We start from the raw sequence: 62191 nt of genomic DNA on the forward strand, positions 1-62191 counted from the left end.
TGTCCTTTACTCGAAATTCAAAACCTTTAGCCTCCAACGCCGAAATCGAAATGATGTTTTTGGTAATGTTAGGAACATAATAACAATTTTTAAGTTCCAAAACTAGCCCGGAGGGCAAAGACAAACTGAGAGTTCTTACGGATACGGCCGCAATTCTGGCTCCATTGCCGACCCGGAGTTTAACCTTTCCCTTCGTTAGCCTCCTAGTGTTCCTTAGTCCCTGAGAATTTGAACAAAGGTGTGAGCCACTTCTAGTATCTAATACCCATGATGCTGAGCTAGTGAAGTTTAAGTCTATAACGAATATACCTGATCTAGAAGCAACGGTTCCATTCTTCTTATCTTCCTTGAATTTGAGGCAATCTCTCTTCCAATCTCCCTCCTTCTTGCAATAGAAGCATTTGGAATCAGATTTAGAAGATGCTACCTTCTTGTCCTTGTTATCTTTGATAGCTTTTGGCTTATACGGAAAGGTCTTCTTACCCTTCCCCTTGAAGCTTTTCTTCTTCTTGGCTGAGCATTTGAACGACTTGGCCTTTTTTATCATGAGCATATCATGCTTCCCCTTATCCTTGAGCGTTTTCTCGGCTTAATTCAACATACCATAAAGCTCGGTGAGAGTTTTCTCCATGCTGTGCATGTTATAGTTCATCTTAAACTGATCATAGCCTTTGTGCAGCGAGTGGAGAATGATGTCAATTGCCATCTCGGTTGAATACCCTGCGTCAAGCCTTTCCATGTTCTCAAATAATCCTATCATTTTGAGTACATGTGGGCTAACCAGCTCTCCTTTCTTAAGCTTACTCTCAAGGATCTGCCTGTGGGTTTCAAACCTTTCAGTTCGGGCCTGCTCTTAGAACATGTTCTAAAGCTAAAAAATGATCTCAAAAGTTGTCTCCTTCTCAAAGAAAGTCTTCTGAAGTTAGAGAGACATAGTAGCCAACATGATGCATTTGACATCCCGATTGGCAGTTTGCCATCGGTTTAGGGCAGCATGAGTCACTTCCTCATTGGGAGTCTCGGGCATTTCCTCATCAAGGACATATTCCTTTTGCTCTTACATGAGAAATATACGCAAGTTCCTTTGCCAATCAAGAAAATTTGGCCCACTCAACTCCTCCTTGTCGAGAATTGAGCGCAACGAGAATTGGTTGTTTGAGTTATTTGCAGACATGGTTCTACAATTGAAAGAATTTGAAATGAAAAACCATTCATAATACTTAAATAAGATTGAATTCATGCATATTTATCAAACTTATTTAAACGTCTTATTCACACATTAAATTGTCCCCATTTGGTGAGAATAAGTCAATTCCAAGATCTAGATAATCAATGAGTAGTTAAACATGCTTTGGCTTGTCTTAACACTTAATATTCTAAGGTAAGAAACTCTTTGCTAATGGCTCCAAGCCACTCTTGGTTAGATAAATCGTCGCATCTAATGCTCTCTCAACAACTTATCCACTTTGCCACGACGTGTTAGGACTCCATCACTCATATCGTTGAGTATAACCAAAACCAACATGCACACCCGGTATGCCTTACGTTTCCTAGGAGTAATAGTGATGCCTCGCTTTGGCGTAGCCCATCACTACTCTCAATAGGTTGGTAAGTGTTGTTTTGGAATGGCAAATTTTACTCAATATTTTAGGGACCTAGGGTTTCTATGTTGGTTGATTTAAGTGAACTTAATTAATCATCGCAACATTCAAAATCCTAAACATGCATCTAACATATAATTCATATATATAATCATAAATATATATCGAAAACATAAATAAATGATGCATTTGGCAACTAGCATGACCCCTTGAGTCTTCAAGGGTCTTCATTTGGCAACTTCATGGATTAACGCGCGTAATTAAAATTAGTTGAAGTTGTTTAACCAATTATGTCATTAAGCGTAATCAAAATTGAAGCTCCCACTATTTTTCGCATCCATCTTAATTAATCCAATTAATTAAGCCGGTAAACCCAAAATTTTGCAAGTGCCACTCAAAACTAAGGCCTAGCCTCCAAAATTTAATTAAAATAATTTAAATATAATTAAAATTGGCAAAACGCAAAATTAGCATAGCACTAAAACCCCTAAGTCCCTAACATCAAGCCTTTCGGCTTGGTGTGCTAGACACTGGGGCATGGGTTCCTAGTGAGGGGTCGCGCGCACAGCCGTGGCCCGAGCCAAGCGTCACACCCATAGCCTAAAGCATCGCATATGCGTTATGCTCCCTACAGGGCGTGCTTGCGACTCGTGGCCACGAAGGCCACATGAGCTTGCTGCTGCAAGCAAGCAGCACACCCGCACACACAGCCACCCCTACGAACCAAGCAGCGAACCACACGCACAGCCGCAACTAGCAACGCACGCACGGCCGCAGTACGCATGCTGCTGCTGCCGCCTTGCTGCGCATCAGCCACGCACTTGAGTGTCGTATGCACCAAGCACAGCCAACCCTTGGCAGCCACATGCGAGATGCTGTGCAGCCCGGGTGGCCGAGGGTGGTTTTGCCTTGGTTTGCGTGCTATACTCTCGGGATTAATTCCGAATTTTTGCGTGTCTTATGAAATGTATTCTAAATTAATTTAACGAGCAAAATGAAAAAATATAACAAGTCCAACTTAATAAATTCATTCAAGTGCACAAAACCAAAATTATTTCCAAGAACTATTCTTTAATAAAATTGGTTCAACTTGATGCAACAAAATGAATAGGGCTATCTCAACATTAATTTAACCAACATAAATTAATTATGAGATGTGACAAAATTAAAGAGAGAGTTGGAATTATGAACACAAATATTCAAATAAAGATTCCAACTTTAACTTGTGAATCCTTGAAAATTATATCTTCCAATATGAAGATTAATTAAAATTCTATCACAAGATTGAAACTTTATGATTCCAATCAACTTAATAAATGATTAAATCAAAAAGTTCATACATGGACTTTAGTAACACAAAGTTCCAATCACTTAACATAATTAAAGATTGAATCTTTTGTACTTATGAGCCTCAAGAAACAAACTTTTCACACTTAAAGCAATTTATTTGCAATTATGTGCAAATTTGAGCCAACTATTAAGCACCAATTACTACCAAGTAATTATGCTCAAAAGTGGTCTAAAATTGCAGAAGCATAAAGGAAAAAACCAAATGCATAATCACAATTAATATGCCATTAAGATTCAAGTTTAAAAGATTTAAAAATTTTCGTTAAAACGAAAAACCCTTCGAAACAGGCATTTATGGCCAGAATTTGGCTTTTTCGCATTCCTAAAAGGTTCAGAATGTTTCTAGATTATCGATTTCACCCAAAATTCAGTAGTCTTGGGAAAAAATCTAGGTTTCTGGAGCCAAAGTTCTTAATAAAACGAGATTAAAATTAATAAAATCGAGCTACTTATCTGATTAGCAACATAACCAGAAATTAAATCATCTTAAACCCTTGAAAATTTTTTAGTTACAAAAAAAAGTGAGCAAGGCTCCGATACCGCTGTTGGTTTCGATGAGTCCAACTCACCGCGGAACAAAACCCGGCCCCAAAACCCGCTCATAATTAATATAACTAAAACGACATAAATAACAAGAAAGAGAGAAAATACGATCTTACCCTTGCCGCGTGCTTCGCTCTCAATCGAAGCTCTTACTTCAAAGCCAAGTCTTGCAAGCGCAGAGACCTCCTACAGTATCCACCTGCAACTCGACCCCGACTGGTCTCTTACTTGGAATTTAGCCAAGTCGGACCAAAACACTACTCGAGTATTATATGAACTTAAAGGTTTTCTCTCAAGTGGAGATGCCTTATTGAGTTCCTACTCAAGTGACTTTCTCCAAATCCCAAGGTGGGTATTTATAGAGAATGTCATGAGAGAATTCCACTTTCCCGTCAATGTGGGAGAGTTGGTAAAATCAATTTTCCCTTTTTATTTTTAAATCAAAAATAAAAGAAAATAGCAAACAACTAATTAATCAACAAGTGGCATTATAAGAGGAGAGGTTAGGTGAGGACCACAAGGGGAGGGGGAGACCAATCCCTGATCCCCAAGACTCCCAAAACCACCCTCTCTCATTTCTCTCGGCTCCAATGTGTGGCTGCACATGGCAAGCCATGCCTTGGCCGCTAAGCAGCCTTGCTGGCGCTTGGTGCGCGCGGCTAGGCCTGCTGCTGAGCGCACGCATGTGTGGCAGTGCTGCTGCCTCGGCCCAGCACGCCTCGCATGCTTGCGGGCTGCTGGCCGAAGGCATTGCGCGCCACACTGCTAGCAGTGCTATCACGCTAGCGCGCTACTAGCTAGCTAGCACTGCTAGCTTGTTGCTGCTGCTGCTCGCGCATGCTAGCACGGCTTTTCTAGCCATGTGCTAGCAACAATGCTAGCAGTGCTAGCTAGCATGCCATAGCACCAACCAGCTAGCTTAGGCTCGGTTTGGTGCGCATGCTTGCCACCATGCTATCCCAAGTGCCCCTAGTACTCAGTTTACTCGGGGCGTTCCGATGCTATGGGTATTTTTGTGAATTGTTGATTAATTATTAATTTTACCGTCTCGTCTTTTATTAATTCGACTCGATTTGCGACGCTCGGTTTTGACGCTCCTAGCTCGATTTCCGACGTCTAAATATTTAATACTCGAGAGACTCATTAATTCCTTTCGAATTAATTTGTCGTGTCGGATCGTTAGTTGCTTGGGTGTGACCCGAAGGGTTCAGTCAAGATTAAGCTGTAATATTAATTATGGATTAATATTACTGATCTGAAGCGGCCTCCAACTAGGCATTCCGATCACTTGACCTCACTAAATAATTAGCTTTCTAATAATTCCGAACCCTCTATCGGAATAATACACTTGTTCGAAGGATACCATTCCTATCATAGGGCAGGTTCAATCTCTTTTAGGTTAGATTTGTACCTTCATCCCCGAATATCCAGTCATGGTTCAGGACCACTATGGAGTTAGCGATCTCTATGATCGTGAAGGGGTGTAACCTTTACCTCGTGAACGGTTTACAAGTTCCTAAAACTTGTTGGTGACTCTTTTGCTCTAGCTTTCTTCCCTTTGGATGCCACCATGTTTAAGTGCATTATCACAGTGGGGTTCAAAGTTGGGTAACTTGAAATATTTCCTACACCGTCACTCCCCTTTTTCCTACCCCCTTTGTACGATTGCCTTTAGGGAGCTTCGGTGTGGTCGGATTTCAAGGTTTCAAAAGGTTTTATGGTTGGGGGTCTAAGGTGTTGGGTGTAGCCGTGTAGGGGGTTTCTTTGGTGGCTAGAATGTCGGGTTTAGGGGGTTTCGGGGTGGTTGGGTAGTTTGTTTTTGGGGTGGTCGGTTTTTGGGGGTTTGGGGGTGCCTAAGATATCGACTTTTGAGGTTTTAGGGGTGATCGATTTTAGGGGGCTAAGTGGGGGTGCAATGTTTACATGACAGGGGTAGGGTTGGAAGTTCGAAGGTAAGGACTGGTGGGGGTGGGGTTAGGCCATGGGGGTCTGATAGTTGTTATGGAGGTATGGTGGTTGTGATTATAGAGGTCTGCGGTTGGAGATAGGAGGTAGGCGGAGTGCTTTAAGCAATAAAAAAATAGAATTAAAAAACTTAACATGTTTAACAAGTTATAGATAAAAAGGATCGTTTTGAGCAAATGAGGATTAAATGTGAGATTGTTTTCATATTATCTAGATGTAGGATTGTTTTGAGAAGAAGTGACAAATGTGGGATTATTAATATTGATTTATGCAAAATTAATTGGATGAATACAAAATTAATTAAGCATAAAAGAACCTAAGAGACTGGTTGTTATATATAAAAAGTCTTTTTTTGGTTTAAAAGAGTAAGCAACGGGAATTTGGCATTAATATGGCAGCATCTAACTGGTTATCTATAACAATCGGTCTCATGATCAACAATTTTTTTAGGGGTAGCACTTGCTCCCCCTTGTTCCTTTTGTTGGGTTTCGATGAGTCCAACTCACCGCGAAAGAAAACTCGAGCCAAGACCACACTCACAATTAATATAACCACAAGACATAATTAACTTAATTAACAAGAATTAAGGAAAGATTGATTACCTTTGATGCGTGCTTCTCTCGTAATCCGAGCTCTTACTTAGGAAAGCTTTTAGTCTCGCTCGCGCGAAGACCTCCCATGGAAATCCACCCGCAACTTGACCCCGACAAGGTCCAATGCTTAGAGGTTAGCTAAGCCCGACCTAATACTCGAGTAATTATATGTGTTTAAAGGTTTTCTCAATGGAGATGCCTTTCTAACACCTTACTCAAGTGAACAATCCCAAGGTATGCCTTGGCTATTTATAAGGAGTGCTTCCTTGTGAATTCCACTCATCTTTCAATGTGGGACTTTTTCACAAAAAGATCCCACATAGAAAGAATGTTGAATTCAATCCTTAGTTAAATAAACCAAGGAATAACAAAGTAACAAGTGTCACATGGTTAGGTGAGGACCACTTCCTCACTTGCTCCCCAAGGCAACTCACATACATTGTGAGCTAACCATGTGCCACCCAACCTTGAGCCCCAAGTTTGGTTCGGTTGGGCCACCACCTTTAGGCCCGCGTCCATGACCTGCCACCCGGGTCCGCGGCCCATTGCCACATGGCATTGCCAACGTGGCATGCTGCGACGTGGCGCGTTTTCACTTGGTGGCTGCCACGTGGTGCACTTCTATTTGGCGCTCTTCCCTAGCCTTTCGCGCGGCTAGGGTTTTTACTTGTTACTTGAAGCATTTTCCCATCTTGCCAATTCCTAAATTTTGGCTCGACTTTTAAGATTCGATTCTGACGCTCTAAGGTCGGAATCCGACATCTTTGTTCACAATACTCAAGTGACTTATCAATTCCTTTTGGATTAATTCGTCAAGTTGGATCGTTAGTTGCTTGGGTGTGACCCAAAAGGTTCAGTCGCTGTAATATTAATTACTTATTAATATTATTGATTGGAAGCGGCCTCCACCTAGGCATTCCGATCACTTGACCTCACTGAATAATTAGCTTTCTAATAATTTCGAACCCCTCTATCGGAATAATACACTTGTTCGAAGGACACCATTCCTATCAATCTCCTACTTGTCCTTCCGGACAAGTGTGCTTTTAGTGTATAGCCTTTTTCCTATGTCACTTAATGTCTCTTCATGAACTATAAGGTAAGATTTATTCTTCATCCTTATTATGTCCAGAAGTGTTTCTTGATATCCGAGTCCGACTGTCAATAAACAGATGATTTCTAAAATCCATCCGAGCACGGCCATGCATTTTCATAGTCTCGCTCTTCGAGGGGCCTTGTAAACAACAAAGACATCTTCTCTATTTTTAGTAGGGGGGCATTCCCTGTCTTGTAATGTAGCTTCTCTTACTAAGAGGACCTAGCTGCCCGAGTGTTGCCGTTATAATCCCCTTTTACGGCAGACGTTTGACTAACATCAAAGCGGACTAGTACTCAAACAAGAGAGCTCACAATACTCATGGTCGAGGAAATAGGTTCTAATAGCCATAATGAGAAGTATTCTTATGACGATGTTTAAATCTCTTAAAGTATTCTCATAGGTCGATCTAGTATGGTTCTAAACCAATACCTGTGCAAATGATTTATGACGATCATGTCCTTGTAGCACAAGAAACAGTGCTATAAATCAAACTACACACTAATCTCAAGTGGTCATTAATCGTCCATCGTTTAAATGACCTTGATTAGGGATAATTTTCGATTATAATATTCAATGTTCACTTAATAGGTGTTTCCTTATCAAGACTGGTCTTGATACCCTATTTTGAATATTCTCATAATCGAATGGACTCATTATTTAATCCTAAACCATAATTAAATAGCAAACGGAGTGATAAAATTGCATGAAATTTTAAATTACCCCAAAACATGAATGGTTCATCTTATAATAAATGGTTTTTTTGAATGTTTTAAGAGTAACACTCTTTATAAAACATTTATAGAAATCACACCCATATCTAATATGCTTGATTTCTTTCGCGCAATTGTGAATGTTGTCGTTCACTTATTGCATAGGTTTAGTTATAATTACTTTGCTAATCTTAGCATCTTCATTACTGATCACTTTCATAATAAGATGATAAAATTTGAGAGTGTCATGGATTATATGTGATTTAGGATTTATTGTCTAAGTGATGGATCCCACTCATTTTCATGATTGAGATCTTCAGCTTGACAACCTATAATCGTTAACATTCAACAACGAACTTTCCATAGAACATCTTCCTTATTATTGCCTTTAAGGCAACCATATTCTCAACATATATTTTAGTAGACTTCCCGATGATGCTTTGCTTGGGTTTCACTTCAAGCGGCTCACAATGATTTTGGGATACCCTAATCACTTGTGATCGTGGAAATTCACCTTAAATTTCCGCACATTACACATGGATGCACATCCATGTTACCATTCTCAAGCCACGACGCTTCTTAGCTCGTGCTTACAAATGGCATCCTTGTTAAGGATTTGATCCTTGTTAAGGTTTGTGCTTGCAACATCAATACTCAAATAATATTTGTTTCCATGCGTCAAGAACTCATCCTCACACTTATCCAAGTACTTTGGATGTTCTTGGCCATAATCTAACGATTTATTACATAGATTCAGGTTGATTGGTACTATATACATACTTCAAATGCTCTAAGCAAGTAAGTCGTGTGACGATTCCATATCGTAGCGTACATGATGGATTTAATTGTAGAATGATTCTTAATCTTTTCCATCCACGTTACATTTTAGCTTATACAGTTTCACTGAGTCTTGCTGAACTGTTTGATATGTGATATGGTTGAAAGTCTCTACTAGAGTCTTTCTTGTTTGACTTAGTATTTAGCCTAGCTCATACTTAGTTCAAACATTTACTTAGTTTTATACATACGGGTCGAAAGTCTTTCAAAGTCCTTCAATTCATGTTCAAACATTTTATTAAGTCTATACAATAGACTTAATACCCAATATGTACTAAGTATCGTCTTTTGCTTTGTCCATTGTCGAAAATACTTTCAAATCTAAGCATTTAGCATTTGATAGTTAATTTACAACAGAGTTCGTAAACTTCTTGTTGGACCCTACAAGATTGACTCTTGCTCCCACTAAACTTCTTATTCATAAGAATTTCTATGTTTTTTCATAAGCCAATCCTTTTATTAACTTTATGAGAAAACACGTTCCAAATCCTTTATGCAATGCTTCCTTCAATCCCATAATGGATTTCTTGAGCTTGCTTTCAAATCTAGCATTAGTTAGATTTTCAAAACCCTTAGACTATTTTCATAGTCACTTCTAAAATCCTATTTTAGGAAGGCGGTTTTGGTATCTATTTTGCCATATTTCATATGTGCAATTTTGCTATAATCACGAAAAGACTTGAGCATTCCGATTTGTGAATAGGTTTTTATTAAAATCAACTCCATGAATTTAAATATATCCTTTTCAACCAATCTAGCTATGTATGCATATACATTTCCACATTTGTTAGTTTTCTCCTTGAAAACTTATTTGTGATCGATGGGTCTTTCACCCTTTATGCAAATTAATCAAGTTTTAAACATGATTTTCAAACATGGAGTCTATTTCGGATTTTATGGCCTCTAACCATTATTCGGAATTTGGATTTGTCATAGCTATCTTACAAGGCATTATTCCCTTACTATCTAATAGTAAATAGTATGTTTGTAAGTCATAAGTTTATTTCTAACTAAATAGAAAATATATAGGATTCAATCCAAAACTTTGGTGAATTCTATACCTATACGGGGTTATTGCTTCAAACACTGAGTTTCAAGGCGCTTCCAAAGCCCTTTCATTATCTTAATCTTACTCCAACTTTCAGAAGTTTTGCGAGTGATGAATTCTCTTTTAAGGCAATTGTAAAGTCCTTCTGAGTATTCTTGATCAAGTATTCTTACGAAGCCCTTTTAAGGTCTTCCGAGATTCTCAGTTCTAGTTTGTTGCTAAGCTCGATAGTCATCGAGTTCATTTTCCTCCCACTTGTCATTTTGGAAATGTGTTACTTTCCAGAAAGACACCACTTAGAGCAACAAACATTATGTTCTCATTTAGGTTGTGGAGAAAATGCCTGTAGTCTCACGTGAATGCTTACAAAGAGACATGTATATTGTCTTTGGGTAAAAGTTCGTTATGAAACAAACAGTTAGCTCCCACTTGAGCTATCTTAGCCTTTAATGAGCCATTAAGCTCCAACTGAATCACTTAGCTCTTACTGAGCTAGTGAGCTTCCACTGTGGCTACGAGTTTTAGACATATACTTGAAAAGACGTTTAGAAGTTATTTCTATCCATAACTGAATGTGGTGTCCTTTCTTAGCTTCGACATTTTGTTTAGTGTAACATTAGTAATTTATGCAAATCTTTAAGAGTTTTATAGGAAGGGATGTGATCCATTATTGTTCGAGTCATTTTTAAATGGCATCAAGGTCTCCGTGAAGACACACTATGTTCTTTGTGGAGATATTTATGAAAATTTCAATTTCATAACTTTCTGATGGTCAAGCTTGGCTCAAGCAAACATCTCTTGATCTAATCTAGATGTTTTGATATCTTTCCAAGTCGATTATGTACTTCATTGAACTCTTGAGCTATTCAAGGTCAAGTTTGTTCACATTTGATGAATATAGCCATATTCTTTCAAATTCTTCGTGAAACGTTGAAGTAATTGAATCCTCTTTAGCTTCCGGAGTCAATTGTCTATACCAAGAACAATAGCTCTTTACTTTGTTGGTTTTTAACTAGTAAGACTTGTTTGTCTTAGAACGATTTCGAATCGATCAACTGTCAAAAGCCTATATAGCCTTGAGTACGTTCTTGTTAATGTGACATTGCTAAACATGTTCGGAACACAAATCATGCCTATGATTTGAACTTTGTGAGTTTTCATGTTAGGGAAATGTTTGTTTATAATCAAGCATTCTTGACTCATGGTTTAGACAAGCATGCCATTCAAATAAATTCGCAACTATTGCTCTTTATTTTGAGTGTGAGTCTTTCAATGTGTTAACGGATTGTTTGCTGATTATGGAACGCAATAACCATTTATTTGTTCTAACCTTAGCTTAAAAGGTCTTTAAACAAATCATATGACCTTACAACTGATGTAGCTATTCTTGCTTCATTCTAAGCTTGTTAGTCAATAACTTAGCTTATCTTCAATAGTTTAAGGTCACTTTCAAAGTGTAACACTCAAGCAGTTCTAATACTTGTGAAGATAATGACTTGCTAAGTTAACATAAACTCTTTAGTAGAAATGGGATCTAATTCCTTTTCTTTGTTGCTTGTTTCCTATATTTCTTATCATACTTTATCTCATAATCTTTCATAATCATTTCTTTAATAGTCTTTGACTTTTATACTTTGTTAGGCATAAATAAGCATCTAATGCGCCGTATAACAAAGTTCCATCTTTTCCTTTAATTTGTACTTGAATTAATACATCAATGAGTTGAAATCACCAGCGTATAAAGCGAAAAGATATGTTGGCTGTCAAGTATTGACAATTTTGAGTTTCCAACTCAATACTTCATGTTTATCAAAACTACCTAGTATTTTGAATACATGATGTCCAACCGTCCTTTCGGACTTGTAAAAGTCATTTATGAGAATTGTATTTTAGAAATGTCTTTCCTTTCTTTGAGAACTATTCTAAAAGATTTCCTTTACCAATCACGGAAAATAATATAGTTTGATTTGGAATTCTACAAATATAAGTGCAAAGTATAACCATTTATCAAGAAAATAACATAATAAGTTTGAAATTTAAAAGCATTCATGCAAATTCTCAATCTTATTAAGCGTCTTATCCACGCATTAAATTTGTCCCCATTTGGCGAGAATAAGGCGATTCCAAGATCCAAAGAAACAATGAGTGGTTAAGCATGCTTTGGCTTGTCTTAACACTCAATCTTCTAAGGTAAGCAACTCTTTGCTAATGGCTCCAAGCCACTCTTGGTTGGATAAATCGTCGAATCTAATGCTATCTCAACAACTTATCCACTTTGCCACGACATGTTAGGACACCATCACTCATATCGTTGAGTGTAACCAAAACCAACTTGCATACCCAGTATGTCTTACGTATACTAGGGAGTAATAGTGATGCCTCGCTTTGGCGTAGCCCATCACTACTCTCAATAGGTCAATAAGTGTTGTTTTGGAATGGCAAGTTTTACTCAATATTTTTTGGATCTAGGCTTTCTATGTTGGTTGATTTAGGTGAACTTAATTAATCATCCCAACATTCGAAATCCTAAACATGCATCTAACATATAAATCATACATATATATAATCATAAATATAAATATCAAAAACATAAATAAAGATGCATTTGGCAACTAGCATGACCCCTTGAGTCTTCAAGGGACGGCTTTTGCAACTTCATGGCTTCGTCTTCCAAGAACCTCCGTCTTCAAGACATGACCATAATTATGCAAATACTAGTATCTACGGTTAGGACTAATCTAAATATTAAGGTACAAAAATACTCAACGGTTCACATACCGTATTTAGATTTACAAATATACATCACGGATCGCAGTCCGTATTTTCTATCCTAATTGGGCCCACTGGTTGCCATTTTATAAAACCTGCGGGAGAATATACATACCATTAATCCATTCACTATTTGTGAATGGCCCATGCATTTTACAACGATAAACAAGTAACAATTCACAAACACACGAAAACTAGTAACTAATTTAGGTCGTTAATCCAATTAACATGCCTAAATAAAACTTGTCAAAGTTGTTTAACCGATTATGTATTTAGCGCAATTAAAATTGAAGCTCCTACTAAATTCCGCATCCATCTTAATTAATCCAATTAATTAAGCCAGTAAACCCAAAATTTTGCCAAAATAAAATTTTGCCAATGCCAATCAAAACCGAGGCCTAGCCTCAAAATTTAATTAAAATAACTAAAACCAAATATAATTAAATTAATTAGAATAATTAAAACGGCAAAATCCGCAAAATAGCATTGCCTTAAAACCCGGGGCTAAAGTGCCAAGTGTGGGGTTGTGCACATCGTGCCGCAAGCACGCATCACACCCCACACGCACTCTACCACGCATTAATGCACTACACTTGCTCGCATTACACACACTCACACATGCGCACCATGTTGGGTTTCGGTGAGTCCGACCCACCCCAGAATGAAACCCAAGCCAAGATAACACTCACAATAATTATAACCATAAAGCATAATTAACTTAAACAACAAGATTAAGAAAGAGATTAATACCTTTGGCGCGTGCTTCGCTCACTAATTGAGCTCTTACTTCGAAAGCTCTTAGCCCCACTCACACGAGGACCTCCAACGAAGTCCACTCGCAACCCGAGCACCGAAAATGGTCTATTGCTTAGGAGTTAGCTAAGCCCGACCTTAAAACCTGAGTAATTAATTGTGTTCAAAGGTTTTCACAATGGTGATGCCTTTTTCAACACTTACTCAAGCAATTTTCCCAATACCCCAAGTTGGGTATTTATAGGGAAATGCAAGAGTGAGAAAAGCTCACCCATCAATGTGGGAGATCTGATTTTTTCATTTTATTTTAAATCAAAAATAAAATTAATAATCAAGCTGCTAATAAATCAACAAGTGGCATGCTCACAAGAGAGGTTAGGTGAGGACCATTTAGAGAAAGGGGGGCAAAACTTGCTCCCCACTCCTTCTCAAATAGCCGGCCAACACAACACCAAACACCCAATTAGTTCGCGCCACGTGGTAGCCCCACACTTGGGAACCAATGCACCCAAGGTGGGCTGTCATTGCTGCTACTCCCCTTTCGGCCCAGCAGGCCTAGCACCATGTGTGTGGGCTGCTCTTGGCCGAAGGCTGTTGCTAGCAAGCTACGCACCATGTGCGGGCTGCTAGCTGCAACATGCTAGCACGCCACGCACTAGGTGCGGGCTGCTAGCCGCAGCTTGCTAGCAAGGCGCAGCACAGCACGCCATGCTGCTGCTAGCTGCTGCGGGCTAGCGCGCCATGCGTGCTGGCCCTGCTGCTAGCTGTTGCAGCATGGCTGCTAGCAAGCACGAACATGCGCGCTTGGTGCTAGTGTACTGCTGCCAGCCTAGCTAGCCATGGTGCGCTAGCACGCACCAGCCAGCCTAGGCTCGGCTTGGTGCGCTTGCTAGCCACCTTGCTAGGCCATATGCCCCTGGCACTCGGTTTGCCCGGGGCATTTCGATGCTAGGGGTATTTTAGTAATTTTGTTGATTTATTAGTAATTTTCTCGTCTCGTCTTTCCTTATTTTCGACTCGACTTCCAACGCTCGGTTTCGACGCTCCAAGCTCGAATTTCCGACGTCTAAATATTAATTACTCGGTCAACTCATTAATTCCTTCCGAATTAATTCGTCGCTTTGGTTCGTTAGTTGTTTGGGTGTGACCCGAAGGGTTCAGTCAAGATTAAGCTGTAATATTAATTATACATTAATATTACTGATCGGAAGCAGCCTCCACCCAGGCATTCCAATCACTTGACCTCACTGAATAACTAGCTTTCTAATAATTCCGAACCCTCTATCAGAATAATACACTTGTTCGAAGGACACCATTCCTTTCACACCAATCCTCGCACGCACCAAGCGCATAGCCCTTATTCCTCGGCAGCCACATGCGGGCTGCGTGAGCAACCCAGCTGGCCAAGGGAAATTCGTGGCTATTGTGCCTCGGTTTGCGTGCTAGTGCCTCGGGATTATTTCCCTATTTTGTGTGACGTTTCTAATTAATTTTAAACTAATTTTAGAATTAATATTTTGAGCAAAATGAAATTAAAACAAATCCAACATAATAAATTCATCCAAGTGCACAAAACCAAAATTATTTCCAAGAACTATTCTTTAATAAAATTGGTTCAACTTGATCCAATAAAATGAATAAGGCAATACTCACTATTAATTTAATTAATTTAAATTAATCATGAGATTTTGACAAAATAAAGGGGAGTTGGAATTATGAACACAAATATTCAAATAAAGATTCCAACTTTAACTTGTGAATCCTTGAAAAATTATATATTCCAATATGAAGATAAATGAAATTTCTATCACAAGATTCAAACTTTATGATTCCAATCAACTTAATACATGATTAAATTAGAAGTTCAACCAAAAATTCATGGAATTTAGTAACTCAAAGTTTCAATCACTTAAAACAATTAAAGATTGAATCTTTAGTACTTAAAAGCCTCAAAGAACAAATTTTTCACACTTAATGCAATGGATTTGCAATTATGTGAAAATATAAACCAATCTTTCAAGCACCAATTACTACAAAGTAACCATGCTTAAAGAGGTTTAAAATTGCAGAAAAACTAAGGAAAGAACCAAATACATAATCACCATAAATATCCATTAAGATTCAAGGTTAGAAAGACTTAAAATTTTTCGTCAAAACAAAAAATCCCTCGCAAAAGGCATTTCTGGTCGGATTTTGGCCAAAAACACAGTCTTAAAAGGGTAAAACCATTTCCAGAATACCTTCTTAACCCAAAATTCACTATTTTTGGGCGAAAACCTGGGTTCGGGGCTGAAGTCAGCTCTAATACGGGCTTAAAAATAATAAAACGAAGCTACTAATCTAATTAGCAACATAAAACCAGAAAAATTAACCATAAAAACACATTGAAAATTATGATTATATAAATAAAAGAGCAAGGTTCTGATACCACTATTGGGCTTCGATGAGTCTAACTCACCGCGGAAGAAAACCCGAGCCAAGACCACACTCACAATTAATATAATCACAAGACATAATTAACTTAATTAACAAGAATTAAGGAAAGATTAATTACCTTTTACGCGTGCTTCGCTCGTAACCCGAGCTCTTACTTGGGAAAGCTTTTAGTCTCGCTCACGCGAAGACCTCTTACGGAAATCCACCTGCAACTCAACCCCGACAAGGTCCAATGCTTGAGGTTAGCTAAGCCCGACCTAATACTCAAGTAATTATATGTGTTTAAAGGTTTTCTCAATGGAGATGCCTTTTCTAACATCTTACTCAAGTGAACAATCCCTTGCCTTGGCTATTTATAAGGAGTGCTTCCTTGTGAATTCCACTCATCTTTCAATGTGGGACTTTTTCACAAAAAGATCCCACATGGAAAGAATGTTGAATTCAATCCTTAGTTAAATAAACCAAGGAATAACAAAGTAACAAGTGTCACATGGTTAGGTGAGGACCACTTCCTCACTTGCTCCCCAAGGCAACTCACATGCATTGTGAGCTAACCATGTGCCACCCAACCTTGAGCCCCAAGTTGGGTTCGGTTGGGCCGCCACCTTTTGGCCCGCGTCCATGACCCGCCACCCGGGTCCGCGGCCCGTTGCCACATGGCATTGCCAACGTGGCACATTGCCACTTGGTGGCTGCCAACGTGGCACGCTGCCACCTTGGCGCGCTGCCACGTGGCACGCCGCCACCATGGTGGCTGCAACGTGTGCTTCCACGTGGCGCGCTTCCCTAGCTTTTTGCGCGGCTAGGGTTTTTACTTGTTACTTGAAGCATTTTGCCGTCTCGCCAATTCCTAAATTTTGGCTCGACTTTTAAGATTCGGTTTCGACGCTCTAAGCTTGGAATCCGACATCTTTGTTCACAATACTCGAGTGACTTATTAATTCCTTTTGGATTAATTCGTCGCGTCAGATCGTTAGTTGCTTGGGTGTGACCCGAAGGGTTCAGTCAAGATTAAGCTGTAATATTAATTACTTATTAATATTACTGATCGGAAGCGGCCTCCACCTAGGCATTCCGATCACTTGACCTCACTGAATAATTAGCTTTCTAATAATTCCGAACCCTCTATCAGAATAATACACTTGTTCGAATGACACTATTCCTATCACCTTTATGGGATCTGCCCCTGTTTAAACTTGTTTGTTTAAGGAAGATCATGGAAATGGATACCATACATTAAAGAATGGTAATAAATAGGCGGAAACATTAAGGCATATTATAAGTAATTACACCTTCTCACAAGACACTCAGTAACAACCTTAACTATTAAAGAAAGGACCAACTCTACCTAAAGCTTAAGCTTATATTTTAAGCCCAAGATCTATTTGTATACTCTATAACGCCTCCTCGAATGAGAGCCCTTTGGGCTTGAAGTATGGATGCAACATGGGATCCCTCATAACTAGTGCAAAATATTCCACTTGAAGCCGTGACCTTTGTGTCACAGTTACTTTTGAACCATCAACCATGTTAATTTTCAGGAAAACTCTTTTTGACTTTGGCTGAGTTGTCTCTAACATTAATAGACTTCTAGAATCTGCTGTCAAATTGTAAAACACTCGTAAAACATAATTCCTCCATTTTTATTTAGTTAACGCATTTCATTTGGCACACATATTAAGGAGAAGTGAGAAAGAAAGGTTGAAGATAAAAATACCCTTATACTTACCCACCCACCCTTACCAGCGAGTTAGCTACTGTACCACTAACGAGCACCTTTCTTTCTCATCATCACCATTCACCATCATTCTCTCTCCTCCTCTACTAACGGTTTGCACCTCCATTATTCTAGATCATCTCACCTCTAAGTTTTATTTCTTTCCTCCTTTTAGCAATTAAAACAAAAAAGCACAAACTATCTGTCTAATTCTATACGATTGAAGGTTTTATCCTCTATAGCATAGAGGGTTTTGGGCGGCAGTGGTTTTGGGAGGTGGCATCGTCGACGGCGTGGTTGGGTGGAGTTAAAGGAAGCAAGGAGAAGCTTTGGGGATTTTAATTTATTAATGGGGTTTTATTTGGGAAATTGGGTATGTTACAACAATACAACTTACAAGGAAGAGAAGAGAGAGAAGTGGTGATGGTGGTGGCGGTGGTGGTGGTTGTTGTTGTTGTGATTGTGATGGTCTCATGGTGATGATTTGATGATGGAAGTGGTGGAGTAGGGAAGGTAATGAAGGAGTGAGAAATCAGATTATTTGCTAAAGGGAGGAGAGAGAAGATGAGTTGGGAAATTGGGAGGATAAAATTGACATTTTAACATATAAAACTTACCTAAAATAAGGTCGTGTTAACTAAAAGGAAAATCTTCCAATTGCAGCCATTTAAAGTTTGGTTATTTATTCAGTATTTTTGGTGAGCTATCCAATTACTGTTTGCAACTTGCTCTTACTGTTTGTTAAGAAAATTACACATGTACCCCTCAACTATTACATGAAAAGACGCACGTACCCCTCCACTGGTACTTGAAAAGACAATTATACCCCTAGATAAACAAATTTTGTTTATTTGGGGAATTAACTGGGTATAGCTCGAAAATTTGTAAATAATAATCCCAACTTTGCGCCATTTTCTTTTAATAATCCCAACTTTGGATTATTCTGGAATAATTCCAACTTTTGGGATTGTTTGCTTTCTTCAATCCTAAACCGGCCAACAAAAGTCAATGACCTGCTATCATAAGTCATGTGACACGTGTCACATTGTGATTGGTCCAAAAAAATAAAAAAAAAATAAAAAAAAACTTTTTAAAAAATTTGAAACCCCCACTCAGCCCCTCCACCACCGCCCACCGGAATCCCAAACCCCAGCCTCAACCTCCTTCAATCCCCTTTACCCCACCGGCAAACCCATCCCAACCCTCCCGGCTCTCGCCGCCCAGCCGCCACCTCCTCCCTTCCCGTAAACCCCCTCTCTGTCCTCGAAACAACCAACGAAAATCCTCCACTGCCACTCCAAAAGCCCACGAAACCCCTCCCCCGCCATCGAAACATCTGGGCCAAGAATTTACAGGTAAAAGAGAATGAAATTGCTACACTTTTGATCGAGAAGTAGGAGGTTGAGAATTCGATTGAGCAGCTTCAGGCTTCGTTGAGGATTTCTGAAGCTAAGGTGAATCAATTAGAGGAGAAATTAGTGGTTCGTTGGTGTTATGGAAGGAGGGCGATGGGTGGTGGGTAACAGCATAGGCGCAGCACTGGGAGGGGTAGGGGCGACCTGCCGGCGTTAAGAGTTGGGTGGGATTTGGTTGCTGTGACAACCGTAAAGGGGTAGTGGGGGCTGGGTGGGATTTTCGACCACTGCTCCCTCATATCCATCCGTTTCCGCCTCCTTCTCCGCCGATTTTTGGCCTCTCTTCCCCGTCCAATTCCAACAACCCCCTCCCTCGATGGTGCGGCTGGGCTGGGTGGACAAGGAGGGGTGGGGGCTGGTTTTTTTTTTAATTAATATTTTTGACTAATTAGGTCTCTATATGTGGCATTTCTGTAAAAAAATAAATAAATTAACATTTTCAACCGGTAATAGGTCAAAGGGATTGAAAAAAGCAAACAACCTCCAAAGTTGGAATTATTCTAGAATAATCCAAAGTTGGGATTATTTAAAGAAAATGAAGCAAAGTTGGGATTATTATTTACAAATTTTCCAAAACCTTAAATGATCATTTTTCAACACGCAAACCGATGAAAAAATTGAATTAGATTGCAATTTACAATTTATAACAACTTTTGAACTGTAATTTGCAATTTTTTTTAAAATGACTGTAATTTGCAAAATACAAACTTTAAATGACTGTGATTTGTAAATTTTCCTAACTAAAAAGAAATTTTCTAAAAAGGAATGTGTATCTAAACATGGGCACGGGCCGTGCCCGTGCCGCCGCGGGCCGTGCCTGGCCGTGCCGGGGTGGGGGCCGTGCCGTGCCGGCTCCGCGGCGTACCGTGCCGTGCCGTGCCTGAAATTGGAACACCCCAGCCCACGGCACGGCACGGCCCACGTGCCTAGCGGGCCGTGCCGTGCCGGGCCGCGGGCCGAACCGTGCCACCCTTCTTTTTTTTTTTAAAAAAAAAAAAATAAATGATAAAAAAAACGAATTAAAAACAACAATGCATATAATAAAAAAAAATACGAGTGCGATAATCCGAAAACACAAAAAATTGAAGAATAACTTATTTTATTATATGACGGTAGCCGGTACGAATGTACGATAATTCAATAATACAAAATTACAAAATAAGTAATGATAATTAAAAATCGTACAATAGTGTATGAATATTGAATAACTTCATTTATTATACGGAATACGAAGTTCGATAATACAAAAAGAATACAATAGTGTATAATGTAAATATGTAATCATGTAATTATTATTGGTCGTCTTCGTCTTCGCCTTCGTCTTCATCTTCGTCTTCGTCTCCTAGAGGTTCAAGTTCATCCGCCAATTGATTGGATTGAGAAGTATGAGAACTAAAAGAAGTCGACGTTCCTTCATCGTCGTCGTTTTGTGCATAAGTACGATCTTGAGAACGAGTTTCTGAAGGAATTGTGTCTTCGATAAGTGCAATTACTAGATATATCAAGGATCACTATTATGGAGATAATAAGTTCATTCTATTGGGGCGTCATCCTCTGTTGCTAGACTATGAGAGATAATCTTTGGGCTAGTCAAATAGCCCAAAACCCTTTAGAATGGATCCTATATTGGTCACACACAAGGGTATTGGGTTAAGCAAGTTAGAGGCCCATTAATGGGCCTCATGAGCAATCAATTAGTCATAAGCATGAGTGGGCTAAGTATAGTTTGAGTGGGATTAGGAAGTGGGCTTGGATTTGGACTTGGGCTATTATTTAGAGATATGATCTATAAATAATAGCCTTGCCTAGGGTTGAATATAGAGGTCACAATTAACAATACAGTGAATTGTGAATCAAGCAACCACCATCCAAAGGCCCTCATCCTCCCTCTCACACACGCACGCCTCTCCTCCCCTCTCACCCACGGCCGGCCACCCCTAGTGGCCCTCGTGGTGTTGCGCGGTGGTTCTTGCCTGGTTGATCGTTCGTCCATCTCCGTAGAAGGTCGATAGAAGTGTTCTTTCGCGACTAACTAGCATTAGTGGAGGTCTTAATCTGTGCCCGTGGACCAAGTAGAGGAATCGCATTTGAGGTTCTTTATCTCCCCATTGTTCTTGCTCGATCGCCGTGGAATCACGCTTCAAAGGTATAATTCTTACTTCTTTATGTGTTATGCATGAGATCATTGGTTTGGTGCTATATGAATATGATTCATGTTAATTCCGCATTTAGTACCTATAATCTCCTACAGTGGTATCAGTTAGCCTCTTGCATCTACATATATTGAGTAATAATTCTTTGATAATCCACAATTTTAATTCAATTAGGAGGGAGAATATTTAATTATGAGTCAATTGTTATATTAAATGTGATTTAACAATATAGAATCATTAAAGGTGTTTAATTTTCTCCATATTAACCATAAATTTGATCCGAATTTGCCCTAATAAAAATCGAAATTCGAACCCCTAAAACCCTAATTTCGAAATTTTCGAAATTTAAACCCTAATTTGTGAAATTTGTGTTTAAATTTTGATTTAATTCGATGGTAATATGTTTAAGGAATTTAATCTATTTGATTACATGTTAAAATTATGAATTTTTCATGGTCAAATTATTTAATTTAAGTGTTAAATTAAATTGGGGATTAATTTCATCAAGAACCCTAATTTCAAAATTGAATATGATTTAATTTTGGAATTAGATGGACCACATTAAGTTTTAATTAATTTTTACAAGAGTTGTTTTGATTAATTAAAATATTTTTAAAAAAAAAAAAAAGGGGAAACAGCAGCAGCACCGCGGCTGGGTGGCGCTGCCACGGTGGTGCCGCTGCTGGTGATCCAGGAGGGAGGGGGCGGGGCTGGGTCAGGCAGCAAGGAGCAGCGCAGCAGTGCCGCAGGCTTGCGTGTGCTGCTGCTGCTGCTGTTCCTGCGTTACTGCAGGGGCAGCAGCCACCGTGGCCGGCTCCGGCTGGCCACACCACGGTGGCTGACGTGGTTCTTCATAAAAAAAAAAAAAAAAATTTATTTTATTTTAGATAAAATCAGATTTCAAAGTTTTAAAAGATAAGTTTAAATTTTGAAAAGATAATTAACAAAATTAAAGTTGTTATTTTTGTTAAGTTTGGATAATTATGGAGCAAAAGATTCTATAAGGATAATAATTGATTAAATAATGTAATTATCTCATAATTATTTATGGATAATAATTGATTTAAAATATGTGATTGGCAAGTAATTAGGATAGAATTCCTAAATTATTTAGGATAATCATGGAAAATAAATATGATTTATATTCCATAATTTCAAATAAGATTTGATTCTATCTCATACCTAAATTAAAATATATATGATATTTTATAATTGGTCATGATTAATATGTGATATTATCTAATTACAGTAATTAATTAAAATATGAGATATTTATAGCCATGTTTCCTTTATTATAGACATTCGATGTTGTAGTTTAGGAAAGCATGATGAGTGATTTATTACATGGCACTTTATAATATATGATATTATTTATTGCTATATATAGACTAGTATGGCCCATAGATTCTAAAATACGATCTGCGCATCGTGATGTATTTTTGTAATCTAAATGCGGTCTTCGTACCGTTGAGTATTTTGTAATTTATTTTATTTTATTTAAATAGTAGATAGAATAGAATAAATTTACAGGTTGCAGTTGATCCAAAAGCCAATGAAGTGAAGGCCCAATGGAGCAAGATGGATGAGATCCATGAAGATCCAAGTGGGAGCATTTTACTTTATTAGTTTTCTTAGGATTAAGGGGCCATACTATGTCATGTTTTATTGCATTAGTAGATTATGCATGTTTAGGTTTATTTATGTTGCTTGATGATGCGCTAGAGTTCACTATATAATCACAACATAATAAATCCAGATCCCAGTAATATTGAGGCAGCTTTTCCAATTAAAAACCCGATGAAACCTTTGACATTTGTGATGGGTCATGCCAAAGCTGGGCATCATAATTTTCATTGGGGAGTGGGGGTAGGACAAATTCTACACTTTTAATTGGTTATACTCAACAGGGTTACCTAAAGACAAAGTTTAGAACCTTGAAGCTAAGGGTAATAATTAAACATGTGATGATTAATTATTCAACCAAGAATTACAAGAGTTGTAATCAGTAAAGAGTTTACTCACCTTGAAAATGTAATAGTTGATGGCAGGGCCAAAGTCCGGTTAATTATTGCACAAATAAAGGATCTTGGAATCATTTTATTCAATAGGGATCATTTAAATATTGAATGAATGCTTTAAAGTTACCAATAAATTCTAAATTACTTATGGTACTTTAAAGTTATTAAACATAATTATTGAATTTTTCCTCGTTTTGTTTTTGTTTGTAGATGAATAACTTATATGACAACACAGATTTACCAATGAAACTCAATTTAAGGCTTAATCTCAGAAATTACAGGCAATGGGAGGGCGAATTGAGAAATGTTCTCACAAGTTTCAAGCTTGATGCTCGCCTATATGTACCCGTTGAGAACAAGTGTGCTCCTGGTCAGGACCCTGAAATGCATGCAAAATTAGTTTTGGATGCAATAAAGGTCAAGAACCTAATACTGGAATCTATTCCAAACTGTTGGTACAATAGGTTCAGACGGTATGAGGTGACCAACTTATATCAATGTCTTCGTGCTATCTGTAGGGGTGGCATGGGGGCATTGGGTAGTGGAGGTGTCAACGATCCAAATGTAAGAGAGATCGTTAACTCGATCCCTCAGATTTACTATTCCTGGGCTGACAGTTTAAGGTATGAGACTTACCGGATTCATGGTAAGATAATGGCAAAGAAACTCTTGCCTGGTCAGTCTGTGAGGAACCATGTTAATGAATTGGTTGATATGATCAACCAAATGGATGTCCTCGGGAAACCGATCGATGATGACTATGCACGTGACATTATCTTGTTCTCGCTCCATGCTGGTTTTGACATTGTGAGACTTTCTCATAATGATGAGGGATCATCAGCAAATTTGATCAACATCTTACTTAACCATGCTGAGGAGTTCCTGATAAGGAGAGATTGCCAGTGCTTCTATTGTGGTGGATGGCAAGTCCATACACCAGGGTGTCCCCATTATGCACCAGTGAAAACAGAAGGTAAGGTGTTACTTGATGTTTTTGTTGTAGAAATTAATCTTACTTCATCTTCCACTTGGGTATTTGATACCGGTTGTGGTGCTCATATCGTCAATGACGTGCAGGGCTTGAAAGGAAGTAGGAAGCTGGATCCAGGAGAAGTGACACTTCGAGTAGGAAATGGAGCAAAAGTTGTTGCACTTGCTATTGGGAGTTATCATTTGAGACTACCTTCTGGATTAATTTTAGTACTTAATAACTGTTATTTCGTTCCCAGCATTACTAAAAACATTATTTCAGTTCCAGTTTTAGATACTGAAGGCTTTTCATTTGAAATAAGAGACAAACGTTGTTTTATTTCAAAAGAAAACATGTTATATGCTAATGCTAAGTTAATTAATGGTTTGTATGTTTTAGAATATACAACTCATGTCTACAACATTGATCATAAAAAGCAGAAAACAGATGGTTCAAACCCAACTTACCTATGGCATTGTAGGCTTGGACATATTAACCAAAAGCGCGTCCAGAAATTACATAAGGATGGACTCCTTTCTTCTTTTGATTATGAATCATTTGAAAACTGTGAGTCATGCTTGCTTGGGAAAATGACTAAGTCACCCTTTACGGGTATAGGTGAAAGAGCTAGTGACCTTTTGGGGCTCATACATACAGATGTGTGTGGACTAATGAGTTCAAAATCTAGGGGTGGATTTAGCTACTTCATTACTTTTACTGATGATTTAAGTAGATATGGTTACATTTACTTAATGAAGCACAAGTCGGAAGCCTTTGAAAAGTTCAAAGAATTCCAGAATGAAGTACAAAACCAGCTTGGGAAGACAATTAAGGCACTACGATCTGATCGTGGTGGCGAATATCTAACCCAAGAATTTGATGAACATCTGATTAATTGTGGAATAATTTCACAATTAACCCCTCCAGGGACACCTCAATTAAATGGAGTGTCAGAAAGGAGAAATAGGACTCTACTTGATATGGTTAGGTCCATGATGAGCTTTACTGATCTTCACATATCATTCTGGGGATATGCATTAGGAGCGGCTGCAAATATACTAAACAGAAGCCCGTCCAAAGCAGTTGAGAAGACACCATATGAATTATGGACTGGAAGAGTTCCAAAATTGTCTTATCTCAAGATTTGGGGATGTGAAGCCTATGTAAAACGTTTACAAGGCGATAAACTACACCCTAAATCAGACAAGTGTTTCTTTGTGGGCTACCCCAAAGAAACAAAAGGGTATTACTTCTACAATCGCGAAGATGACAAAGTGTTTGTTGCTCGCGATGGTGTCTTTCTAGAAAAGGAATTTCTATCTAGAAAGCCAAGTGGGAGTAAAGTGGTTCTCGAAGAAATTCAAGACGAGCAACAAATGGATGTGGATAACACCACATCAGAGGCGAGGGCGCATGAAACGATTAATCATGCGTCGGAGCAAGCTAATTCCACCAGCGAGACTCCTATCGTCCCACTTGAATCTAATTCATGCGAAAATCTTCAAGGAGTTGGAGAGAAAATTTCTACTGTTGCTCCTACCCCACGTAGGTCTGACAGAATCAGAAACAAACAGTTTGTCGATGTTCTGTTAACTGAGGATTCTGAAATCTTCTTATTGGAGAATGAGGAACCCACAACCTACAAGCAAGCTTTGGTGAGCCCCAACTCAGATAAATGGCTTGAGGCCATGAAATCCGAAATGGAGTCAATGTCTGAAAACAAAGTGTGGACCCTAGTTGACTTGCCTAATGGGGTAAAACCCATTGGTTGCAAATGGGTCTACAAGATTAAAACAGACAAGGATGGAAATGCCTACATCCATAAAGCAAGACTAGTTGCAAAAGGGTTTAGACAGATTCATGGTATTGACTATGATGAAACCTTTTCCCCAGTAGCAATGCTTAAGTCCATTCGGATTCTTCTAGCGATTGCCGCATTCTTCGATTACGAGATATGGCAGATGGATGTCAAAACCGCATTCTTGAATGGGTTCTTGAAGGAGGAAGTGTATATGACACAACCTGAGGGTTTTGAAGATCCAGAAAATCCTAGAAAGGTATGCAAGCTTGAGAAATCCATTTATGGATTAAAGCAGGCATCCAGGAGTTGGAATCTTCGTTTTGATGAAGCAATCAAAAGGTTTGATTTTGTCAAAAGTGAAGAGGAACCTTGTGTATACAAGAAGTTTAGTGGGAGCAGCATAGTTTTCTTAGTCTTGTATGTAGATGACATACTTCTCATGGGAAATGACATACCAATGCTTGAATCAGTCAAGGAATGGTTGAAGAGTTGTTTTTCCATGAAAGACTTAGGTGAAGCTGAGTACATTTTGGGAATCAAAATCCATAGAGACAGGTCTCGAAGGATGATTGGACTAAGTCAAGAGACTTATATTGATAAGGTTCTTGACAGGTTCGAGATGACAAACTCCAAGAGAGGTTTTCTCCCCATGTCCCATGGCATTACGCTCAGTAAATCTCAATGCCCGGTTATGCCAGATGAGATGAGACGTATGGCTATCATTCCTTATGCTTCTGCAATAGGATCGATAATGTATGCCATGATTTGTACAAGGCCGGATGTTGCATATGCTCTAAGCATGTGCAGCAGGTTTCAGGCAAATCCAGGTGAAGCACACTGGACAGCTGCCAAGAACATCCTTAAGTACTTGAGAAGGACGAAATGAATGTTTCTAGTGTATGGTGGCGAAGATGAGTTGGTTGTCAAAGGTTATACGGATGCGAGTTTCCAAACAGACAGGGATGACTTCAGATCTCAATCTGGATACATTTTCTGTCTGAATGGAGGAGCAGTGAGCTGGAAGAGTTCGAAGCAAAGCACTGTCGCAGACTCTACAACAGAATCAGAGTATTTGGCTGCTGTTGAAGCAGCTAAGGAAGCTGTTTGGATAAAGAAGTTCCTGACTGAGCTGGATATTGTACCAAGTTCTCAAAAGGGTATCGAGATATATTGTGACAATAATGGAGCTATTGCTCAATCCAAGGAAGCTAGGTCACACTTCAAATCCAAACATGTAGAGAGGAAGTTTCACCTCATTCGAGAGATCGTTGACAGAGGAGATGTCAAGATGAGCAAAATTCACACGGATGAGAACATCGCTGATCCGCTTACTAAACCCCTTCCAATGCCTAAGCATGAGAAGCATACTAGTGCAACTGGATTGAAGCGAATGGTGTAATTAGAAGTTGTTTTTGTTTTGAGAAAACAAATTACATATGTAATACATTTATTTGCAGAATTATGTTTAATCAGAAATTATCTTTTCTCTTATTTAATTGTGGTTTCAATATTAAATAAAATGTCCAAAATAATTATGGATTGATGGGCTCATCAGGTTATCTATTCGATAGAGACCTGGTGTATGAAACCCCACAGGTGAACAAAATCCACATATTATTTAAGTTCCTAGTTCGAAATCATTAAAGTGGACATAAATGATTTCAATGAATGGACTAGCATGTAAGATTGATTGGATAGCTCGGTTTCATGGGCTATAGGAGCATAGTGATGAGGCTCGGTCAATCACATGGATATGCATGAATGATGCAGGATCGAACCATAGACCTACTTTGAATTTCAAGTATAGAACTTCCGGATATATTAGTGGATTCCTTTGACATGAGTGGAACATTGGTTTCATTCAATGGATGAAATAACTGTGGTACATTCAAACGTCTTCCCGTAACTGGAGATTATAAAGGGTGTTTCCTGGTTGTTTCAGAAGTTGAGTGGGAGCTTTGGTTGCCACAAGATTGGATAGAGTCTTCCTATTAAATTAGGAATGTGTCATGTTTTGGCCTCTTGAAGAGGGAGAATTCAGAAAATGCATGGCCGTGCTCAAATGAGTTATATAGTAACCATTTGTTTTGTAATTCTAACTCGGATTTCAAGAAACGATTTGTAGATTAATATAGATCGCATAAGATGCAATCATATTATCAAATCGACACAAAATGACTTAAGGAATTTGAATATTGCGCACTTGTCTCAGACAAGTGGGAGATTGAAGGAATTGTGTCTTCGATAAGTGCAATTACTAGATATATCAAGGATCACTATTATGGAGATAATAAGTTCATTCTATTGGGGCGTCATCCTCTGTTGCTAGACTATGAGAGATAATCTTTGGGCTAGTCAAATAGCCCAAAGCCCTTTAGAATGGATCCTATATTGGTCACACACAAGGGTATTGGGTTAAGCAAGTTAGAGGCCCATTAATGGGCCTCATGAGCAATCAATTAGTCATAAGCATGAGTGGGCTAAGTATAGTTTGAGTGGGATTAGGAAGTGGGCTTGGATTTGGACTTGGGCTATTATTTAGAGATATGATCTATAAATAATAGCCTTGCCTAGGGTTGAATATAGAGGTCACAATTAACAATACAGTGAATTGTGAATCAAGCAACCACCATCCAAAGGCCCTCATCCTCCCTCTCACACACGCACGCCTCTCCTCCCCTCTCACCCACGGCCGGCCACCCCTAGTGGCCCTCGTGGTGTTGCGCGGTGGTTCTTGCCTGGTTGATCGTTCGTCCATCTCCGTAGAAGGTCGATAGAAGTGTTCTTTCGCGACTAACTAGCATTAGTGGAGGTCTTAATCTGTGCCCGTGGACCAAGTAGAGGAATCGCATTTGAGGTTCTTTATCTCCCCATTGTTCTTGCTCGATCGCCGTGGAATCACGCTTCAAAGGTATAATTCTTACTTCTTTATGTGTTATGCATGAGATCCTTGGTTTGGTGCTATATGAATATGATTCATGTTAATTCCGCATTTAGTACCTATAATCTCCTACAGTTTCGGCATCCAACCAATCCTTGAAGCAAACACACATTTCAAGTGTTTCGGGTTTTAGTCTTGTTCTTCTATCATCTAGAACTCTTCCCGACGCACTAAAAGCTCTTTCGGAAGCAACGGAGGAGACTTGGATAGCAAAAATATCACGAGCCATTGCCGACAAAATTGGATGTTTCACGGCTTGTGATTTCCACCAATCGAGGATGTCGAGGCCAAACTTCTCTTCATCGTCCATGCCTTTTATGAAGTCGTAACTTAAGTACATTTGCAACTCCGAAACATCGCTTTGTGTTCTCCTTGATGATGATGATTCTGTACCTGAATACTTAGACATCAAGTTAGCAGCTTGTGCAAATAAACCTTTGGCCCGTTTACTTACATTTTTGGATGTTTGAGAAGGGGAAAATCGAGACACGGTTCCATATTTACTTTCATAAACTCTATATAAATTAAAAAATTCATCCGTCACCTTATTCTTAAAAGTTTCAACATCATCTTCAAAATTCATGTTACTATAATAAATATCAATTAATAAAAAGGTGCCATCATATTTTTGTCTAGGATCTAAAATAGAAGCAAAAATATAAATCTTAGGAATATCGGTGTAATATTTACGCCATTTATCCTCCATGGATGGAAGATATCCACGATAAACATGTTGTGATCGGTGTTCCGCAAAAAGTTGTGCAAGTAAACATGCATTGCTAAGAAAAGAATGAGCACAAGGATTATATACAGAAGAAAAACAATGTGTCATACCATATAGTAATTGTAAAAACTGCATATATTTTTCACAATTAGCCCAATCATCTTCTAGTAAAGCATTTTGTGGAAATTTCATATTATAAAAAAGTGTTAAATGAACCTTGTACTGGATTGCCCGACTCAACATTTCATAGGTGGAGTTCCACCTAGTTGGACAATCCGGTGCTATTTTTATGGTTTTTATCCGTTGTTGCCTGCAAAAACCTTTCCATTCTTGATATCTCATGTTAGAGCTATTAATAGACATAATAGAATTCCTTATTTTGTGATAAAATGGACCAATTGCTTCTGTTCCATCCTTCACACACAAGTTAAGAACATGACAAATGCATCTAACATGAAGTGCATCTCCATCTAATATAACATCGTTCAATTGGGATTTGACCAAATTCGCACTATATGTCATAGAAGTTGCATTATCGAAAGTCATAGACATGATTTTATCCCTAAGACTATATGCATTAATGGCTTCCATTAAATGATGTGAAATGTTAAGACCGGTATGAGGGTATTCAAGCATTTTGAAATGAATGATGCGTTTTTGTAACATCCACTCATTATCTAACCAATGACAAGTAACACATAAATAGTGAAGTCCGTACCCACCATCCCATGCATCGGCGGTTAAAGAAACTCTACTAGGAAGATTAGCTAATTCATTTACTAATTTCAATTTGTACTCTAGATAAGTCTTCATGGCAGCAGATCGAACGGTTTTTCGGGAGATTTTTTTGTGTTTTGGTTGTAGTGCTCGGTTAATATAGTTGTTGAAGGCATCATTTTCGGCGAAAAGAAAAGGTTGTTCTGCATGTACAATCATTCTCCCAAGTTCATCCCTATCTCTCTCGTAATTGTAAATGAAACCTTGTGGATGGAATTGAGAAATTTTAGGTTGGGTTGGATCACTAGATGGTCCACCACATTTTTTTGTATGTTTAGTAAGGTGTCCCGTCCCTCCCTTGGTATCGGCCGAGAAAATTTTACCACAAGTCCGACACTTGCATTTTTTTCCATCTTTACTTAATTGATAATGTGCCCAACATTCACTCTTTCTTTTGGTTTGAGCAAAATCCTCTTCGGTACACCACTCTAATATGTTAGGATTTTGGGTGGATGGTTCACTCGACCCGGAGGCTTGTGTTTGGCTACCTTGGGAAGGAGGAGGAAAAGGAAATTCATATTGTTGAAATTGGGTTTGTTGAAATTGGGTCCAAGGAGCCATATCATCCATTTGTTCTTGCCCTCCCGTGTTTTGGGGATGAAAGAAAGGGGTGGAAGTGTTTGGAAAGGGCATGTTAGGGGGGGGGCATAGACATTGAAGTGTTTGGGTTTGGTGATTCCCTACGTTTTGACTTGGCTTTTCTAGAGGAGGAGGAAACGTTCGGGTTTGATGCCATGATTAATTAATAATAATAACACAACTAACAATAACAAAGTAACAATTAACAACAATAATAATAACAATAACAATAACAATTAATTAGTAAGTACTTTTTATATAAATTAAATTTTTAAAAATAATTATAATAATAGTAGATTACTTGGATCAATGAGATCCCAGGTAGGAGAGGTTAGGAGCGACGTTGTCCAGAGTCCAAATCCCGCCTTAGACAGATTTCAACAATCCAAATAACCCACAATTAAAATAGAAAGTAGTTTTTATATAATTAAGTAGTTCCAAGAATACAATAATAATAATAATAATAATAATAATAATAATAATAATAATAATAATAACAATAACAATAACAATAACAATAACAAATTAAAATAAAGTTGAGTTAGATCTTACAATGACGCTTCAATGCTTTTCCAAATTTATAATTTCTCGAACTTATAATTTCCCGAATTTTTAATTTCCTGAATGTAAATATAACAATTTTTTTTTTTTGGTAGTAGACTAATAAAAGTAATAATAGTAAAAATGTAAAATTTATAAGAGAGTAGGAATTTTTTTTTTTCTTTTCACAAAAGAGAGCAAGATTGTATGATTTGTGGGAATTTGAGAATTGAGAATTTAAGAGTAAGAATATTAGAGAATAAGAGAGAACAGATGATTTGATGAATTGTGATATTTTTGGAGGAAAATATGAGGTATTTATAGGGAATTTGGGTGGGAAAAGGGGGGGGGGAAAACTAGCCGTTTTAGAGCTGTTGGAAAACGGCCATAAACGGCTAGTTTTCCAACGGTAAGGCACGGGCCGTGCCGTGCCGTGCCGGGCCGTGCCACATGCCGTGCCGGCGGGTCGTGCCAGCGTGCCGGCCCACGTGCCGGCCACCGTGCCACCCGCCGTGCCACGTGCCGTGCCCGTGCCAGAATCCGGATTTTTGTTCACGGCACGGCCCACGGCCCACAGGTGGGCCGCCGTGCCGGGCCCGTGCCGCCCGCGTGCCGGCACGGCCCGTGCCCATGTTTATGTGTATCTATACATACTTTTTTCAAAAATATAGCTTATAAACCTTTTATAATGTCGGGTTATATTGTGTTGTGTCATCGTATTGTGTTGTGCCGTGATATGTTCTGGTCCATGTCCATCCCAATTTGGCAATCCCCTCCGTCTTTACCCATATATCCACCATCCCCATTCCCCAACGGCCAACAATGAAAAATCAACAAAATCCCATTTAACTATTCAATAGATATTTAAGTTGAAACATATTTCTCCAAATTGAAGATGAAACTATGCCGTTTAATCAGTAGGACTTCAAGCTTCTCATTGAGAAAGGTATGTTCTGGGTTAAATTAGTACTCAACTCAGGGAAACAAAGGACTCTACAGAAGAATATTTCCAGTAGGTAAACCCAGTGAATCACCTCCACAATTCTTGATCAATGGATTCAAGAGGGTCTTCCTGTTACTCAGAATGAACTTCGTGTCATTATTAAACAGCTTCGCCATTTTCGCCATTACCAATATGCTCTTGAGGTCCATAACTCCATTTCTCTCACTCTTTTTTTCTCTTAGTTTGTTTCATATGTTGGGCTTTGATAAAAAAAAATAATTTTTAATTTTATTTTGTTGTTCTTTGTTTTTAATGTAATGTACATTAATAAAGCTTTAATTGAGGTTTTTTTTATATAGTTTGTTTATCATGGTATGATTTACAATTGGTTATGTAATGAGTTTCTGAAATTTAATAGAAAATAAGTGCCCAAGTGACAGAGTCCATGACTTTGATTAGGGTTGTCCACTGTTTGAGATCTGTATCTATGGTTAAATGAATTTGGGTAATATAAGTATTTGTTTATGTTAATCATGACTCATCATTTTACCTCGAGTACCGGAGATGTGGGTATGTCATTTAGACACTTCATTTTGAACAAAAATTGTGGAATCTTGTATAAAGTTGCCGTGTTTGATACTTGAATGTGTGCCTGTATCAGATACTTCTAGCCGAGTCTAAGTAACATAGGTCATGGCCCCTCATGGGTTTTTGTTGATGAATATGCTCTACAACTATACAAGTGCATTGTCTAGTTGCTTGTAGCTGATTGTGGGTCTTTGGCTAGCAATAAGCCAATAAGTAAGCATCCTCTAAAAAAGAGGTTAGCATATTATGTCTGGTTCTTGTCTTGTGAATCATTTGGGAACAAATGATTCGATGCATTGTCATTTGGGTTCTTTTCAATGACTTGAGTACAACATATACAACAATTGATTTCTCTCTTATACTCAAACTGCGGTTTTCTGCTTGGTCTAGAATCCAATTGATAAATGAATTAAGTGGTTGTATGAAATAGTTTTTAATGGCTGCATATTAGTTATTTTTTTATTTTTTTGTAAAAGACTGCATATTATATGTCCGAAATTCCACCATTTAATGTTCTTAATCCATCTGGGAGATTCTGATATAACAATTAATTCAAGAATGATTCAAATAATTTACTAGTGGATATTGTAAATAGCATCTAACTAACAATAGTTAAAATTTGGATGGCAATCTTTGCTGGCTATTAACCTCTGCCTGCCCAACCTCTTGGAAAGGTTGGTACGCTGGTAGCGAACTTTTCTTATATTTAACATTTTTGTAGACAACTCATTACTTACAATGTCCTAGACTCCTAGCAAAACTGTATAACAAGTCTACTAAACACTAATCGAGGCTATTAAGCCAAATCTTATAGCAGGTCAGCAGCCCTATCTGATCAAGAGCTAAGGCAGAGTTTATGAGCCATTGCCATCTGCAGACTCGATAACGAAGTGGAAAAGGGCAAAAAAAAAAAAAAAAATACATAATAAATACAAATAGAATAAAATTTTAAATAAAAAACCCATCACAGTGTCGCATTGTTTTATTCATAATACACCATTTTCTTTGCACAAAACAGTATTGTGAGAACTTGATGTCTCAGAATTTCGATTGTCAAAAGTCTAAATTTAATCGATTGTACTATTGGATATTTCTTATACAGCATGTAGATATCAAGTCATCTCAAATTCTCGCTGTAATGCCATTAACCTTTTCTTATATTCTCTATTCTCTTTAAGAATCAAAGTAATGCCTAAATCAAAAGGCTTGTTACTTGGTGGGTCATCTAATGCCAAAATAGCATGTAAAAGCCATGCTAGGATGCTCTTAACAAGTTTAAAAAGGCTCTATGCTTGATAGGTGGATAGTGTGCCTAGGGAGGTAAGCAGTAGAGAAAGAGGAAGGAGATACAAATTTAATGAGGTAGTATATCAAGAGGGTAGTGCTAAGTGATTGCTGTGTTTCTCAGCATCACGGATCATCCAATCTCAAACCTCATTCTGAAAGTGTAACTGGGTAGAACTGCTCTCCAGTTTTCTGTACTTACTTAAATAAGATATTGCATTCTTGCAAGTTGCAACTGTTATAAGTAGTAACTTACCTCATTGCTTGTTATTATATTTCTAGATAATTTGTCCATAACTGTACATAGTTTTAAGTAGGGTTGTTTCTTGTCCGATTCCTAATCTGACTGTGTTGGAAATAAGAAAGCAAAACTAGAATAGTAACGTTGAATTAAGCTAATGCTATTCTCATTCAAATAAACTAATAACAAATCATGCCTTATATAGGCTACAAAAACTGACAAAATAAATAAAAGAAACTAATTAGCATGCAAATCCTAACTCCTAAGTACGTGGGATGGTTGTTGATACTTGATAGTGCCCATAATTCTAGCCCACTACTACCACTACTAACTTCCTAGTTTGACTAAGTAAAAGCAATATTAAAACTAAATATCTAATTAACTAACTTTGAAGCACTAACTTTAACAGACTGCCCTTTTTTTTTTTTTTTTGGGGGGGGGGGGGGGGGGGAGCAAGCATTCTGCACTGTATGAATTTAGTGATACATAATTTTGTACTGTCATAAGATTTTAGTTCACCCACATAACTGTAGCAATTAAGCCTGACAAGTGTTTTTTTTTTTTATTTTTTATTTTTTATTTTTTTTTATTATTATTTTTTTATTTTTTAATCTACATTTGAAATGTCACATTTAACATAATATAAAACCATATATGGTCTAGGTGTGTTGGGGAAAGATATAAACAAAGATGGATTGCCTTCTCTTTATATGCGAGCTCATTGATTTTAAGCAGGTCATTAGACTTGATTGATTGAAATTGGACTTCTTATCTGCTGTTGCCAAAATAGGCAGTGTATTTCTGCTAAATAGAGTAAACACCTTAATGAAGATCTGTAGATCATAAAGCACTTTGGATTAGAAGATTAAATGTAATTCAGGTAACATTTGGACCTAGACAGTTTTATGTATTTTGTTTTTATAAGTCTGATACAAGTCAGAGCTCAAATCAGTTGAAATGTATATGTAAAGTGATGGTAGGGTAACATACATGTTATTGTGGACATGCTTCTGTACTTGTACAAATAATTAGTGATAATGATTGCTTTTTCAGTTCTGATGTGCAGACGTGGTTATTGTGTAAGATTTAAATAGCGTGATTCAGGACCTCTTAGAAATTGACTTTCAATAAGGCTAGCTCTTTCGTGTTTCTTATTTTACTAGACAGCGGCCTTGCATATATCGTATTTTCATAATTTATCAGGTTGGTCGCTAATGTTTTTATCTTTTAATTTCATTTCTTCTCTGTAACAGGTATCCAAATGGATGAGCGACAAAAGATACATGCATCTCTTAATTGGCGATGTTGCTATTCGTCTAGATTTGATTGCAAAGGTCCATGGAATTGAAGCAGCAGAGTATTACTTTAATAATACTCCAAAGCAGATGAGGACAGTTGAAGTTTATGGTGCACTTCTCAACTGCTATGCACATGCAAAATGTGTGGATAAAGCAGATGCTATCATGCATAAGATGAGGGAATTTGGATCTGCTGTAAATACTGTGAATTACAATGCTATGTTGAACCTTTACTACCAAACAGGAAATTATGAGAAAGCAGATGCCTTGATTTGTGAAATGGAGTCAAAACATATAACATTTGATAAAGTCACTTATGGCATCCTACTGCATATTTCTGGAGCTGATTCCGATGTTGAAGAAATTGAGAAAGTTCTGACAAGAACAGAATCTCATACAGAGTCCAATATTAGTTGGAAAACATATGCTGATGCTGCAAATCAATTTCTTAGAGTAGGATATGCAGACAAGGCTTTGGAGTCACTTAGAAAATCAGAAAAGTTGATACTTTTAGAAAAGAACAAGAATAAGGCTTTTTCATGTCTCCTTACTCTTTATGCAACAGCAGGAAATAAGGAAGAAGTGCTAAGAACGTGGAATGAATGCAAAAAAATTATGGTGGTTTACAACAGAGACTATATCTGCATCCTGCGCTCAATATTGAAGTTTGATGACATTGAAACGGCTGAAAATATTTTCAAGGAATGGAAAGCCAGTGATCTCAACAAAGATATCCGTACTCCAAATCTCTTGATCAGCTTTTACTGCAGAAATGGTCTAGTTGAGAAGGCTGAAGCCTTAATAGAGAATGTGATTTCGGAAAATTGGGAAAAACCTAATGCATCAACATTGTTTTGGATGTCATTAGGTTATTTCCAGAGGAATCAGATGCAAAAGGCAGTGGAAGCAACGCATTCTGCTCTCCTGAAATTTAAGGCTGGATCAAATTGGAAGCTTAACAAGGAAAACACGGTGGCCTGTCTAAAGTACTTGAAAGATGAAGGAGATGTGGACCGATCAGGTGAATTTGTATCCTTACTCAAGGACAAGGGATTTATATCAGAGGAAGGAAGTCACCAGTTGTTTGGTTATTTTCTGATAAATATGCATTTGATGATGAATCACTCGCCAATGTTTTAGATGGGAATGAAAACTGTATAAAGGTGCTGAACTGATCAAAATATGTGCTTTATCATCAGAAAACGAAATAGGAAATCGTTATCGCCCTCCAATGAAAAACAAGATGTGGTTTTTTTGTATTGCGGGTGCATTGTGTACAACTGTGTTAGTCATGCCAAAAAAAACAATGGAAGCAAAATTTGTGGGGGTTTTCTTTGGTTTTTTTTTATAAATTCATTAGCTAGATGCATAAGATTTACTCGATTATAAAACTCTAAGTATAGTGTATACGTGCCTTAACAAATTGTAATTGATACAATTATCTTGATGTTCTACTTATTGGACATAAAAATGCTAACATTGCATATTCTCATGGACACACATTAGACAAACTATAACTTTGTACTCGTATTTGTTTGATTCGTTAGCTTGGTTATAGTTTTAAGTTTTAACTTAAAATTTTGATTAAGCAGAATTTTCAAATTTGGGATATTTTTGTGATGTTGGATTAATTTGAAAATACGGAGTATAATACAGACAATGCATGCACATAGAACTAGTAAAAAATAAGGCAAATAGCATAAACCTAAATTTTAGGTCTTGTTTCTTCACCTTTATACAATAATATTACTATTTTGTATTAAAAAAAATAATAAAATATTTACTATAAGTAATTTGAGTTCAATAAAAAATAGTTTCATGTTTCCAAAAAAAAAAAAAAAAAAAAAAAAAAAAAAAAAAAAAAAGTTCTTAACTTATAGAGATGAGACCAAAATGTGAATTTTATATAGAGTACATATAGTTGATTATTAAGCCTTTATTCTCTTCATTTTTAATTAATACTGTTCAAAAAAATAATTTAAGTTAAGCTAAAATAAGTTTATTTAAGAAAAAATAAGTTACTTTTAGTAAAAAAAAAAAAAAAAAATGAATATTATCAAAAATATGTATAATATGAAATCATATAACTAATATATAAAGCTAAACTTTTAGCTAGGCTACAAGACAGTGACACTTGGCGTTCTAACTTTTCGCAAAGTGTCGCGCCACGTTGAATAGATTTAGATAGACTTCATAGTATAAAAAAAAATTAAGTTTAGAATTCTATTTTCAATCAAATTTGGATAGAATTTTAGGATAAAATTGTTAATTTAGAGTTTTATTTTCGATAAAATACCAATATTTCATATGTACAAATTGAATTATAATTTAATTTAAAAAATATTTTAGATTATAATTCTAAGAATTATTATATAAATTTTTTTTAATATCATAATATTTTTGTAGCGAAAAAAGTGGTTCAAAACGTAAAACATCCATTTATAATATATATATACTAATCGGTTAAAATAATATACTTCACTATCTAATATAATTTTATTATATCAATTAGGGTCGGGTCATGAGTCATCTTGATTGGATCGGATCACAGGTTACAGACCAAGAAATGTTCAACCCTTCCCCAAAGCTTTGGGTTTGGGTCAACTCAACGGGCTTTAAACATTTTTTTTTTATTTAATTTATTTTTTGCTAATTTTAAATTTTTTTTTTATGTCATTACATGCCTACTAGATAGAAAATCGTCACAAAATTACATCAAATGCTAACTAATTTTGTATCAATGATATATTTTAAAATTTTGACATATAGATTAAAAATTTATCTTAAAAATTAATATACAACACGGGCATCGCACGGGGCACAAAACTAGTATAAAATATAATTTCAATTTATAAAAAATTAAAGAGAATATAACTTTATTGTGATTTTTGGTGTTTTCACCCAATTCACCCTTTGTACTAATTCAAATTTAGGGCTCAACTCTAGGTGGTTAGATTCCAAACCCCTTTCAATTATTGTTGTGGGGGATTAAACATGCGATCTAGTAAAACTTCTATCACTACTGCACCAATAGCCAAGTCTTACTCTAATGCGAAATAGAGCGAGTACATTCACGTAGAGTTGTCAAAAGCTGACCCGACCCGAAATACCGACCCGAACCCGATTATTAACCGACCCATCTAAACTCGAAAAATTGGTGACCCAAACCTGACCTGACCAGATCTAAAACCAACCCTAGACCCAAGTATGTGAGACCCGAACCCGAACATGAACCAACTTGGAGATGACCCGACCCGAATGTAACCCGTAAATTATTGACCTGAACCGAACCCGACTTGAACCCAAAATTGACCCAAACCCGTTTTAACCTGTCAAAACCCGAATTTAACTCGACTTGTTACTAACCCGACCTGAATTCAACCCGACTCGTTCCTAACCCGACCTGTTACAAACTCGACCCGAAATCAACTTGACTTGTTATTCACCCGACCCAAATTCAACCCGACTTGTTATCGACTCGGCCCGAATTTTACCCGACCTATTACTAACCCGACCCAAAAATTCAATTCAATCTGTTACTAACCCGACTCGAAATCAACACGACTTGTTATTTACCCGACCTAAATTCAACCCAAATTGTTCCTGACCCGATTTCAAATCACGTTAAATTCAATTTAGACCACCTTATTATTGTTGATCAAATCATTTTGTCTAGGGAGACCAAGTCGGTCCATGCCAGCAAAAGAAAGGAGCATCATCCCCAAATTTAAGAGTTAAATATAGTACATATTTATTGTATGGTCAAAGGAGATAATTATCTTCCTAAATTATAGACTATATAGTTCCCTAATATGTTGCCATATATATTATAGTCAAAGTAAATAATTAGCTTGATAAAAATGATAATTATCTATCTATAGTTAGTTAAACCCGAATATGACCCGACTTGGAAATGACCCAACCTCATTGTAACCCGCAAATTATTTGACTTGAACATAATCCGACTTGAACCCGAGAATGACCCGACTTGGAAATGACCCAACCTGATTATAACCCGCAAATTATTGACTTGAACCGAACACGACTTGAACCCGAGAATGACCCGACTTGAAAATAACCCGACTTGATTATAACCCACAGATTATTGACTTGAACCGAACCCGACTCAAACCCGAGAATGACCCGACCTGATTCTAACCCGCAAATTATTGACTTGAACCGAACCCGACTCGAACCCGAGAATTACCCTAACTCGTTTTAACCCGAATTAAATCCGACCTATTGTTCACCCGACCCAAATGTAACCCGACCTAAACCCGACCCAAACCCGATAAGATGTAAGACCCGACTCAAGCATGACCCAACCCAAACCCGACCCGCATAGGTTACAGCATTAACTCGAATTGACCCGACCCACTCTTACCTGATCCAAACCCAGCCCGTTTACCCGAATTAACAGCACACATTCAAGATTCACTAGAATCATGTCGAAAGTGACCCAAACCCAAACTAAACCCACAGATCCGAATAGCCAGCCGCCACAACCTGTTCTCGAAAATAAACGTTGCTGAAGAAACTCAAGTTTCCATTTCGTATCTTTGCTTTCCTCACTCTTCTAATTCCCACAATTAAACATGGATTCAACTCAAAACCATGAAATTCAACCCAAAATTCAGTCTGAAACTCTGAAAATTGAACAACAACAAGAAGAAGAAGAAGAAGATGACGATTCACCAACTCTTAGTCCCTTCGCTTTGGATGCACTCAAAGAGTTTTTAGCTTCACAATCGATTTCTAAAACAATTGAAGAAAAGCCAGAAGAAAACAATGGTGAAATTGAATTGCCGTTGTTGTCGGAAGATTGGCGGTTGAGTCAGTTTTGGTACTCCCCTCAAACCGCCATTACTGTTGCTTCAGAAGTTTTCACTCTCTTCTCTCAATTGAGTAGTGAGGACCCTGATGTTCTTCCTTCTGTTGCTTGCATTTCTTGCCCCACTTTGTTTATTTATCTTAAGGTACTCAATTTGTATACCCCATTATTTTTTTCTAATTATTATTGCTGTTTGATTTCTGGGTTTTTTCTTATTTGTTTGGAATGTCTTGATTATGAATTATGATGCATTTTGTGTAATTTTGCTGGTTTTTTTTTTTTTTTTTTTTTTTTTTTATTTTTTTTTTTTTTTTTTTTAATGTATTGTTTGTGTTTTGTGCTGAAAATAATACAATATGAGATTGGGAATTTTATACTCTTACGGCCCGTTTGGTAAGTGATAATAAATAGTGGTAATGCCGTGTTAATGCTAGTTCACCCCAAATGATAAGGGTTTGATGAATTTAGTGTGCGAATGGATTAATTAGGGGTATGAAGAATTATGGAAGTATTATCTAAACATGTTTGAATTGCTATAATGAGCTGCCCTTAAGGCTTATGCTGAGGTTGGGATTTCGTGTTTTGAATTCAGAAATGTGAATCAAAGCAAAATGTTGGTTCATACAATTTACAAGTGGTTCAGATGCCCTAGGTACGGGGTGAGATTGGTTGACATAAAACCGAGAGGTAGGCAGTTAACATGCTAATGTAACAGGAGATGATAGTTTGGTAATTAGAGACTGTTGGTGATGAATTTGTTTTTTGGACCAGGAAAGGTCTAAAGATGAATCCAGCTATACTAGGTTTCAGAAGGTTTCTAGAGGTCCTGATTCAGTATTTGTTATTTCTTTTCGCTATTTATTTGTTTGTTTTTTAAAGCTTGATTTCAACGGTAGCCTGTACCAGAATTCTTCTGCTAGTGTTGCTTTCTTGCCTTGTTATTTGCTAATCATGGTTTTCTTTTGCTCAAATCAGACCTTTTGTTACTTTCCATGTCGTTCTTTAGTCTTTTCAATCATGTCCGTCAGTCTGTATTCAGTGGTTGAAAGCTTCCCTCCATGGAAGTTTTCATTTTTGTTTAAAATTAGAGAAATTGATGCAGCAAAGTGTGAAATAGGATTTTCTCACAACAACCAGAAAGGTATTGTATCTTATATGTTGTAAACTGTTGTAACTAGGACTCTGTATAAAAGGGCTTAGTATACCGAAGTTTCTGAGTGCTTTATCTCCCTCATTGACTGGGAGCAAGAGCAATAGAGGTTTAATGCAACTCTTCCTATGGATTTTGAATGCAGATTTATGAATTACGATGTCTTCCACTTCCTGCCTCCTGAATTTGAAGCCATAGAAACCAAGACTATTTGCTGTTTCAGGTTTTATATTAGTTGGTTGTCAACTTGTGATGTTAATAGTTTCCTTTCTGTGCTTCATGTCTACTTGAATTACAAGCAATAAGAAAATGGACTCAGTGAAAGTTTTTTTTTTTTTTTCAAACATGATTTTGCTCCTTTTTTTTTTTTTTTTTTTGGCTGCTGCCTTTATAGTCTACATTATAAATTCCCTCTTGAGTGTCTCACATATGGATTTTCTTAGTAGTTGTTTTTGAGATGTATCCAAGGAACTTAAATCCTTCACTAATACATTGTTTGAGGGTTTTATTTATTTATTTATTACATGTCCTTTTTTGTTGTATGGTGATGTTATACTGCTATGATGATTTATTGCCGTGTGTTCCACTTATTTTTGCCTCTTCATCTAGTTGTAATTTCTCAATGTATTACTGTTTAAATTTCAGAGATTGTATCCAACTATGTCTGTGCAACTTCTGGAATATGACACACGTTTTGAACAATATGGAAAGGATTTTACATTCTACGATTACAACCTACCAGAAGATTTGCCACAAACAATGAAGCAGACTTACCAGATTATAGTTGCGGATCCTCCTTATTTGGTAAGGATTACGTTGCTAAAACTTCGACTAAATTATACTTCCTTTGTTCCTTTGATATGGCAACCTGGAGGGGAATTGCACTTCCCTAAGCACAATTCAACCTTAAATGTTTTTTTATCAAACGATAAAATTATAGAAAGTTGATGTTGCGAAAGCATACATCGAAATATATCTAACAAGACCCACATGACTATATCTTTCATTCTTTCCTTACGAATGAATTGTGTAATTAAAGAGTTATATTTGAATAGTGTTAAAAGTGTAAACGTTACCATATTTAAAAACAAGATGAAGTATGTTTTTCTCTCACATTGCATTTTTCTTCAATCAGATAATTTAACTCAATTCCTGTGTGGGTTTAAGATACATTGCTGGTCTTGTCAAAAAAAAAAAAAAAAAGATACATTGCTGGCACTAGTCTAGGGTATGAAAGCTGTTATGCAATTTGGAAAAAAAATTTATTCTGCTAATTTATGGACAATCACCAGTCCTCCACTACCTATTATTTATCCTCTACAACATTCTCATCTATTAATAGCTTATACTCCTAAGATATGAGGCTATATTATCCTCACCATATTGAAACTTATTTTAGGTCTAATAAGTTTAAATGAGATAAGTGCTAATAAGATAAAAATAAGGTAAGTTAAGATGAGGGTTGATAAGTGCAAACAAACAAACAAACAAAATAAAAAATTGTATGGGTTAGTAAGTTCCTATAAGGTCTAATAAGGTCCAATAATAAGATAAAGTAATATATATAAGATAATATAAGGGATTTTAAGTTCTATTAAGTTAAGTTCAGGGCTAATAAGATAAGTGTAATTTAGGAGAAGAGAACACTATATCAATAATCGAACATCAAAGATTTTGGGTTGCCATTATTTAATAGAAAGTAAAGTAGGGCATATTTTCGTGTCAAGGTGGAAAAAAGTTACATATACTTAGTGCATTCACATTCTGCTTACATCTGCTTATTTTCTCTTTCTTCGAGGAAGAGTGAGGAATGCTTGAAGAAAGTTGCTCAAACAATACCATTTCTTGCTAAACCTGAGAAAAATTTCTTGCTTCTGCTCACTGGTAAGCTTCTCCATGACATGTTACTTATTATGTGACCACAATTTTCATATTAGTAATCATTTTTACTTGGTCTGTTCTGTTATTTTGGTTGTTTGGTTTCTGTTGCATAGCCTTATTCTAAAAGTATTGAATCTCCTTCGCAAATAATTCTGTTGGGCATCAACAACTAAGGGCGTGTTCTCATACGATTATTTTCAGTTCAGTTCAGCTCTAATAAGTTAAGTTAAGTTAAGTTCTGTTCGGTTCAGCTCTTAATTTCCTTCTCTTATAAAATATTCAATTCAATTCAGTTCAGTACAATTCAGTTCAGTTCAATTCAGCTCATTTCAGTCAATGAGAACAGACCCTAATCTTATACTTCCTCCGTTCTATTAATATTGCAACAAGGATGAAATTACGCATTCCAAAACACATTTTATATTCTAAATATCTGTAAAAGTTGATACTGTGAAAGTATTTTATGAGACGAATCCAACAAAATCCCGCATGACTATATTTTGCTTAACGTATAAATCATATTATATGGTCAAACAAGAGTGATGAATAGTGCAAAAAGTCCATTGTTACAATATTAATAGAACGGAGGAAGTAGCTTTTATTTGAAGATCTTCTGTTTGTACTAAATTATTTGTTTTCTTAGGCCTCACCACTATATACTTTCAATTGTTGAACTGAAGATATCATGAATGTGCTTTGATGCTGAAACAAGAAAAGTATCATATAATTTTTCCATAATAAACATAGCAAGTTAGAATTCTGCATGCTAATTTATTTTCTTGTTTGTTTGTATCAATATTCAATAGGTTGTCATATCTTTAGTTACTATGATATACTCAGGGCTTATAATAACCCTAGCTGGCCTAAATAAGCTGGACTTACCTTGACTTGGGATAGCTTGGCTAGTTGGCTCACCAAACAACTTAGATTAGAGATTAAAGGCTATTAACTATGTCCATACTTGTCGAGCTTGGAAATTTCAGGTTTGGCTTGGATCATAACCTTACTCAAGCTCGAGTAAAGCTTCAACCAAACATGTGCTCTTGCAATTTTAAATGTTACTATTAATCTTATGCGAGTAGAGATAAAGATAGGTCCCCCAACCTTTGCCCAAAGTGGCAACTTAGTCCCTTTAGTTTCAAAGGTGGCACTTTGGTCCCTCATTCTGGATGGAAACTTCTATAGCTAACAAAAGTGCTAATAGTTATTAACTTGTACACCCATGTTCATTTGTTGATATAATTTTTTTTAAATAATTATCAAAACATTAATAAGAAAAAGCTATTTAATAATAAAAACACAAAAATATTCAATAACAAAAGATTGATATGCTATTAGTTATATCTTTATTGTTGAGTGAAGTTGTAACTCGTGATTTATCTAATTTATACACCTTGGTTTTAATGCCTAGTTGAGAAATTTTTAATGGTAGCCTTTTGCTTTTGACTTTTATCATTGGTAGCCAAACTTGAATTATCATTGGTAGGCTTGTATTTTTTATCTTGACGTAATATAGCATTAATGAATGAGATTGGTTAAATATTCCTTTAAATTTAACTGCAACTAACTAGAGTTAAATCATTTACCCTCTTTCTAAACGCTCACCTCCCTCTCACAGTCTCACCCCAAATCTCAGCTTTTCCACCATTAATAATCTTGACTTTCTCTTTCCACCATTAAACCCCCACCTCTCTCCTGCACTGAACTCACTACCGTCACGCCCATCATACCCCCACCCTCTTTTCTTACACCGCCCACAGCCCACCAAAACGATTACCAACCATCACCACTCCCCAGGCCAAATTTTCTCTCCTCAACACCCAACTTCAATCCTCAAAATTTTACCATCACCTATTATAAACAATTTTGATGTGCTTATGAATAAATTTCACATCAACATCCAAAATCTCCACTTCTTTTGACCCTTTAACTACCCAAATACATACCCGCTTCCTCTAATTTTGCGTCATCTTCTACCTCCCACTATAGCCACGACTCTCTCCTCGACCTATGTTACTCCATCCCTTTGATGCTATCTTTGGGTTAACCTTCAGTCCTTCATTTTAAGTCTAACTGCACCTAACTAGATTAAGCATTTACCCTCTATTTAATCCCTCATTTCCCTCTCACCCCAAATCTCAGCTTTTCCACCATTAATAACCTTAACTTCCCCTTTCACCATTAAACCCCACCTCTCTCTCCAATACCGTCACTCCCACCACCAAATTGTCACGCCCATCATATCCCCACTCTTTTCTTCCTCCGCCCATAGCCCACCAAAACAACTACCAACCATCACCATTCACCACTCCCCAAGCTCAAATTCTCTCTCCTCAAAACCCAACTCTGATCCTAAAAATCCCACCATCACCTATTATAAACAATTTTGATGTGCTTATGAACAAATTTCAGTATTTCACATCAACATCCAAAATCTCCACCTTTTTTTTACCCTTTAACCACCCAAATACAAGCCCACTTCCTCCAATTTTGTGTCATCCTCTACCTCCCACTATACTACTATAGCCAGTAGCCACCACTCTCTCCCAACCTCTATCACTCTCTCTCTCTCTCTCTCTCTCTCTCTCTCTCTCTCTCTCTAATGCTATCTTTGGTCAACCTTCATTTTAAGATCCAAACCTTAATGGGATATTAAATTAATATTAATAGGGAATTAGCCTTAAATAGCTTCTATAACTCCCCTCCATTGTTGTGAATAAGGGTCGACCCTAGCTAGTAGCTTGAGTGTTATACTATCATTTGAGGCAATAATGATGAGCATGTCTTGATTAGTTGAGTGCTTTTTTTATAAGGAGAATGGGGATGGAGGAGAGAGAAAGCGAATGGGTGGGGAATGTGGTTATGTGGGGTTGACTTGGTAGGTGGTTATTTGTTTATTTATTTATTTATTTATTTTTAAAAATCACTTCATTGATAAAGTTAACATTGGTATATGATTGTTAGATATAACTGATAATTTAACCACAAACCATCTCTAATGTCACATGTGACAAATTGTAAAAGGTTTAAGGTTATCAATGACAATCCGGAAAATGATTGGCTACCAATGATACTAGTCAAAAGTAGAGGGTTGATGGCTACCAATGAGAATCTCCTTGTCTAATTTTAGTGCTTTTTTTTATAGGCATCTAATTCTTGAGTCTAATTTAAGTGCTTGTAAATTTTTAAGCCAAATTTTGATGTGTTCAGCTTGCTTGTGAAGCTCTTGAACCACATTTGACTGAGTTGAGCCTTAAGTGGCTTGGCAGCACATGCATTTGGCTCCCCTTTTTTTTATTCAATAATAAACACAATTGAGTATTCATTTTGGGTGCAGGAGAGGTTCAGAGAGATAGGGCGGCGAAGTTCTTGGGACTGCATCCCTGTGGTTTCCATCCGGAGCACTCCAGCAAACTCGGGAATGAGTTCAGGGTTTACACCAATTACAACCCTGGTGAAAGGTTAGGAGGCTGGGATTTGGAAGAGTAAAATATGTGATAGGTTCATAACTCAAACTTATAGCCAATGCATTGTACTGCAGTTTAGAAGAAATTCTGTAGCACTATTAATCGCTGTTATGCATTAAACTGTCCACCCCCTCCCCAAAGAAAAGGTAGCAATGCAGCTAAGGGATTTTGTTTTACGGTTTGAATTTCAGTAACTGTGAATTCAAACTAAATTCTGCTGGAAATTGTTTGGGAACTATTACAAATGGGCACTAATGATCCAACCACAACATTGTACAAAAGGATTATACAAATAATTTACAGGTTCATTACGCAACCAAGAGCAAATTACACGCTACGTGTCAAGATTTGAACCCGGATCCATTGGAATATGAACAAGAAGTCATACCATCTTTGCTATCTTATACTTTTGGACTTTTGGTTATTCATTCTTCTTAAATATAGTTAATGTATGCCACTAGTTTTTTTTTTTTTTTTTTTTTTTTTTGTACAAATTATTTTCTTCAACTTAATTTATAATAATTCTAGTTAATGTATTTAGGATTATTATAATACATGAAAACTATAATACAAAGTACAGTAAAGAATATTTAACGTATAGTTCCGGGGCATCGCTCATGCTAGACACTAGTTGTAGATAAAATTAGGAGAATTTTTACAAAAGTGAGTATTAAATCTATACTTCTATACTTATATATTAAAAAGCGTTCCTATTAATGTCTATGTAGCACGTATATCCATTATGGCACTATCATCATGCCACATCATCATTTCACACGCCACATCATCATGAAGAAGTGTAAATGAAAGGTTGTGAGCCACATAACTTTGCCTAATAACTATTACCTCTGTCCCATGCCATAATATAGTTTTTGTTTGTGTTTTGTCGTGAAAATTAAGAAATAGGAGGAGAAAGTAGATGAAATATATCAATAAAAGTGAAAAGTAAAATTTTAGACAAAAGTTACAGAGAAAGTGGAAAAAAAATAAAGGCATATGCAAAACACATGGATAATGAATGAAGTACAATGAATAAAGTAAAAAAAAAATTAAAAAATGAGGGTATAATGGTTTTTAGATACTATCCAAAAATGAAAATAAGAATAACAATTTAGATGTTTAAAATAGGAAAACAAGAACTATATTATGAAACAGATGGAGTATTAAAAAACAATAAATGTACAAGAAAGAGAATTGTGTAAAAAAAGGGTGGTGTGAGCCACATTCTTCTTTATCAAATATAAATTCACGTACAAAAGGAAGAAAAAATTACGGGAACCACTATCAGTGATAGACTGATAGTGTATTTTGTACAAGTAAAATTTCAGTAAATTTTTTTAAGCATCACTGTTTAATTTTGTGCCACTGAAACTCCATTGATGTTATTTGACAGCCCAATAAAACATCTCTAAATTTGCAAAACACGGCTCACCGTTAACCGTTTGGAATGTCTCGAAGTTTCTTTACTTTGAAAAGTATGAGTATTTGATTTTTGAGTTTGCGAGTTGTTGACAAATGAGTCTTGTCGTTGATGTTGGTGAAAGTGACTGTTGTGAGTGTAAGATGTGACGGTATGTTTTTTTGGGACCTAACAAAGTAAACGAAGAATTAAGGATTGTATAATACTCCCTTTTTTTTTTTTTTATTATTTTGCTAGGAAGTTAATGCTTTTTTTTTCTAGATTTGTTATATATTTATTTCGTTTTACTTTAACTGACGTGTTTTGACTATAAATACTATTCATGTAAATTATTTTGGCATCCTTTAATGACTTGTAATTAGGCATTTTTTAATTAACAATTGAAGACATTAATGTTTCAGATCATTGATTTACTAATGTGTTTGAGAAAGTGTATCTACGAAAATGAAATCGAGAAAAATACTTGATATCCTTCACCACTCTTACCGTACCATGGGTGACTACTACCCAAAAATAGAGGTGGTAATTCTGGTGTCTAGGTCAAATTCGATAAGATCTAGTCGAATTCTTTTCAAACTTAAGTCATGTTAAATTATTATGTCCATTCTTCTCAAAAAAAAAAAATAAAAAAAAAAAAATTATTATATCCATACATGTCAAAATTTGATTGAAATTTTATTCAAATTAGTTCTAAACTAGTTTTGTGCCCCGTGCAATGCCTGGTATGTTTATCGAATTTTAAAATAAAACTTTTTATCTAATATATATATGTTATTTGAATTCCCTACTGGATTAATAATTACTTGATAATCATACTTGTTCGTTTTCTCTTTTCATTTTATCTGATATATATAGGAAACGTTGGTTGCATGTTAAGATTAAGAGAACTGTTAAATATAATCACATGTTTCTTTGATTTTTTTTATTTTTTTCCTAAGTATTATTGAAAAAAAAAAAAAACTTTTTTTATCCAACTAAATTTATATAAATTTTATTGAAAATAAAACACTAAAAGAACTTTTTTTTCATCTTACTTAGGGTGTGTTCTATTCACTTGACTTTCACTGATCTAAACTTATCTCTAATTTATCTGAACTTATCTAAACTTATTAGACCTTATTAAAAGTTATTTTAATTGTCATTTATACTTGGATAACCCTTATCAGAACTTATTAAACCTGAATTAAACTTATCTGAACTTATTACACCTGAAATAAGTGAAAATAAGGTGAACAGAATACACCTTTAATCTATCCAACTTTTTTTTTTTTATCTTAATCTACAAAAATATATTCTAATACATTTTATATGTCATAATAATAATAATAAATTGTCACTTATGTGTGTGGCACTACACTTGACAAAAAATTAGAACGCCAAGTATCGTTGTCTTAAAGTCTGGCTAAAAGTTTTATTCTTAAAATGTTTATATAATTTTGTACCCGTGCGATGCCCAGGTTGTTTATGATAAACATTTTATCTATACATGCCAAATTTCAAAATATATCTTTGATATAAAATTAATTAATTGAAGTGTTTTGTGACGATTTAAATTATGTAGTAAACATATAATGATTAATAATAATATTGATGAGAATGTTTGATTAAAAAAATTATAAATTATTTTTAGCAAAGTAAGCTTGAAGTATTATACATTTCTAAAAATTTGTTCTAAGCCCGTTTGGTTGACCCAAACACGAAAATTTGGGCTAGGGTTGAGCATTTCTTGACCCCGTGACCTGAAGTGACCCCGACCCGAATTGACCCGTGACCCGTCCCAATTTACAGGTCTACATACAATAATATAAAATCATATTAGATTGTGAATTATTTTATTTCAATTAATTAAAATATATTAAGTATTTTATTTCAATTAATTTGTACATATGAAATATTGGTATTTTATTTAAAATAAAACTTTAAACCAACAATTTTATCTTAAAAGTCTATCCAAATTTTAATGAAAATAAAATTATAAACTAACTTTTTTATCCTACAAAATCTATATAAATGTATCCTACTTTTTTATTCAAAATAATCCTTATTTGTTGCTAATATGGCACGACACTTGGCAAAAATTTGGAACGTCAAGTGTCGCAGTTTCGTGGTCTGGCTAAAAGTTTAGCTTTATATATTAGTTAGTTGTTTTTTGCTCATGCGATGCCCGGCTTGTTTGTTGAATTTTAAGATAAACAAAATATATACGGAGTATTTTATTTGAAATTCCTACTCATGGATTAAAAATCACTTGAAATCCATGTTTGTAAAATAAAAATATGGTAATACCACTCATAAAGATATGTGGGTGATTTTGAGAAAGAGTTTGGGTTGGTAGTTCTTGAAAGTGATGCAAGTAGCATGGTAAAAGCAATTAGAAGAAATCAATTTGGAGTCGCACCTATTTTCATATTATTGGATGAAATTTCTAAAATAAGTTGTGATTTAAATGTCTTTAATTTTAGCTAGATGGGAGATCAATATGAATTCAGAATACTTATGTATGATTTCCTCCAAAGTCTTCAAATTTTGGTGGATCTTGATTTAATTTTTCTAATATCCGTAATGTAGAGTTTGAAATATTTGTTAAGTCGTTTATTAAAATATATAATAGAAGTAAATGGATTTATTTTGAAGTAACGAATATTATGATAATAGAATAATAAATTTATAAGATAATTATGGAACCGCCCGTCTTGTGTGTGGCTGGTCATACCATGTAGCTGGTTGTAATAAGAACAAAGTAATTCTTATAACACTAATCGAGTAATCCCTATAACACCGATGAAATAACTAACCGACTAAGTAATCCCTATAACACTAAATAATCCCTGTAACATTGACCGAATAACCCCCTATAACACTCACAAAGTAACCCCTATAATGCTAACCAAGTAAACCAATAACATGACCGATTAAACCCTAAATTATTAAAAAACACTAACGGAGTAACCCCTATAACACTAACTAAGTAACGTTTGTGACACTAATCAAGTAACCCTCACTATGGCTAGCCACATATAAGAATTTGTGATTATTGAAAGTTATAATTTAACTTCTTTTTTTTTTTTTTTTTTTTTTTTTTTTTTAATAAAGTTATACTTACGTAGTAATTTAAAGAAAGCAAATATTAAAGTAGAAAGTTGTAATCTCTTTTCAGAGAGGAAGGCTGGTTGTATGTTAAGACTTAAGAGAACGGTTATATATACTATAGGTCTCTTTGATTTTTTTTTTTTTTTTTTCCTTTTTCCTTTTAATTTGTATAAAATTCTAAACCAAAAGTTAGGAAATAAAACTCTAAAATAACTTTTTTATCCTATTAAATCTATCCAAATTTTATTGAAAATAAAACTTTAATATTTTTAACATTTGAAAAAGCTACTCTAAACGCTACCTCTACCGCTAGCCGATACTAGAACCGCTACCTTGGCAAACACTCTCAAACTTTTTCTGATAGCGTTTATCACTACCTCAAACACTACCACCAAACAGAACCTAAAATAACTTTTTTATCCTAATAAATCTATCTAACTTTTTTATCTTGTTAAAAAATATTCAAATAAATCACAAGTGTCATACTTTGAATTAATCGTCGCTTACGTGACGCGACACTAGGCGAAAACTTGAAATGTCAAATGTCACTATCCAGTGATGTGGCTAAAAGTTTAGTGTTATGTATTAGTTATAATGTTATATGATATGATTGCGTTGATTGAGTGAATTTTTAACACCTCTACTACACAAGGGTGATGGGAAGATGACTTACCCTCGAAGTTTGAGGCTTCAACCGCGTCATTTTTTTCCTACGCAATACACTCGGAAACTCGAAAATTTCAACATTCTACAACACGTCATATTCCAGTGACCCTATACGTACGCAATTTAGGTGACAGCATCGTCTTTGACGTGCCACGAAAGTGTCTATCCCTGAAATGACCAATCCCATGAAGCTGTGAGATTGTAACAGGTGCAACCCCTGTAACACTACTACACACCCAAAATATATAAATAAACCACTCTTACAATACTATTTTTAGAAATATTTCTATCTTCTCTCTTAAATTGTCATCGTTAATCACAAGTCAAGAAACCAATGAACACACTAGAATCTCAAAAGGTTTGATTACTTTTTTTTATTTATTTATTCTTTTGATATTAATTAATTTATAAATCCTTGTTTTTCATGATTAATTTTATGCTGATTATTTTGTTGTATGATTATTTTAATTGTTCAATTGTTTATTACATGAGTTTGATTTTATTATAGTTGCTAGATTTCATTTCTGGGGAATTCAGCTGGAATTCTGTTATCAGGCTATATGTTGCTGATTTATATATCAGATTTATTATATATATATATATATATATATATATATATATATATATATATATATATATATATATATATATATATATATATATATATATATATATATATATATATATATATATATATATTTGGGGCTGAATTTGAGAATTTTAGGAATAAGATCATATTGGATCATTCAATGACAGATTTTTCTGATTTTTATCTGATTTTATGCTGGATTTCTTATATTATTGTTCTATTCGCGATTAATTTTTGTTTTTCATTAGCGAATTATAGATCCTTGGACAATTTTTTTAAAAATTGATTGGTATTGTTTGATCATAATTATGTAGAATTGACTGAAAAAAACAATCTGATGCTGTATTATTGCTTCTAAATTAATGAAAATTTGAAGCAGCTGCTGTATCTGGGATGACCAATTTAAGGCATCTTAGCTTTTGCTTATTGTTTTGTGGCATCTTAGCTTTTGCTTATTGTTTTGTGAAAATATCGTAAATATTGCATTTGTTTGTGTTAAATTACATTAACTATTTCATGAATTTTGATTGAGTAAAATGAAGTATCTAATTGTCATACCAAAGTCCTAGTGTTGAGCACTGGACTCGGATATTTGCCTTGAAATGAAGCGTCGGAATAACATAGAAATGGAAGTGTTATGGTAGCGGGTACATTGACGTATATGGTATTGGATTGGATATGAAATTTTGATGAGTTAATATGTTTTTAATGAAAATTATATCATTTTCTTTGCAAAATAAGAAAGAAATAATATACAAAATATCATTTTGTGCTCTGAGTTTGATTAGCATTTAAATTTCACAAGTTGCTTGCTTAATTGAGATTGATGTTGTGGTGAATATGTCCTGCAGGAAACTAACATGGGCGATGCATCTGAATTTGTTATGGTCGAAAAAGAGGAACTGCCGTGCCATAAAGATACCAATGTTGTAGAGAAAGAGAAAGAGAAGTTAAAAGAGTATGATGTGCCTATACATTGTGAAGTAGAAGAAACAGAGAAAGAGAAGTTGAAAGAGTATGATGTTCCGATACATGTTGAAGCAGAAGAAACAGAGAAAGTGGAAAAGAGTGATAAACGCGAACAAGAAGATGAAGAAATAAAGAATACAGTACAGGAGAAGAGTGCTGGTGATCCACGTGAGTGGGAACGAGAAGAGGAAGTGAAGAGTGCTGAGAAGGATAATAAGAAAGGTAAAGAAAGGAAAATTAAGGAGCAACAGCAGCACCCGAAGACTGAAGATCAAAAAGAAGAATCAGTGCAGCAGCAGGTGATTGATAATGATAACAATAAGAAAAGGAAAAAGAAGGAAGATGAGGTTAAGGATGGTTCTAAGGACGGAAAACAGAAGGAGAAAGCAAAGGAAAAGAAAAATAAGTCGGAGAAGAAAGTTGAAAAGAAGGAAAAGGCAGCCGATAATGAAGATGACACAGCTGAAGAATCAGATGAAGAGTCGGAAAAGAAAAAAGACAAGAAAGGAGACAAGGAGGAGAAGAAAGACAAGAGTGTAGAGGTAGAGTCTGAAGATGGAAAAGTGAACAAAAAAGACGACAAGGACAAGAAGAAAAAAAAGAAGGATGAAGAAAAGGATGGGCAGAACAAGAATGAGCAGGATGGAAAAGTAAAGGAAAAATCAGAAGAGAAGAAGGAGAAAGAATTGAAGAAGAAACAAAAAGATGAGAAGTCTGAAGTTGAAGGTGAAAAAAAGGAGAAGAAGGATGTAGTTGTAGGGTATGAGAAGAATGAACCTAAGAAAGATAAGAAAGTCAAGAAAGAGAAAGCAGAGGAATCAGAGGAAGAACTAGCAAAGGATAAAGACAAGAAAGGAGACAAGAAGAATAAAAAGGTTGATAAAAAGCATGTAGATGAAGATGAGGTGAAGGTAGAGTCAGGACATGAGAGAGAGAAAGAAAAGGACAAGAAGAATGGGAAGAAGAATAAGGATGATGATAAAGGTAAGAAAGAGAAGAAAATAAAAGAAGGTCGCGAGGAAGGATCTACGGAGGAAGAAGGGAAGGACAAAAAGAAGGAAAAGAAAGATAAGAAGCACAGAAGCAAAGACAGTGAAGGGGAGAATAAGGATGAGGTAGACTCAGAGGAGGATGAGGTGAAAAAAGATAATAAAGGCAAGATAAAGAAGAAATCTGAGTCTGAGAAAACTAGAGAGTGTGCAGAAGTAGGAGAGGAGCAGGACAAAAAGGAAGAAAAGAAGGAGAAGAAGAAAGACAAGACAAAGCATAAGTCTGGGGATGATTCAGAGAGAGAATCTGAAGTGGAAGGGAAAAAAGAAAAATCAGAAGGAAAAGTGAAAAAGAAGAAAGATAAGAAACTGAAGGATGAATCTCATGTAGAAGATGACTCATCAGAAGAAACTGAGAAAAAGAAGCAAAAAAAGAAAGATAAGAAAAAACCGAAGGATGATGATAAGAAGTGCAAGGATGAAATTGCTTCAAGGGAGATAATTAGTGATAAAGATTCGGAAGATATTGATGAGGAGCAGCAGAAGAAAATCAAAAAGAAAGAGAAGGTAAAGAGTAAAAAAGACGAGGGAGAGGATAAGGTCAAGGATCTTGTGAAGCTAAAGAAAAAGCTAGGAAAGGTTGAAGGAAAGATAGAAGCACTTCTTATTGAAAAGGCCAACCTCGTGAGTCAAATTAAAGAGGCAGAGGATAAGAATCATGCATTGCTCGACACAGTCAAAGAAATACAGGGTGTTACTTCCACAGTTCAAACAGGAAAAATGAAGGAGGTGGCAACAAATAGCAATGATCATACAAACAAACATGAAGATGCAGTAGTACTTGTAGCTAAGGATGTAAGGATTGAGAAGGTAGAGAATGAGCACTTTGTCATTCCTGAGAAGTGTAAAGATGTAGCCATTCAAGAAGTTGAAACTCAAGCACCATAGGATTTTATTCAGATTGCTTGGAAAGAAGATGAAGATGGTTGGTGAGACATTTGTATTCTATGTCGTTTTTGTTTTATGTATACTGTGAGTTTACTTTGTGTGAAAACAATTTCTAAGAATGTATGAAATGAATAAAGTAAATTTTGGATCAGACGATTTCCTATATACTTAATTTTCTTTAGCCGAGAGTAGTTTTTAGTCCTCATCTTTGATCTATAGAATATTTTCACCAATTCCAGCGTCAGATGGCAGCATAATCTTTTCTATTGTTTTTTATTTCTTACATCTGCATTGAGCCTTTGTATCATAATCATAAGTCACTCCTATGATTCATTTGTTGATCATTATTACACAATTCTAGCATTCAGACCTCAGTTGGTAGCTACATTTTTCCAATTCTATAGTCACATGTACTTCGACCATTACACATTATTTTCTAAGCTGAGCTCAGTGTGCTAACTTCTGATTGTACAAACGGGTCATGGAGCTACTGCATGCTGTAATTTCAATACCCCATTTTGGATGAGGAAGCTACTCCTGCGAAACGATAGTTTGGGAGGACACTTCACTTTATCAGAAGAATATTTAACCTGATGAGGACTCTCCCTGATTTTATGCTTTCATCAGGTTTTATTTGTTTATTTTTTTTAAATTCTTATTCAACCCAAATACAGACCATGAGAAGTCTAACAGCAGCATGACTCTTAGAATTCTATGTACTGCATCATCAATTCTGCTCGTTGAGATTTGATTATACTTTACCAGGTAGGTTAGGTTTAAAATGAATTCTGAACAGTTGTAAGGAACCATGATCTGCAACGTTTACATACGAAATGTTGTATTAGAGCATGGTAAGTTAAGATATTAGACAGGTTTATGCCGTAAAGTGCCAGAGTTTATATCAGAATTGAGCTCAAAGCTGGAGTTAATTACCATATCAATGCCGGCATGAATTCCCTCTAGTACAGACTTTGGATAGTCAGCATGTGGTGGTGAAGTAATCCTGTTGAGGCCTTGCCAGTCGGATGTAACAAATTCCTGCCATTGTTCGTATTTAAGAATCAAGAGTAACTAGTTAAAATCTGAATGGAAATATGGAAGAAGCTTATGTTTGATTGGTTAGCTAGAGAAAAGAAAACATACCCTGAATTTTAGTGTGTTTTTAAGGAAACCAGTAATGAGATTATAATTAGAATTCATCTTAACACCATTCCAGCTGGACTAAGAAACCATGACTGTAGATACACCATTGATAATCGTGTTGTAGTAGCCAGGCATGTGAATGCTGAGCAACCCATGAAAGTCTATAACTGTGTTGTTCTCGTTGATCCCGTCTGTAGTGCCACCATCTCCCACATAGTGCTTAGCACAAGCAGCAACCTTGTTCCTGAATATAAACAGATCATCAAGCCATGAATAGCATGAGAAACTCAAAACATATTATCCAAACTCTTCATGGATAATGTTACTAATTATTTTTATTTTTTTTTTAAAAAAAAATAATAAATAAATAAATAAAATAAAATAAATAAATAAAAGCTCATAACATATAATCCAAACTCTTCGTGCTGTCTTGTTGATTTCTTTGCTTGGTCTTCGAAATTGGAGGTAACATACATATGGTGTTTTACAAAGGTAATATTGCAACCTGAAACTAGGCGGTATGTATTGTTCATACTCTGATAAAATTATTTAGCTCTCATGTTATTTATGTGACTAACGAATCACGGATACTGTCAACAAGAGAAACAGTCTAGTAAAAAGATCATAGCACGGTTGTTTCAGATTATCTACTACATTCTATACCCCCTCAACCCTTCCAATACATCATCCCCAATCAGTCACTGCCTTACTGACATAGCCTACAATTCAAATATGACCTTTTTTTTTATAATACCATATGATATTTAGTGAGATGATTCTATTAATTATTCAACTAAACACTGTCAACCATGTTTCAGGATTTTGGTTTCCCAGACTTTAAGCAACTTGAGAAATTTTATATTTGCAAATTGAACGTAGTATATCAAGTGGTTTTATTCAACTTATAATTAAGTCACTGGTGGATTTGTGGTCCAGATTACTCTTCTGTCATACCATGAATTAGGCTCTTCATTTTTTACCACTAAACCATAGTTTATTATACCCGACATACTTTTTCAATCCACGTTTCCTAAACATTTTCTCTAATGACCATAGGTTACAATTGATTAATGCTTAGATTTAGGTTACGAAATCAGTATAAGAATTTTCTCACAAAATTATAAAGTGGCAACAGATCAACTTAAAAATTGTATGAAACCATGAGTCGAGAATGTATCCAAAAAACATAATAGTTTTGCTTTTATTTACAAATACTGCCATTCGACTCGAGAAGAGGGAACTGGGGCTTGGCAGGGAAGTATTCCTAGTAGTTCTGTACTTTGTATGTGTAAGCCTGTAAGGTCTTGAATTGGAAACAAATAAACCACAAGATTATATACGACATACCGAAAACTGAACTACATTAACTAGCGAAGTCTAGTAACACCTTTAACTTCAAATACAATCTAGATTTAACACAGGTCAGTTTTAACACGAGTTGCAAAAATAAACAGATTGATCATTATAAGGATCCAAAATTCAACAATGAAAGTCTCAAAAAATTTGATTGCACATATTTCATCCCATAAACAAAACTACTCGTCTTCTTGGCTGCGCAGGCGGGCAAGCTTGTTAGTGACTACTACATCAAGCTGGGCAGCACGCTCGACAATATCCTTTCTCTTTTTGGTAGAGATGTTGTGTGCAATCTCAGCACAGTAAGTCCTGAAAATAGGCAATATACCAGTCACAATCAGAAAATACACCACAAAAAAAGAACAAGGTGAAACAGTGTAAGGATACAGGGTTAAAAGCTATGCAGTGATCTATTACCTGTTATGCATCATTAACAGCTCAAGGTCACCAACATTATGGACGACGAACTTCTTAAACCCGTTAGGCAGAAAATGTCTGGTTTTCTTGTCACTTCCATACCCAATGTTTGGCATCAAAGTGACACCCTTGAACTTTCTACGTACACGGGAATCTATACCTTTTGGGCGTCTCCAGTTAGTCTGGAAGGTACAGCCATTCAGATTAATGAGAATTGGGTGGAAAATCGAACAATTGAAGTGTTAAGAGCTCTCTAGTGCACATAAAATAAAAGGGTATACTTCAAAATACACCCTGAGTTGCTAAAATTACAGAATACAAATTAGATTACAAACTTGAAAACAAATCGAGAAAAGAACACATTACAATTAGTTTCAAGCATTAATATCAAGTTTTAACCAACCATAATCATAAGCAAGTCATAGAATTCAATTCACGCCCTGAATTTCAAATAACATCAAAAATCAAATTATGCACAATCTACTAAAAATTTTGGATTAGAATTTCACATTGGGGTAGACATGAATAATCCAATCAACTTTACAGGACAAACTAACTAAAAAGTCTGAGATCAACATTAGGCCAAGTCATAATTGAAAACTAAGGTGCAAACTTCATACCTTCACGCATATCTTCCTGTCACTCTGAGGTCTCTTAAATTGTTTAACCCTCTTCTTGACAATTTTTTTGTCGAGTTTTGGGACCGCCATTGCTAATTTCTACAAAATTTACCAAAAATAAACCAAACTTTGAAATTAAATTCAAAATTAAGAGGAAACACAAAATTATGTGCAAAATGCAGGAAATTAAGTGAGCCAATGAAGATGAATATAGGAGAGAAAAACTCGAGTTTACAACAAAAGTTAAAACATACATTCAACAAGAGTATAAGGTTATTGTGACAATTTATTAGTAGAAGCATACAAAAAATTAATCAACCTATATCATAAGCTCGAAGACATGAAAGAAAAATGCAACCTTGTTATATATAATCAATAATTTGCAAACTAATGAAAATCAATTGTTCGAGTAACTTAAAATTTGGTTGTAACTTGAAACAGCAAACAAAATTGATCATGTAAGTAAAACATAATTTTAATCTCTAACCTAAGCCATTACTCCATTAGTATAAATTTACCCACGAATTTCATACAATTTATCATGGCAAACGCCCAAATAATTTTCTAATTGTCAAGAAAAATACTCCATGAAAACATGTAACACATAAAATAATTTATCAAATTTTATGAATCATTGCAAACGTATAATTAATTTATTAATTTTTCTAATTATCACGGTCTATAAATCAAAGCATTAATTGATTAAGCGAACTCAACAGATGAATTTGACATAGAGGAGAAACCCTAGTAATTATTTAACATTTCAAAACCTAAAAAAATAGTCTATAAATCAAATCGTACATCTAATTTAACAGATAAATTAACAAAGAGCATTGATTCACTGATTATTGAACATTTCAAAGCGTTTTAAATATAGAAATTGAAAATGTGAATTTATATAATTTAACAGTAATATCTAGAAAAAACAAGAGAAAACTCGTAAGATTGATATTAAACAAACAACTAATAAGCATGAAATCAAACAAAAAAGAAGAACAAACGCAATAAATCAACATCATGAAAAAATGAAGTAAGATTGAGAAGAAGAGAGGGAAAAACCTGATAGTTGCAGAGAGAAGATGGGGTAGTCGGAGGCGCAAAGAGTAAAATGGAGTGAGAAAAACCTGATGTTTTAAAACACCTAAAACCCTAACCTTTCCACAGGCCCATTTTAACACCTGCCTTTTTCATTTTTGGTCCATCAATTATTGGAACCGGTTTGGGTTTGGGTTTGGGTTGGGGTAGGGTGGGATGGGTAGAAAAAATAGACAGGTTAAGGTTGGGTTCGTGGGCACGGGTTAGGTAGGTTGCGGATAGGTCAAGCTGAGTTTGTGGTCATTGGGCTTGGCAAGTGTGGCTCATGTGGGTTAGTGGGTTGTGTTTGTAAATTTGGGTAGAAGTGATCAAAAATCGAATCGGTCCGAGCCTTTGAATAAAATATTTTGCCCAAACCCTCAAAATAATGTCGTTTTATTTTGCAAGTGGATTTTTGTGCTTTTTTTGGTTGGGTTTGAGTTTTGAACTCAATTGGTCTTATGTAGCTAAGGTACCTACAATACCTTATTGATTCGTATTTGGAACAGGGATGTAGCTTCTTGTGGAGAAGTATTTGGAGCTCTAAAGCTCTAATTAAGGAAGGTATGGTGTGGCGTGTGGGGAATGGCGAGAACATCAATATCTGGTCAGACCCTTGACTCATTGATGACACAAGCAGATTTGCTACAAGCCCTCCACCTGGGAATATTTCAAAGGTCAGTGACATTTTTAATTTTGAGACAAATGGATTGGAATTTGGACCTTATTCGTGAGAATTTTAATGAGCGTGATTGTCGTTGTATTCTTTCCATCCCCCTCCGTGAGAGTTTGTCGAGTGATGATATTACATGGGCTTTCTCTAAAACCGGCTTGTACATTGTCAAATCGGCTTATATGATCGGGAAAGGTTGTGATTTAGATAAGTTTCATAATGCTTGGGTCGACCTGTGGAAGTTAAATGTTTGACTAAAGGCAAGAAATTTCCTCTGGCGTTTCTGCACAGAGACTCTTCCCGTTCGTAGTTTGCTGCGATACCGTCATTTAACTGAGAATGCTCTTTGTCCGTGGTGCAAGAAAGAGGATGAAACCTGGAGACATATTTTTTTTATTGTGACAGAGTAAAGAACCTGTGGACTGATTTGAATTGTGACGTGTTGAGGTCTGATGGTAATATGAATTCAGCTTGTGATCTCATTGAGAGTTGGAGAATGGCCAAAGGGGATGTCAAATTTCAAGGGGTTTATCTTATGTGGGGCATCTGGCAAGACCGCAATACTAAGGTATTTCAAGGCATTTCAACTCCAGCTTCTGTTTTGGTTGCTCGTGTGTGTAGGTGGTTAGAGGAGAATGAAAAATACAAAAATGCCATATACTACTCCCCTGCTGCTGCACATTCGGTCAGCTCGAAGTTATGGCGTCCTCCCCCTGATGGAATGATTAAAATCAACACTGATGCTTCATTGGCTGATGAAGGTTGGGTTGGTCTTGGCGTGGTAGCACGCAATCACCGTGGTGAGGTTCTCTTTGCAGCGAGCAGAAGAGTTCGAGCGTGATGGCAGGTAGAAGTAGCTGAAGCAAAGGCAATTGTGTTGGCTTGTAAGCTCGGCCTCAGATTTGGTTATGAGAAGGTGATTATTGAATCGGACTGCCAGGTGGTCACTAATCGGTTGTCAAAGGGGGCTGCTTACCTCACAGAACTTGATGTTGTTCTTAGTGATGTTATGCGAGTAAGCTCTTCTTGTACTCAGGTCCAGTGGTCTCATGTTCAGCACGAAGGCAATGAGGATGCTCACAATCTTGCACATTTTTTCCTTGTAATGGAGAGCAAATCTGGGAGAGTGTTGTTCCCATGGAAATCTCACCTTATGTACTCATGGATTATCTCAGTATGAATGATTAAGCTTGCATTCCCCTCAAAAAAAAAAAA

At 36.1% G+C, this 62191-nt stretch overlaps 3 protein-coding genes and 1 pseudogene across 4 annotated transcripts; 3 read left to right on the top strand and 1 right to left on the bottom strand.

Annotated features, from left to right (window-relative positions):
• Nucleotides 1-23661: 23661 nt before the first annotated feature.
• Nucleotides 23662-37144, top strand: LOC145566569 (pentatricopeptide repeat-containing protein At2g20710, mitochondrial-like; annotated as a pseudogene). Its single transcript, XR_014095448.1, has 3 exons — nt 23662-23715; nt 32319-32485; nt 35649-37144. The product of XR_014095448.1 is annotated as a pentatricopeptide repeat-containing protein At2g20710, mitochondrial-like (transcript).
• Nucleotides 37145-40182: 3038 nt separating this feature from the next.
• Nucleotides 40183-47198, top strand: LOC145567540 (uncharacterized). Its single transcript, XM_081626841.1, has 4 exons — nt 40183-40669; nt 42320-42478; nt 43477-43558; nt 46893-47198. The coding sequence occupies exons 1-4, from the start codon at nt 40289-40291 to the stop codon at nt 47042-47044; spliced, it is 774 nt and encodes a 257-aa protein (XP_081482967.1). The 5' UTR covers nt 40183-40288; the 3' UTR covers nt 47045-47198.
• A 5231-nt stretch (nt 47199-52429) lies between these two features.
• On the top strand, nt 52430-55844 carry LOC145567541 (uncharacterized). The gene is made up of 2 exons (XM_081626842.1): nt 52430-52556; nt 53639-55844. Exons 1-2 carry the CDS (start codon nt 52533-52535, stop codon nt 55691-55693), a joined length of 2079 nt encoding a protein of 692 aa, XP_081482968.1. The 5' UTR covers nt 52430-52532; the 3' UTR covers nt 55694-55844.
• Nucleotides 55845-58224: 2380 nt separating this feature from the next.
• Nucleotides 58225-60425, bottom strand: LOC145568840 (large ribosomal subunit protein eL32z-like). Its single transcript, XM_081628230.1, has 4 exons — nt 60289-60425; nt 59230-59328; nt 58610-58791; nt 58225-58501 (listed from the first exon to the last, which is right to left on the bottom strand). The coding sequence occupies exons 2-4, from the start codon at nt 59317-59319 to the stop codon at nt 58372-58374; spliced, it is 402 nt and encodes a 133-aa protein (XP_081484356.1). The 5' UTR covers nt 59320-59328; nt 60289-60425; the 3' UTR covers nt 58225-58371.
• Nucleotides 60426-62191: the final 1766 nt, after the last annotated feature.

Source organism: Chenopodium album, chromosome 11 (genome assembly GCF_948465745.1).
Source record: "Chenopodium album chromosome 11, dcCheAlbu1.1, whole genome shotgun sequence".
Classification (NCBI taxonomy): domain Eukaryota; kingdom Viridiplantae; phylum Streptophyta; class Magnoliopsida; order Caryophyllales; family Amaranthaceae; genus Chenopodium; species Chenopodium album.

Bases quoted from the DNA above. Each gene is read 5' to 3' on its own strand.
- LOC145567540 (XM_081626841.1), top strand. From the start codon at position 40,289: ATGGATTCAACTCAAAACCATGAAATTCAACCCAAAATTCAGTCTGAA. The intron at 40,670-42,319 runs GTACTCAATTTG...TTTAAATTTCAG, and splicing joins CTTTGTTTATTTATCTTAAG to AGATTGTATCCAACTATGTC. The intron at 43,559-46,892 runs GTAAGCTTCTCC...TTTTGGGTGCAG, and splicing joins TTTCTTGCTTCTGCTCACTG to GAGAGGTTCAGAGAGATAGG.
- LOC145567541 (XM_081626842.1), top strand. From the start codon at position 52,533: ATGAACACACTAGAATCTCAAAAG. The intron at 52,557-53,638 runs GTTTGATTACTT...TATGTCCTGCAG, and splicing joins ACACACTAGAATCTCAAAAG to GAAACTAACATGGGCGATGC.
- LOC145568840 (XM_081628230.1), bottom strand. From the start codon at position 59,319: ATGGCGGTCCCAAAACTCGACAAAAAAATTGTCAAGAAGAGGGTTAAA. The intron at 58,792-59,229 runs GTATGAAGTTTG...TGTACCTTCCAG, and splicing joins ACAGGAAGATATGCGTGAAG to ACTAACTGGAGACGCCCAAA. The intron at 58,502-58,609 runs GTAATAGATCAC...GCCTATTTTCAG, and splicing joins CTGTTAATGATGCATAACAG to GACTTACTGTGCTGAGATTG.